The sequence below is a fragment of the Protobothrops mucrosquamatus genome, unplaced genomic scaffold, assembly GCF_001527695.2.
Source record: "Protobothrops mucrosquamatus isolate PMUCROS unplaced genomic scaffold, P.Mucros_1.0 scaffold1068, whole genome shotgun sequence".
NCBI lineage: Eukaryota > Metazoa > Chordata > Lepidosauria > Squamata > Viperidae > Protobothrops > Protobothrops mucrosquamatus.
The window spans coordinates 1-57,062 of record NW_015387296.1 but is presented as its reverse complement, the minus strand read 5'-3'; the positions used below and the strand labels follow the sequence as shown (position 1 = coordinate 57,062).

At 38.2% G+C, this 57,062-nt stretch overlaps 2 protein-coding genes across 2 annotated transcripts in view; one reads left to right on the top strand and one right to left on the bottom strand.

Annotated features, from left to right (window-relative positions):
• NTPCR (nucleoside-triphosphatase, cancer-related) overlaps nucleotides 1-5,998 on the top strand; it is a 10,646-nt gene extending 4,648 nt beyond the window's left edge. The window contains exons 4-5 of the mRNA XM_015820109.1: nucleotides 2,319-2,528; nucleotides 4,911-5,998. Of these exons, the coding sequence (XP_015675595.1) occupies nucleotides 2,319-2,528; nucleotides 4,911-4,979 (279 nt within the window). The 3' untranslated portion in view covers nucleotides 4,980-5,998. The remainder of the gene's footprint in view (nucleotides 1-2,318; nucleotides 2,529-4,910) is intronic.
• Nucleotides 5,999-21,094: 15,096 nt separating this feature from the next.
• PCNX2 (pecanex 2) lies at nucleotides 21,095-48,346 on the bottom strand. The gene is made up of 12 exons (XM_015820111.1): nucleotides 48,275-48,346; nucleotides 45,979-46,060; nucleotides 41,508-41,720; nucleotides 39,174-39,427; nucleotides 37,604-37,837; nucleotides 35,947-36,050; nucleotides 33,445-33,589; nucleotides 32,587-32,817; nucleotides 30,534-30,808; nucleotides 28,126-28,301; nucleotides 21,920-22,380; nucleotides 21,095-21,265 (listed from the first exon to the last, which is right to left on the bottom strand). Exons 1-12 carry the CDS (start codon nucleotides 48,344-48,346, stop codon nucleotides 21,095-21,097), a joined length of 2,418 nt encoding a protein of 805 aa, XP_015675597.1.
• Between the last annotated feature and the right edge of the window lie 8,716 nt (nucleotides 48,347-57,062).

The window sequence follows — 57,062 nt, the reverse complement described above, 5'->3', positions numbered from 1 at the left end:
CAGTTTCCATCCATTGCTTCTCGTCCTGCCTTCAGGCGCCTTGGAGAATAGCTTGACTCCCTCTTCTTTGTGGCAGCCCCTGAGATATTGGAACACTGCTATCATGTCCCCCCTCGTCCTTCTCTTCGTTAAACTAGACATACCCAATTCTAGCAACCGTTCCTTATATGTTTTAGCCTCCAGTCCCCTAATCATCTTCGTTGCTCTTCTCTGTACTCTTTCTAGAGTCTCAGCATCTTTTTTACATCGTGGTGACCAAAACTGGATGCAGTATTCCAAGTGTGGCCTTACCAAGGCATTGTAAAGTGGTATTAATATTTCACGTGATCTTGATTCTATCCCTCTGTTAATGCAGCCTAGCACTGTGTTGGCTTTTTTGGCAGCTGCAGCACACTGGTGGCTCATATTTAAGTGATTGTCCACTAGGACTCCAAGATCCCTCTCACAGTTACTACTATTGAGCAAGGTACCCTCTATACTATACCTGTACATTTGGTTTTTCTTGCCTAAATGTAGAACCTTACTTTTTTCACCATTGAATTTCATTTTGTTAGATAGCGCCCAGTGTTCAAGTCTGTCCAGGTCCTCCTGTATCTTAAGCCTTTAAATGTAGTCAGACTACCTCCAAATTATTTGAACCTCAGTTGCGACATCTCTTGATAATATATAAGAAATTGAATCCAGCTTGGTAACACTTTGATAATTTTGGCTGTATTTGAAAAGCAAAACTGCATTGGTTTTGGTTCATATTTGGGTGGGAAACTCTAAGAAAAGTTCTACAGAAATGACCTAAATGGAGAAGTTGAAAAAAGTCCCAGAATGTGGCAGTGACAAACTTCTTCTATCTTGTTGCAAAGAAAAACACAAGGTTATGTTCATGAGGTCACTCAGAATGAGGTAGATTTGTCTTAAAATGTCAGCCCTTCAAGGCAAGTCAGTTCAAAAAAGACACCACAGGAACTGCTGAAACTCTGTTGTTGTGGGGAAAAATAACAGAATTAAGAAAGCCTGGTAAAATTTCCCTCCGCTTATACCAGAATCAAAGCCAGATTACTTTGAGCCTTTTTCTCATGCTTCCTCCTTTTTCAGGCTTATATTATTGTTTACATTCTCTTTTCGTATCTTTTATCAGTTGTGTTAATAGTTCTTGCATTCCTTCATTAACTTTGGCTTTACATGTAGAGAGGGATATACATAGAGGGGAACAATTCAGCAGGGGATAAAACCAATTGATTTTCCATTCGTTTTTGCCTAAAAGGATTAGGGGGACATGATAATTGTCTTCCAATACTTGAGGAGGGGCTGTCACAGAGAAGAAGGGGACAACCTATTCTCCAAAGCACCAGAGGGTAGGACGAGAAGTGATGGATGGAAGCTTGTGAAAGAGAGATCCAACCTAGAAATAAGGAGAATTTTTCTGAGAGTGAGAACAACTAGTGGACTAGCTTGCCTCCGAAATTGTGAATACACCATCACTGAGGCTTTCAAAAATAGAACTGGACAACCATTTGACCGAGATGGTATAAGGCCTCCTACCTTGAGCAGGGGGTTGAACTAGAAGACCTCCAAAGTCCCTTCCAACCCTATAATTCTATGTTTTCATTTTTTTAAAAAAATAATAGACACTTACTGAGATAGGAGTGAGGAACCTGTGGTCTCCAGATGTTGAAGAACAACCGCTCCAAAAATTGCTTACTAATGTGCATAATAAGTAGAACAGCAGGGAGTGTGGTTCTGTAACATACAAAGAGCCCCTCATACACACCCTAGACCAGGGGTAGGCAACCTTGGCTCTTTTATGACTCGTGGCTGGCTCAGGAATTCTGGGAGTTGAAGTCCACGAGTCATAAAAGAGCCAAGGTTGCCTACCCCTGCACTAGACACAGAGGCAAGTGTAAATTTTGAATATGGAACTTGGTCATTATACAGCCCTTTTATTGGGCTGATGGTCTTTCACAGTGTATGACTATAGTGTAAAATGTTTTTGTAAGAAACAGTTATCTTGAATTATTGTTCCTCTAGAGGTCAGAGTGGATGACCTGATGTTTTGTCCTGCAGCTCTCACTGAAAACTTTCTGTTTTGCCCTGCTGCCTCTGAGTTGGAGCCCAAAGATCAGGAGGCATCAGATTTATTTATTTATTTTATTTATTTATTAAATTTATATACCGCCCTATCTCCCTTGCGGGACTCAGGGCGGTGAACAGGCGATACTAAAAACAGGCGATACTAAAATCATATAAACTTTGATTTAAGTCATGTAAAAATATTTTGCATTTTGCCACTAAGTGTTTTTATACTATACATATCTTCCTCATAGGCGGATTTTGACAGCAGTGCAATGAAAAAGGTATGCATAATTGATGAGATTGGTAAAATGGAGCTCTTCAGCCAGACATTTATTCAAGCTGTCCAACAAATTTTGAATGGATCCGGGACTGTGATACTTGGAACAATCCCAGTGCCTAAAGGAAAGCCTTTGAGACTTGTGGAAGAGATCAGAAATAGAAAAGAGGTGAAACTCTTCAGTGTAAGTCACAGACAGATCCACTGAGAAAGTCTGTTTTTATTGGCATGCAATGGTCTGACATCTTATTTAGCATTTGTTTGGAACAATTCCCTTTGGAAAAAACAGGTGCTCACTTCTACTGGAAATAAAGTTGATTCTGTGGTGGATTTCTTTTAGCTCTTATGCTTGGGCTTCAGCTGTACCCGTCCTCAGCTATGAAGCTTAAAGTATATCCCATTCACTTCCCCTTTACATATAACATATAAAGAAGTCAAAATGTTTATTTTAAATGGCTGTAAATAGATCCATTCATTGAGCTTATATGCCAATCCATTTTCAAAAGTCTAAACGCAATTTTTCTCTGTGAGATGCTTCTAAATGTGGGACTGTAAAATGTGACTTCATAAATTTCCCAGATAAACAGCAGTAGTCAAGAGATTTACCTAATGTGTATTGTGACAAGCTGAGGAGAGGGATAACAAATGCATTATAGAGAACATGGAAAAAAATATTATAAGCATTCCATTATCACTAATACTCTTTAACAGTAGTAATGCTAAAGCCTAGTGCTAATAATGGGTTTCATTCGTGTATAGGTCATTGTGTTATACCTGCTACTTGCAATATTAATACTACTAACATTGGAAATTCAGTTACAGCATTAAAAGCATATGTTAGATCCCAAATATCTGGAAAATACAAAACACAACTTCAGTGGCTATTCCAGTGATTTTGACAGAAATAAAGTTGTCTTGCCTCACATTTATCTGCACTGAACCTGAGGTAAAGGCAGTGAATTTAATATTTAGTAACATTGCTTATTCTTGTGAACTTTTAACTAAGTTCCATAGGTAATGAATTATTGCCAAAGCTTGCATATGACTCCAAGTGTGCCCTGGAGAATCTCTTTGCTGCCTGCAGCACTGGAGTGCTGGTTATTGAGAGCTATATGCAACAAAATTTCATTTTGATGTATGCCGATTGGTGTACATTCAAAGTGACAATAAAGTTGTTGCTATTGTTGTTGTTGTTGTTGTTGTTGTTATTATTATTATTATTATTATTATTATTGAAACCTTCCCTGTTGGAGGAAAAGAGAAGTGTAATGAAAAAGCCTGTGTGTGCTTTGAAAATGGTTCAGAAGACATGGCTTGGGTTGAACAAGTTTATAGTGCCTCCCTGCTGTTCATTAAAGTAACAACACCTTGTATTCCCCAGGCGCAAGTCTTCGGTTGAATATTTAACTTTACTTTCATAGTGATACCTGTTTTCAGGATCATGCAGAAGGGTGCTAGGGCCTTGCTTTTCACTGTCCAAGGCACTTAACTACAAATTATTTTTGAAATAGTCAAAGTAAAGAATACACCCTTTTACCTCTTTTTTTCAATCTTTTCCCAAGGGATAGGGGAGAAAATGCTATTGGGAGCCAGCGCCAGGCCCTAGCAGCTGAAGTTGTTAGGTTTTGATGGCATGTTCTATTTTATAACTTTTGATTATATTATTATTTCATAGTGCTGTTTTGTGTTGAGAGCCATTTTCATTCTTGGTCATCAACTTAAGTCAGTCTCATGTTTCTTTTTTTCTAGCTCCTAGAACAAAATGTTGCATCCTTTTAAATGAAATCTCATCAAACCAGAGAAACCAGACATAAAATCAATGCAGGAAAATGCCCAAGATATTCTTGATTCATCTAGGTCAATTTATTTTGATACAAGCTTCAAGGACTATAGATTTAAAGTCCCATTTCTTTTTTCCCACTTCAGTCCTTTTTTTTTAAATACCCCACAAAAACAATGACCTGAGTGAGTCCAAAGACTGAGTCCCTCGCCCATCTCGATGTTTCCTCCCCCATTTGTCTAATTTAACTCCTGCTAACTTAGCTCCAGCATTCTTGGAATACTGGCCCTTATTACTGTCAGTGTATCTAAATATCGTGGCTACAAATTGTTTCACACTTCGGAGAAAATTTTCGGGGGACAAGTTCTTTTCAGAGCCCTACTTTTATAATAAAGGCATGACATCCAGTATATAAATCTTGTATACTTTTTCTATTTTAATGATATGCCATCTATTCCCCTGCATGTCTGTGTACTTTCACATCTGCAGTACTATGTGCAACCTACTTAACCTGCATGGGTTCTTTATCAGTAGAAAGCAAGTAATTGTAAGGAAAAAGTCAGAATCCAAAAGACTATTCCATCCTAACATGGTAACAAAGGAATTCTTATAATTAAAAACAATAGCAACCAGCTGATAACGGGACAATTCTTAGTTTGTTCTTGTTCTAATTAGGGACATATAAAAAGTCTTCATAAATATTTCCACTTTGCATTTTGGCTACTTTAAATAAGTGAAAACTGATATTCCATATTTTATGTGTATTCTGTTCTTTTTAAATTTTAGATTACGAGGGAGAATCGAGATGACATTTTGCAAGAAGTTGTGACAGCTGTGGAGAGCTGCCTAAAATGAGATGTTTGTCTTCACATCCCATCTTCTGCTGTTTACAGTTTGACGTTATTTTCATTAATATCTACAGCTTAATTTACTTGAAATAAGCTGGTGTAGGTGTTCTTGTTTCACATTTGTTTTCTGAGGTGGTTTTCTGAAACAGAGTTAATTTGTTCAGGAAAATAAATGCACACACAAACACAGCTACACATTCACCGACATAATGATTGGCTTCATCATAATACTGAGAATACAGCCTTTAAATTGATTGATACTTTATTTTAATTCATGTTAATAGCGAAAATGTTTGAACAATCTGCTGTGGCTCAGTCCTATCTCCAATCAGATACTTTTTCACTTATAGCACTGCATCGTAGAAGGAGGGCTTTCCCACGGTGTAAAGACTTGCCAGACTCTTCCACTCTCTTTGGAACACGTTTCACGAATGCCACAAGTAAAAAAAGGGCAGCCATGGAGAACTAGAAAAAGAGGCATATTTCTCAAACGCCAATGAATTTTCTTTACTTTGAAAAATTCAGAGGTCTTTTAGAAATTTGTCAATAGCTAAAGCATTTTGATTACCAGTTACTAACTTTTAACAAAGTTTAAAAAATACTTTTCACTGGTGTTTAGGAATCTCAGGAATCAAACATTAAACTGGAGAGTTTGATTTGCCTCTGAAAATAAAAGTTAAAGATGACTAGAAGACTGGAAACAAGGCTTACGTGTATCTATCTTGTGCTGTTTTGGGGTTATGCTTAAAAAAATGATTTTAAGATGTTGGTGAAATCAGATTTTCCAAAATCTCTTTATCCCTTCATTTGTTTGTTCATTCAGCTCTTAACTTCTAAACATTTATCAAATACTTTCTAGCTATTTGTTTCTATATGGAAAGTATTTCTCTTGTGAATAACTTTGATTTCCCTATCTCAACTTGACATTTGATCAGCCAAGTTAAATTGCTGTGTTTACTAACACGTAACATTTTTTATTCCCTTTCCACCTTTTTCTGTTAATAAATAAGCTATAAATTACTGTGACACAACATGCATCCCACAAGACCTCTGAATGGTGTTCAGGCAAATTGTTTACCATTTAATCAGTTTAGCATATCATGAAAGCTAAATTCTCAGCCAGGTGCACATGTTTTCATACGCTGCAATGTTTTTTTTGGCGCCAGCAAAAAAATGTAAAGATACTCAGCCGATTTTCTTTTGGAATGTGAAATGTAACATATGTTCAATTAAAGCATTCCTTAGTCAAAGGAATGTAAAATCGCACATTGTTTTCAAAGCTATTTATTTAGATAGCAGATGTAGTTAGTCTACGATAACAAAAATCCATTAGGTGAACTTTTTCTTCCATGAAGCTACAGCTGAGATCCCTAAACCTTTTTGAACCCTGAATATTTGGAAATGTGAGAACTTCTGTTCGCACCACTACAGATGTCTGCTGTGGGGAGCTGCATAGTTACAGAAGGCAAGAAGCTTAGCAAAGAAACTTACACTACACTAAAGTGTTAATCTATTTTATGCTATCAAGCCCAACCTTTCATTTCACTGTAAGAAGTCTGGAGAAGTTTTTATAAAGATGCATACAGAAATTAAGTTCCCAGGCTTGCCCTATAACAGTGATGGTGAACCTTTTAGACACCGAGTGTCCAAAACCACTCCGCCCCCTGCTCTGCCCACTCTGCCCTGCCCCGCCTACTCCACCCCACCTCCTGCCCCACCCACTCCGCCCCCCGCAAGGCCACTTACCACCTCCACGGCCTGCCGCGGCCGATCGTCCAGGCAGTCCTGCAGCACCATGGCGGCCACACAGCAGATGGGGGTGCAGGGGCGGAGTCTTGTACCTGCTGCCCGGCTGCCATGTCCTTGGCTGTGCTCTTCACGGGCCAGAACCGTGGGCGACTCTCCGGGGGGGCTTCTGGTGAGGAGGGGGTCGTTGGAGGTGGGGCTGGGGCGACGGCGCACGTGCCCACGGAGAGGGCTCTGAGTGCCGTCTCTAGCACACGTGCCGTAGGTTCGCCACCACTGCCCTATAATATATAATATCTCTTTCTCTCTTCTCCCCTTTATATATATGTGTATGTAAACATACACACAAATATCCATCCATCCATCCTATAAGCAACATAGACAAGATATATGAAATGGTTGCTCCCTTTTCAGTCTCAAACTTATCAGGCAGGCAGGAACCTCTCAACTGTCCTTATAATTAAAAAAAATTACTCTGGGCCCCATAAGGAGAGAAGGAAGAAATAGAGCCATTGCCTGGCTTTCTGGCCAACCAAGTAAATATAAAAGATTGAATTTCTTGGTGACTGTGGAGGAAAATGCCTGGCTGCACTGGTAGCAACTATCTTACTGCAATTATTAGGGAGTTTTTGCCTATCAAGAGTAGAGTTTGTGAGTCCCTATATCTTAAAAGAAGTGTCAGAAAGTCATGAGTTTATTTTCTCTCATCCTCTTATATAAGGAGGAGAGTGTTCATACTCATTGCAAGTGGTCACTTGTCATAAAAATGTCTTGTAGGGCTGTGACTTGGTTCTGTTGAGCATTTTTCCTTGCTGCCGGCTCAGTAAGTTATTTTCTGCAGTGCAGCTGTTTCATGTAGCATTCAGCGGCCATTTAACGATGATACCATCATCCCAACAAAACATGCCTTTCAGACCTAAGAAATGGAGAAACTGGATAATTAAAATGCCCACGTTGTCATATGGTGAAGCCTAATATAAACAGATTTCTCTCTAATAGCTTATTGATCTAAATTTGAGAAGGATCAAGAACTCCTTTACACAAGAAATACTGCTGTGGAGCAGGTATCTTGTATGACCGGTCTCCAACCCCTATGATTTATCAGCAAGGTTTGTAATTACTGTTATGTTATATTTATTAATTGTAATGGAATATTTTATATCTGGCTTCTTGTATAACTCAAGAATCAACAAGAAAGAATCAGTGCATAATTCAAGATAAAAAGTGTCCAAAAGAAAGGTGTCTTTGCTCACATTTTATTGGGTCTGTGCTGAAGATAAATTACAGAGCTCTCCAATTCATGGTAAAATAGGCGTTTCAAATGAATTAGAACAATTTCAAAATAAAAGATATGGGCTTGCGTGATGGCACTGGTCTGCTACAAATGAACACTCTTCTTGACCTCAGAGAAGAGACTTTCCTAGATTCCAATTCATATTATAAGAATAGATTAAGGACTATATTATATCCTCATGTTTAGCATGAAAAGTGGAAAAAAGCTGAATTTACGTCCAATTTCCTAAAGACAATGGACTTATAAGCAGCAGCAGCAGCAACAATGTTAATGCAGTTCCTGGCTATACATTTATCTCTTTCCATAGAAACAGCAGAGTTTCTGAAGCAAAAATTTCCTGTTTCCTTTCTGGATTTTTAACAATTTCTTATAAATTCCAGACTTTAATGAGAGGCGATGGGGAACAATTATCTATTTCCCAGCCTCGGCTCACCATTTCTTCCTGATGTTTTGAAACAATCAGATTTTCTTCTCTTCTTTTCTGTAAATGACCCAGGAGATGGGTTTTTCTCCCTTGCAGAGATGTGTATTGATGGTGTGACAAGGGAAGCCAGCTTCTCTTGGCCAAAAATGTAAGAGTTATCCTGTGTCCAAGAAGACATGTGGTGTTTCTTTCAGGCCGAGTTCCTTATTGTTCCAAACCCTGTAGACCAGGGGTCTTCAAACTTGGCCCTTTTATGACCTGTGGACTTCAACTCACAGAATTCCTCAGCCAGGCATGCTGGCTGAGGAATTCTGGGAGTTGAAGTCCACAAGTCAAAAGGGCCAAGTTTGAAGACCCCTGTTGTAGACAGAATCTTTCCAAAGTGAAGAACTGTCCTGTCTGTATCTACCATATACTCTGAGGCTGCCTTCACCTTCTTTTCTCTCCCACACAACTATCTGGACTGAGCTGTCTCTGGAACATACCTTCTTCCTTGTGGAAATCCAGTCTGCTACATTCCATCACAGCCTGTCTGGCAAGCCCTGCTTACATTCCTAACAAGTGTCATTACTTCGAGTACAGGGAGTCCTTAAGTGGCTACTCCATCGCTAATTGACATAGTTAAGTGAGGCATCACTTGACCATGACCTCAATTCCACAGTGGTCATTAAGCAAGTCACCCATATTCGTTAAACAAGACATTGCAGGACCTAACTTGCTATTTTTTTTCTGACCAGTTTATTCTGCTTGTTAGATGCCGGCTGGGAAGCATGTAAATGGAGGTTATATGACTGGGCCACTGTGATACGCTGTGGGGCACATAAATGCCTCCTGGCTACGAAGCATCTGAATCTCTGTTACATTTATTACATTTCTAAAAAAGAGTAAAAGGTAGTCAAGCAAAAAAAAAAAAAAAGAATTGAAAGTGATCTGAATCTTGATCAAATGACCATGGGAATCCTGAAAAATCAGTTGTATTTTAATATAGCCCCTTTTATTACTTCTGTACCCTTAGTTTTGGACTTACGAATTCTTGCATGTCACAGAAATCCTCCACTGCATGTTTTTCAACATTTTACAACCAAACTTTTCATTCTCTCCCTTTCACATATGATTTTTTGGGTGTCTTGGACCTTGTTAGAGCACAAGCAATGTCACTGCTTTTTCAGTAAACTTCATCTTTTTTTCAAGCTCCTGCATAAATCTGGAATAAAAGTGGTTGCTTTAAGAGTCACTTTAATTTTAAGATGCCAGCTCCTCAAAGCAGACACAACTTTTTTCAGATTGATTAGGTGCCATCAAGTCATTTTTAACTCTTAGCAACCTCATGGATAAATTTTCTCCATGAACGTTTTTCAGACTCACACAGTCTGTTTTAATGAATAGCACAGAAGTACTGCATTAATGTGGACCATTTGGAACCCTTCCAAATCATTTCTCAAACATGCATAGACCTAGTGGAGACATCCACATATATCCTATTTAAATGCATTACAAGTCTACTTTCCTATCTTTGGCTGTGTATTTTAACAGAATGTGTTGTTCTTATTAGTTTCACACAGATTAAAGCATTCTGCAGAATATGGAGGTTCCTGACATGACATATACATTGAAGTTAATGAAAAAGGGGCATAGATTAACAGCACAGCAAATCTCTGCATTCAGAGGTTTCAAATTTGGTTTCTGGAATCTCAAGTTAACTGTTTAGCTAGGCTAAAATAGGCGTTTGAAGGTTATAAAAGTCTCAGTGAGTTAAATGTGTTCTAAAGTAGCCTTGTCTTAAATGACTAAACAAATGGTATAGAAACTCTCTCCCTGACACTGCCTGATTGATGGTATTAATATTCCACCGTGATCTGGTGACTCTCAGCAGCTCACTTGATAAAAGAAAATATCGAAACGTGACTGATTTTTCCAAGTCAAAGCTGCACTGGAGAATAAGATGTGTGCTAGAATTTTTCATTTATTTATTCCATTTCTATAGCTGCTCTTCTTAGAAAAGTTAATCTGGTTGTTGAAAATGATAAAATCAGTTAAAAAGCAAATATCTCTGTGTGTCTATGTCTATATAAGCTAAGAAAAATACAGATATAACTAAGAAATGGAGTCCTTACCGCACTCAAGCTCAGGTCTGGGCATGTGATCAGGTCTTCAAGACCTTAAGAAAGGCCAGCAAGATTGGGGGCATCCTAAGCTCTAGAACGGGGGTTCCCAGCTGGGGATGCATGGTGATATTCCAAGGGGTGCGGAAACTTGAGTTTAGAAGTTTCAAAATTATAGCGAATATGCATAATTTGTTGCCATTATTTTGAACTTTTGAAAGGGTTGGGAGAATATATCAGAAGCGTTCTAGAGGTGCAGGGTATAGAAAAGGTTGGGAACCACTGATCTAGAGGGAGAATGGACTGCAACAGAGAAAACACTTCCTAGTCCCCACTAGTTAGCATTCCTTGGCTGATGGGAACCCTAGCATGCCCAACCTGTGGGACCAGATTGGAGAGTTAGAGACAGCTGAGAGAAGACAGTCTCTTAGGTAACTCAGTCCCGTGCCATGAAGAGCTTTTACTGCGATAACCAGCACCTTGAATTGCATCCAGAAACACACTGACAACCAATGCAGCTCAAAAAGTAGTATTGTTACTTATGCCAAGTACTTGATACCATTTACTGTCTGTGCAGCTACATTCTGCACCAGGTAAAGTTTCCGAATGTTCTTCAAAAGCAGCTCCATGTAGAACACACTGCAGTAATCTAAACAAGAGCATACGGGTGACTGAGCAAAGCTTTCCAGGAATGGGCACAACTGGCACACAACCCAAAGGTGTGCAAAGGCCCCCTAGCCACAGCTGCCACAGCTCTTCTAGCAGGAACTGTGAACTCAAGAGGACCCCCAAATTGTATACTGCAGACATGTCAAACACAAGGCCTGCGGGCCAGATGTGGCCCGATATGTAGTTCCTTCTGGCCGGGGACCTGCTCTGGAAAGAGAGGAGAAGGAAGGAAGTGTAGCGGAGAGGGGAATTGGGGGAGATCAGCGTTGGCTGGGAGGCTTTGCCAGAGCTCTGCGGATTCGACAGAGTGATCAGGAGCTCCTGCGGCCTCCGCAGTGGCTGGCGGCAGGGCGGGGCTCTTGGGGAGGGATTTTTAAAGGGGAAAAGGAGATTGACTGGGGGAAGAAGATTTTATTTTCTCTTTTCCAGAGAGACAAGCCAAAAGGAGGGAGAGCGAGGTAGGAAGTTTATTATCTGGAGATAGAATAAAAGCCTTTTTGCCAAGGGGAGGGAGGAAGGAACAGAGGAAGGAAGGAACGGAGGGTGAGAGGAAGGAAGGAAGGAAGGAATGGAGGGAAGAAGGAAGGGAGGGAGGGAGGAAGGAAGGAACAGGGAAGAAGGAACGGAGGGTGAGAGGAAGGAAGGAAAGAATAGAGGGAGGGAGGGAGGGAAAAGGAGGGAGGGAGGAAGGAACAGGGAGGAAGGAATGGAGGGTGGGAGGGAAGAAGGAAGGAACAGGGAGGAAGGAATGGAGGGTGTGAGGAAAGAAGGAAGGGAGGGAGAGAGGGTGGGAGGGACCATGTACCGGCGCTCGCCCCGGTTCTATCCTCCTCCGCTGGAGAGCCTGAGATCTGCCCCAGTCCTGCCCAGGCACTCCTGAAGCTAGTGATGTTGAGCTGGCCATGCCCACCCAGTAAGCCACGCCCACCCAGTAGGCCACACCCATCCTGGCCACCCATCCAGCCCGAGGGCAACCACAATGCTGATGTGGCCCTCAATGAAATTGAGTTTGACATCCCTGGTGTACTGGTTCGTCTGGGACAGTGCCACTCCATCCAGGAAAAACCTCATCATTGGACAGCCCAAGTACCCAAAGTCTCAGTTTGCCAGCATTGGATCAAATGAACAGCTGTCTGCAAGGAGTATAAACCTTTCCATTCCCCACCATCCAGTCAGAGCTGAAGAAGCTTCTTGGATGAGAAGTGAAACGTCTTCAAAGAAAAACAAGAAAGTCCAGTTGCGTCGTGAAAAAAAGCATCTTTGAGATGCTTACTGCAAAGGGATTTGAAAAAATATTCAGCAGATTTTATTTTCCTCATCTGCAACTAGAACAGTGAAGTGCCTTAGACAGTAGTGATTTCAGAAACATTTAACCTCAGTGGAGATTAAAGGATTCCCCTCCCTCACTTTCCATGGCCAGAGTGTCTTTAATAACTGCTTTTCCAAATGATGTAGCTATCTATTTTTAATGGCAACATGTAAGGCTGACTTTCTGTACAACTTTAAAGGAAGACATCCAACTGTGTAGAAGTGCTCCACATCTCGTGATCTGTCATTTTATTCCATTTAGCACTTTGCTTCTTTAAATGCTTTCTCAGACAGCTTGTACTGTACTTTACTAAAGAGTTGCAAATGGTTTTGTAATTCATCAAAATTGAAGCTAGGCATCCATTCATTGAAATCCCATTTTGTAGGCTGCTTTCATTTATTCATGTTGCCACAATTTATCTTTCCAAGATGCCTCTTACTTCAGATTTCAAAATTCCACATATTCTTTTGGGTAACACTGCCAGTGTAAAAGCCAAATCACCCTCAAGTTATGTTTTGTTCCTAGAGACTACATGGACACATCCATGTTTTCTTACCAACAATATTGAGTGATGTGCCATGCATCATTTTAGATCAGAGGTCGCCAAACTTTCTCGGTTGGCGGACTGGAGGGAAAGGGAGGAGGAAGCATTTCACACGAGAGCATGTGCATGTGCATGGGGCCGTGAGCACGCGTGCAATGCAAATGAAGTTGGGCTAGCACCCGCATACAAACCCTATCCCAGTGGTGGCGAACCTATGGCACGGGTGCCAGAGGCGGCACTCAGAGCCCTCTCTGTGGGCACGCGCGCCATTGCTGGATTTTATAAAACCTTTTCACTTTAGGCCTCCGCCGCCGTATACAAAATAAAAAGGTTCAATCAATCAGTCAATTTCAACTTCTCACGGGAAAAAAAAAGATCTTGCAAAGTTGCAATTGATTGATTGAACTTTTTAGTCCCACCCAGTCTGCTGTTACCACCCCAGCCACGCCCACCCAATGGGCCACACCCACCCGGCACCTCACGATGCATAAGTGGGTTTGGGGTTGCAGTTTGGGCACTCAGTCTCTAAAAGGTTTGCCATCACTGCCCTATCCCATTGTTGCACAGCATAGCGCCCTGTTTCCGGGCCCCGAAGCGTGGTGGCATCCATTTTTTCACCCTACAGCACAGCGGCAGCCTGTTTTCGCACCCCGAGGTGAGGTGGCATTCCATTTTCACACCGCATGGTGGCATCCCATTTTCATGTGGTATTGTCCCATTTTCATGCCCTGTGGCGTGGCGGCATCCCGTTTTCATGCCCTGAGGAACGGCGGTGGTCTGTTTTTGTGCCCTGTGGCACATCCTGTTTTCATGTCCCGCGGTGCAGTGTCCTGTTTTTGCATCTGCAGCTGCGGTGCTAGCGTGACTGGGGGTGTGTGCATGCACATGTGCGTGCACTGGCCAGCCTGTTCTGCGGTCCGGTGGCCAGCAGGCCACGGCCTATTACCAGGCCGCGGCCCACAGGTAGGGGACCCTTGTTCTAGATTGTTGTTTAACTTATACTGGGATTTCTTGATAATCACCAAGTGCTGACAAGTCTGACTCCGAATATCTTTTTAAAGATCAGCTAAGGCTGGCTAGGTACTGCCTGCAACTAGGCAAATACAGCAAGACTGGATGAGAAAAAAATTATCTGCATCAGAAAACTAAGTCAATAACTTATTATGTGAACTGCATGAAGCCACTGTTCCTTCAATCAAAGTTTATTAAATAAACTGCAAATAGCTGGAGGGATACAATTTGCTGAGTCCAGAGCAAGTGATATTATGGCCTTGTGTAATTATGTGAACTGGCCAATAGATTTCTGGAATTAGTTAAAGATGGAGCTTTTTCCAGGGATGGAATGACCTCTGCCATTTGTCTTTTCTGCTCTTTAAATGTTTCAGATTTTGTATGATTTTAACAGGACAGTGGATGTTGTAATGACTTTTATATTCTTGTAAATCTACCAAGAGTCTTGTGGGATTGTATCAGACTATAAATGAAATAATTAAGGATTCCTTAAGGGAGTTGCACTTTTTTTAAAAAGCTTACTCCAGTTGCTGTTTTAATGACAAAGAGGTACTTTGTGTTTGCATGATGCCAAAGTACTACTTCCAAATCATTTTTGAACCATGAACAGCCCTAGTAAGTAATGGTATGAGGGAGTTTATTTCCTCAAGTGACAAATTGATGAACCTGTCTGGAGAGGTCTTGTCAGTCTGGACATTAACACCAAGTATATTTCCAAAGGGGCTGCAGCCAATCACGATTATATCAAAATGACAGGTTTATTGTGGCATTCGATATTTAAGTTACAATGTTTGTGTCATAATGTTATGAGGCACATTTCATTCCTTTCCCTCCCCCCCTCCCCCAAAATCCATGTTTCCTGTTTCAGTAGCTGGAAGAAAGTGCTAACTTGCTGGCTATTATAAATTGTAGTCAGAACTGTCTTTATTAGTTGGTTTGTTGTGAATCCAATCAAGGAGGAAACTAATAATTATTTTCTCTCTTGAGTGTACAGCATTGACTTTAGTGGTGACTTTATCATATCCAGTAGGATTCATCTTGCACCATTTATACTCATGCTTTATGAAGATAGTTGTCTATGCTCATGTTCAACATCCACAATCACTTTGTATGCCATGGGTCTATGGGTTCTGACACGGGACAAGAGGTATTTAGGGCTGTCACATCTAGTTCAACTCAACCAGATCACAGTGGAGTAAAGTTTGATGAAATATCCCTGATTCCTGGAATCTGATTGGATTTAGAAACCTCCAAGCATTGGCCATCTAATTTGAGCCCCACTCCTGAAGAGAGATACTGCAGCAGCCCAAGCTTCACCAGTTGATCCATTGCAATGGCACCTGCCTTGGAACTACTATACACTGTCAACCCTCTCTAAGACAAAATCATATGAGGAGAAGTCAATTTCATAGATAAATTCCAAAACAACCTGGGTAAAGCCAGGGAAGCACCTGACAACTTTAGCCAGGACTCACTCAGGCTCAGCATGATTGTTGAAATCTCCTACGCAAAAAAGCCTTGGGAGTTTCCAATGCCACAGCCAACTACTCAGTCAGGGATTCCATTAGGCAACGGAATGGCCAGAATACCAAACTTCATCCATTGGCTCAGAACAAAGTACATACAAGGGCAAACAATTAGACATTCCTGGTCAAATTGTATGTTCCAATGAATCCCTAAGCGAAATAGAATCTGACACAACCACTACATGGGACAAAGGTAAACAGATATTTCTGCAATTCTGAATGCATATTTATATGTGCAGCTGACAGATTCAAAATAAGAAAAGATTGAACATGGCAGGTGCAGAAGTTTGAATACACTTTCAGTCAGCATTCTGCAAATCCTTCTTTGACAGAATTAACAACTTCCAAATGTTTCATATGCCAAGCTCTTTTAGTTCCTGTTTTTGGATTTCCCCCCTTTGTTCCTTACATAATGTTTCGGACTCAGAAATGTTCTTAACTCTCCTTGAATGCACTGTAGTTTTAAGGTCTTCCTACAGATTTTCAATAATCTTTCAGTCTGGGGCCTGGGAAGTTCATTCCAAAACCCTTATTTCCTGTATTTCATGGTTCATATGGAAGCATATTTCATATCATTATTTTACTAAATTATCCAAGCTCTCTTCAGCTTTGATTTCTTCAGTAAATATGGAACATCAGCTTGTCAGATACTGTATATTGATATTTAGTTGAACCTATTTTTTAGGTTGTGGCCAAACAGTTCAATTTTTTGTTTGTTTCATTACTCCATAGCACTTAGTTCCTAAACATCTGAAGTTTCTAAATTTTTCTTCTGGTTGTTTTAGATGGTGGTGGAGCAAAGTTTTTTTTCCTGCAAATCTTCTATGTAGATCAGGGATCTCCAAACATGCCAAGACTTGTGGACTTCAACTCCCAGAATTCCTCAGCCAGCCATGCTGCCAGAGGAATTCTGAGAACTGAACTCCACAAGTCTTAAAGTTGCCTGGTTTGGAGACTTCTGAAGTAGATCATCACTCATAAGGAACAACTGTTTAGTGTCCAATAAACTTTTCAGCAGATCATTTGCAGAGCACTGTGGGTTCTTTTTTTGCACATCTCACCAGTTTTCAGGCAGTTCCAAAAGAGATTTTTCTTGAACGTCCATACCTGCCTTGATTGAATATTGCATATTCTAAGTCTAAGTGCTATTGCAATTGTAATAGTAAAACCTTGGGAAAAAGAGGCTAGAAATTAGATTGAAATTCAAAGGAAAATAACACCATCTCTACAGTATCTGTTAGGCAAGCACCACTCCTGAATGGAATGGAAATGGTTTACGAAGAAGCAGAAAAGAAAAGCCAAGCTTAAAATGGTGGGATTAGAAAGTACTAGGAAAAATAAATATTGGAAGAAGCAAAATAGATTCAGGAAAAAAAGGCTGTGTAAAAAAAACAACAACTCTGAAACTCCTGCCAAGTATCAGTGGGGCCTTGGTGTGCTTTTTGAGCTATTTGTGACTTTAGTAAACAATGCCCTTAAAATCAACACGGGACAGCTGTGGATTTGTGCATGAAAGATTACTTGAATCCATTCCAGGAAAATTAGAAGCAAACAATGCAAGTTTAAAATCACAGAGAATGTGTGACAGGTGTATCATTTTCCGCTTTGCCTCCAACTATTAGAGAATTGCCTGACATAAGAAAATTATCCCTGCAGCACTGTAAAACAGTTGTTCATGTGTTTTCTGGAATTATCATATGAAAGGCACAAAATGTTTTTTTGCCTGTAAATATCTCCTAATACAGCTGCCCTATGTTTCATCACAGAACATTTCTTTTTGCTGAAGTTCTATACTAGCCTGGTTCTATCTAAAGTACTACTATGGTACTATACTAGTTCTATAGTATAGAAGAACTATACGATACTACTTTGATGCTATACTAGCATAGAATTCAATCCCATACCAGATGAGAATTTGATCCGGCTGTGCAGCACTTTGGATTCAAAGGCAAAAAATTGTTCCAGATTGTGTGTGTTGGATTTTGTGTGTCTCTATGTGGGGGAAGCAGCAACATGTATCAAACTGCAGTTACACCTTTTTCTAGAATTGCATGGCTACATCTTTTAGCTACCGCACAATCCAAGAAAAGAACACCACTGGATTATGTAGTTGCAGATCTATGCTACATTTTGACTGCAAGAACACTGAATACACTTTTAATCCAAAACACTGCATAAGCTTTGAATGTCATATTGATGTTGCTGTTTAAGGCCTAAGATGCAGCAAGTACATTTCATCAAACTGAAAATTTTCCAAATGGCTATGTTGGATTGTAATTCACATCATCAGCCAGTTTGGCTACCTGACTAAAAAAAAAGGTTGCAGAAGAGTCCTCAGGATCCAGTGCTTCGTCAATATATTGCTGTGTATATTTCATATGTGCCTCGGTCACAACATATGAGCAAAAACTCGCAACATAATGATGCAGCATTCATTTTAGTATCTGCCCTGCCCTTTGCTCTTCCCTATAGACACTTTTGAAAGTCTGGACAATATTATATACTGTGTTTCCTTAACTGCAGTAAGAGGCTCTTGATAAGGCATAAAGAGACAAATAATATTGTCAGAGTAAGTGCAACAAAACATGTTATTCTGTTGAAGCAAGTGAGCCTAGGCAGATAGCATGCTCCGATCAGTCTTATTTAGAATTTTGCAAACCTGAACTAAGGATGCACAGATGCTTGCAATGGACATGGCATAAATTTCCTCCTTTGCATCACAAAAGCACTAGCCTTTCAAAGCAAGCACTAATACTACTTCTAATAGTAACAGTGGGTGGCAGTCTGCATGGCAATCTTGCACCCTTTGCCTTATAATGAATGTATTATTATAGATTGGTGGAAGGAAGGAAGGAAGGAAGGAAGGAAGGAAGGAAGGAAGGAAGGAAGGAAGGGGTCCCTAGACACAAAGTGGCTACCTTCCAGTTTTAGAATTTTGCAAGTAGCAGATTATACTTCTAACTACCTGTTGAGGGTAACAACAGTACTAGAGGATTATTGTTATTGTCTCCCAAAGGATTATAAGTGACTAATGAAGGAAAATGAATGCTGAGCTTAGACTTCTGGATTCTGGAGGAGTTAGTGCATAAGAGAGTAATTTGGAGATCCCTATGGGAAGATAGTCTTAGGTTTATCGCCAACGGCCTCCTTCCACACTGCTTAGATTAATCTCAGGCAAGAATAGCTTGCAATTCAATTTGTATCAAAAGTGGGGTTCAGGGAGTTGATTCTATTGACTACTGTAACTGTGCAATTCACTTTGAAACCATGGAGAAATGTGCGGAGGGGAAGGGGGCAGAGAATAGCTAAATATTCTGTTGGAATTAATGGCTAAAAAAAGAAGAAGAAGCTCCATCCCAGTTTCAGAAGCTGCAAAGAGCTGCAGAAGGTCAGCATGTCTCTCTGATCCCATTTATATAATGCCAGGTAGGAGGACAAGATAGCAAATACAGGCTCAGTTGTTGTACCTGAGTCAACATGCATTCATGATTGAAGTTGGCCTGGGAGAATTGAGGTTTAAGACCCCACCTGCCTTGAACCCCACCAGATTATTTTGAGTCATTTTCAATTCAACCCACCTCACAATTGCTGGGGTAAGCAAAAAAAAAAAAACAAAAAAACCCGAGGCAAGAACTTGGTCAACACCATGTTAAGCTCTTAAAGGAAACACATATAAGCACCCACAACTTGGGTGCAAAATAAGCCATGTCTTAGAAATAAAAGAAGGTAAGAAAAAAGACCCAAAGCAGCATGCACCTTCTACAAATATATAAATATACTAGCTGTACCCGGCCACGCGTTGCTGTGGCTCAGTCTGGTTAAATGGAAAAGATGTCACAGGTGTGACATCTATATAATAATAGGTATATAAAAACACGCGCGTATTCGAATGCAACGTTGTGTCAAAATTTCAAAGCAATCGGTGAAGAACTTTCAGAGATTTAAGATTTTGAACAAACGAACATTTACATTTTTATTCATATAGATTGTGTAAAATACTGTAAATTCTGTAAAGCGACAAAATCAGACACTGGTACTTGTAAAGTTTTTAATTACAAAACAAATCAACAAGTCTGTTCATGTAAGAGAACACAAAAGCAATTTCGAGCCGTTAAGTTTCTCGGTTGCAGAAAAAGGCATGGCGTTTTGTTGTGAGGATGAACAACCTTGCAGAGATTTGCAAATAAGAAGCACTGTCGGCTTTGTGAAGACTATTCATGCATCGGCTACATTTGGTTCATAATAGTATGTCACCTGGCACTTTTATGGACAATTTCCTTATGGCTGCATGCAGTGGACCACCTCCACAATTAATACGTTGCAGCACAAAATTGTCAGCTGCGTAACACTTCAAACTGTAAGGTCCCAGTCCCTTACGTGAACTTGAGATATCATATCAATCTAATCAGATAACCCAAGCGGAGACTTCTTGATCAAGCAGCACTTTGTTTGATCAAATTAAGCAGCTGGGTGGCCAACAATCTGGAACGCTGGCAGAGTTACGTCCAGAAGTGCCACGCCTTAGAAAGTTGATAGCATTGCTTTATAAACTTTGTTAGCCAATGAAAATCAGACAACGGAGCCATTACATCATAAGAAAGACATCAATCATTCCTGTACACTCCCTTATTCCCTCCTTCAGTATATCGCATCCATGTACATGATTCTCACGCTTGCATGAGATTTCCCTGGTGCAAAAGCTGATTACAAAAAGCGAGAAAGCAACAGTTAGACTAAACAATTTTCCTTTGTTCCAGAACCCTTCAAAACAAAGGCGGCTTTCCTCTGACGTTTAAAAAAAAGATTCTGCATACTAATCTCAGAGTAGGCAGCTTTCTTTCCTGTTCCATATTCATTGCCTCAATTACAAACAATCCTTTTTTATGCATTATGTATAAAAAGCCCATTATTTAGCATGCAATCATCTATTTGGTTATGAGAAGAGACAGATGTTGATGTGCTTTTTTCACTGAACTGCATTCAGATTTTCTTTTGCTTTCAGTCCCGCTACCAAACGTGTACCGATCTGCCCCCAGTCCTCCCTGCAAACCACCCCAATAGTAATACTGCCTAGTGTTTTCCTTTGCAGAGAATAGATGGCCAAAATCATTTTTTTCTTTTAAATCAAATTTGGAATTCCAGTAACCTGTGATGTGGGCAGCAGTAAATATTATTAGTGAGATATTATCTCCCTACGTTTTTTTTACGGAGGGCTTTCTTGTGAAGGGTCAAAAAAAAAAAGATCCTTTAATTTTTGTTTGTTTTACTCATTCCTCTGGCAAACTAACCCATTTTTTTTTTTAAAAAAAAATCGGCTTTATAAGGCATTATCCCTTCCGCGAGCATCCTCTATATCAGGAGTCTCCAGCCTTGGCCACTTTACGACTTGTGGACTTCAACTCCCAGAATTCCTCAGCCAGCCATGCTGGCTGAGGAATTCCGGGAGTTGAAGTCCACAAGTCGTAAAGGGGCCAAGATTGGAGACCCCTGCTCTATATTACTCTTCGGAAAGGCTGTGTTGAGAAGCAGAGTCTTCTAGTGCCATATCTTCTTGGCTGGCCCTTCTGCATTCCACCATATGGCTTATCAGGAGTGCGTGAGTGGTTCCCAGGTCCCGCCGCCGTCTGGATTCAGTAGCATCAGTTGCTTCATAATCATCAGACAATTGCTTTTGAAAAATAGAGACAGGATCATTAGTGTTCTAACAGCACCGTTCAAAGAAGTATTGCCAAAAAGAGTCAGTATTTGGAGGCCCTGTTCAACGTTGTACATGGTCACCAGATATTTTCACTTTGATATCTCAGCTTTCAGAATAATCTATAACATCTAATATAACAGAAGGAATTGCGGTAAAACCAGAAAACCAACCCAGGCACTTGCAAAAACAGTTCAGGAATTTACTAAATATTATTCGGTTCCAGATATGGAGTAATCAACAAAACCGATCTAAGGTTTAGTAGCAACAGGGGCGTTTGTGATGTAGTTATAGCTGATACCACTTTTGTGGAGCGTGATAAAGTGGCAATATTGTCAAATGCTTACTCAAATAACCTAAACACGAATTTAATCAGTGGCTGCCTAATCCACCTTTCTCCTTGGACCCTTTCATATTATAATTTTAATATAACTATATATGCCATAGAAGCAAGCATTTGTAGTTACACGTGGTTCAGGAGCCATAAATGACCAATCCCAATGGCAGAACAAGGCACTATAATTGATTAATTGCCATCCAGTTGGTTACAGATCTTAACAACTATATAGACAGGCTTTCTTCAGGACAGAATAAGGCATCAAGTTCACCTTTTGGGCTATATCTTACCCGTATGGCCTCCTGCTTGTTACGGTTTGCTGCTCTAGCAGACGGCCCAATTGCAATATTAACACTACTGGATGATTGGGTATCTGTTGTGTTTCCTCCTTCAGCTGCAGAGAGCCCAGAAATGACCAGCGCGCTTGAGAAGCTTCTTTTACCAAACAAGAGGCTGAGAGTAGAACTAGTGGATGAGGCCAGACTAGACCTGAGCACAGCCCCAGCTCGCTCCTGCACTGTTAGTTGGCCCAAGATAGGGATGGCAGCGGTTGGGGAGAACACAGAGGTTGCAGAATTGTGGAAGGAGAGCTGGCTGTCAGAAAGTCTTGGGGCAATTTCCTGAGCCGAAGTGGAAGTCTGGATGAAGGGTGGATGACTCTCTAAGATTGGACCAGAATGACTTGAGCGAGGGGGCTTTTGATTCAAAGCATCATGAGTCTGAACAGACTGGCTCCTGAATTTTCTCCTGCCTTTGAAAAAGAAAAGAAAAAAATCATTTGGAGAAACTCTATCCATAATTAAACCCTTGAAATCATCTCCCCACTATTCAATTAATGCCCAGTGCAAAACACTACTCACAAATATTTTTTTTCAAAGAGACCAGTTTAATAAACATGCTTAACCAGAAAATCTGAAAGAGGTTTAATAGCAATAGCATTTAGAATTATATACCGCTTTCCTAGTGCTTTACATCACTCTCTGAGCGGTTTAAAGTGTCAGCATATTGTCCCCAGCAATCTGGCTCCTCATTTTATTGACCTCAGAAGGATAGAAGGCTAAGTCAACCTTGAGCCGGTCAGGATCGAACTGCTGACAGTGGGCAGAGTTAGCCTGCAATACTACATTCTAACCACTGCGCCACCATGGCTAAGGCTTTAAGGATATATATTTTGCTAATCTGGCTAATCATATAACCTACAGTACTTTTTTTTAGCAGATGTTGAATAGCAATTATTCCAGAAAGAACATTTTAGCTTTCTATGGCTCTGTCCTATTGCAATAAGTTTACAGTGGCTTGCATTATCACAAAGTTTAGTGCAGTGGCTTTGAAAAGATGATGATGATGATGATGATGATGATGATGATGATGATGATGATGATGATGATGATGATGATGATGATGATGATGATGATGATATAACTACTGGAAGAAAAGGTGTTTACCCATCGCAAATACACAGTGATTGAAAACAAAGAAATAATGATCTATTATTACAGATCAAGTCCAACAAGAAGAGGATATCTAAAACTAATGCAGCAGTTCTGGAAAGAACAACATCCAGAATCAGAAATAACAGAACAGAGACTAGCAGACCAATGCTGATTTATAATACAAAATAAAGTATTCACAGAAATAGAATTGGACGAACTGCAAAAGTTCACCCAGGGCAAAGAAACCAAAGCCTTGCCAGAAGTAATTCAGAATGTAGAGGCAAACTAGGGGGAGTTGGCAGTGAAGGAATCCAGCAGAGATATACAACTGTTCTCATTTGGAAACCAGGCACCTCTTCCTCAGGAAGAACGAAGCCCTCTAACCAAAGAAATAAAAGAATTGAAACAAAGAATAACTGAGCATCTAGAACAGCACAAAAACATCAGAATAAGGCTGCCTGCATTGAAGCTTGTTCCAAAGAAACAGCATTAAAAGATGCAAATACTGCAATATCAAGTATAAGCACCAATTCACTGCAAGAAACAAACCAATTAATGTACAGCACAGCTGCAGTTATAACTGAATACCTGATGCAAAATCAACAAAGAAGAAAAACAAACAGTGCACCACAAAAAAGGAAGGTTAGACTAGAAAATAAGATCAGTAAGTTAAGATCACATGCAAGCAAGCTAGAACAGATGAAAGAAAAGAAGCTGAAGAACAAGACCACCAAAAAATACCTAATCAAGAAATACCACTTAGAAACAAGAAAGATCAAGGAAGCACTGGAAATAATAAAGCAGCAAATAATAGCTATAGCCAGGAAAATCAGTAGATATGAAGCTCGAATTGCAAATTATAGACAGAACCTCCAATTTCAATCCAATCAGAAACATTTCTACCAATCCATCAATGGAGAAACTGCAATGAATCAGTCAGTACCTGACAAGGAAGAAACAGTGCAGTTCTGGAAGCAGATATGGGATAACCAAAGAAACACAACAAGGATGCGGCTTGGTTAAAAGAGGTAGATGCAAATAAAACAGAAGTTGAAATGAAAGAACTAGTAATAACAACAAAAATGGTAGAAAAAAGAGCAAGGAAGATCAAAAATTGGTCAGCACCAGGTGAAGATGAACTACATGGGTTTTGGTTGAAACATCTAACTGTTATATACCCACTCATTGCAAGCAGTTCAACAACATACTACAAGGAGGAGAAATTGAAAAGTGGCTAACAACTGGGAAAACCTACCTAATAATGAAAAATCCAGAAAAAGGAGCAACACCAGGCAACTACAGGCTAATTACCTACTTACCAACAACTTTCAAATTGCTACCTGGTGTGGCAGCTGATGCAGTACAACACCATCTAGTTGAAAACAATCTCTTTCCACCTGAGCAGAAAGGAAACCGCCCCAATAGTAGAGGAACAAAAGATCAACTCCTAATAGACAAAATGATCTTGAAAACTGCAAGAAAAGGAAGACCAACCTGAATGTGGCATGGACTGACTACAAAAAGGCATTTGACTCTCTGCCACATGACTGGATAATCAAGTGCCTAGAAATAACAGGAGTCAGTAAAACCATCAGAAAATTTGTGCAAAGATCGATGGCACAATGGAAGACACAGTTGCAGGTCAATGGTGAAAGACTGGGAAAGGTTAATATCAAGAGAGGAATATTTCAAGGAGATTCATTATCACCACTACTATTTGTTATTGCACTGTTTCATCTGTCAACAATACTGAATAACTCAGGACATGGCTATCAAACATCAAAAACATCTGCCAGGCTATCCCACCTCCTTTACATGGATGATCTGAAGCTGTATGGAAAAACATCATCTGAAATAGAATCGCTGTTGAACACTGTCCGTATATATAGCCAAGATATTGCAATGGAGTTTGGCTTGGACAAATGTGCCACACTTACTGTCAAACAAGGAAAAATAGTGAAAACTGAAGGAATCAAGATGCCCCACGAAAATAACATTAAGAGTCTGTATGAGGAAGATTACTACAAATACTTGGGTATCCTTCAAGCTGACAACATCAAGCACACTGAAGTCAAGAAAAAGATTAGAGGTGAATACATCAAGAGAGTGAAAAAATCTTAAAGTCCAAACTCAATGGAGGAAATACCATGAAGGCAATCAACACCTGGGCAATTCCAGTCATTAGTACATAGCTGTAATAGTGGATTGGACTCAAGCAGAACTAAAAGCAATGGATAGGAAGACCAGAACAATAATGACAATGAATCATGCCCTTCATCCACGCAGTGACATTGACAGACTCTATCTACCAAAGCAAATAGGTGGGCGTGGAATGCTGTAAGTACATCAGATGGTTGAAGAAGAAAAAATGGCTTTGGAAGAATATCTGAAGGACAATGATGAAGATGCACTGAAATTAGTATATCAGGAAGGCTTACTGACTACTGGAGAGACCAAACTGGCCTACAAGAAAGACCAAATGAAGAACAGAATAGACAAAGCACTACATGGCCAGTACATTAAAAAAATAGCTGGGAAAGCAGATAATAACAAGACCTGGCAATGGCTAAGAGCAGGAAAGTTGAAGAAAGAGACCGAGGGACTAATTCTTGCTGCATAAGACCAAGCCTTAAGGACAAATGCATACAAAGTCAAAATTGAGAAGACAGCAATAGACAGTAAGTGCCGCCTAAATAAATAAATAAATAAATAAATAAATAGGTGATAAATAATTTAGTGTGTGTATAGTTGGACAAGTCTAATATGCTTCACAGCCCAGGTTATTCTATAATAATACAAAGACACCTTTCAACAATTGCCTAAATCACTCTACATTATGTAGTAGTAGTAGTAATAGTAGTAGTAGCAGTTCATTCCGAGATGCTTCTGGGTTGAAAGGATTAGGCGGTGACATCACCATTGTCTGGGGGATACCCAGTTGGGGGTCTCCTTTCATGTCCCCAGTAGGAACTGGAGCAAAGGACGGGAGTTCATCCCACCCCATGGACCACTCAGGTCTTGAACACAGACTTGCTGCTTGTCAAGCCAGTGTCCTAACCACATGTGCCATCATGCTCCTAGTAGTAGTAGCAGCAGTAGTAGTAGTGTAATAGATGTAATAATAGATGTAACAATGTAGGAATACTTCACTTATTCATACTTATTGATGTGAACCATTTTGTAAAGCCTCATTTCACTTTGTGGCTCCTGGCAGGACCAATGCCAAAAATTGTGCCATAGTGGAGAATCTGCAGTTGGTTCCTGCAAGCAGGCACAATTCAGAATCAGTAAAACTAGATATGAATTTTAGACTTTTATGAAAGGCAAAGATTCTCAGCAAGTCTCGACTTAACCGTGGAAATCCCTAGATGTCTTTGAGCTACTGTCTCTTTTTACTCAAGCTATGACATCGAGTTGTTGGTATGGGAATAAAAATAAAGAGAACTGGCAATACAGTGTAACTCATTCTTAAACGGCATGAGTAACAATGTATAATAAATACATACATATATGTGTACATACTGTGATCAATGTGTGTTTTCTATTAAAATCTACTTGGCTTACTATATATTAAATTCACATGAAATAATAATTAAAACTTATATGGGAACTAGTTTTATATTGGAAGCAACACTTAAATATTCTATTTTTTCTTCTTGGAACAATTAAGCATATACTAAATCATTTTTGTAGTTAATCTATGTTGTACCCCACTACCTTCTATTTTAAAGTTGTAAAATTATTAATCCTCTGATATTCTTTTGAATGTAAACCTTTAAATGTTATTGCAGTTAGAAGTGGAGTAGGAAAGTTTTAGTTGCAGACTCATAGAAAAGTTCATTTTTTCAGTTTCTTAAATTTCATTCTTTGATGATTACTTTAATGCTAATATTGTTAAATAAAAAGTAAAAATATGCTGTAGCTAGGAAGCACTGTATGATGAGAATTCTGGTATGCTGACATTCACAGTCAAAAGTAATTAAACATCTGCTCTCATTTTAAACAGTTAATCTGACCAATGTCCAAAAATATCCCATACATGTCTTTAATTCAGTGGTTAAAGTGTTTTATAGTAGACCACCCATATTTCCACATAAATAACTCAATTTCTCCAAATACGTAGGAAACAAAAGAATCTTTTATATCCTTTTATAAATACATTTTTGAAGCTTAAATCCCCCCATCCCTAAATTTACTTAGAGAACTTTGACTGTTAGCGCTGTAGATGAAAAGATAAAGCCAAATACAATTAATTATTAAATTATTTGATTTATTTAAAAGATTTGTATGGCCACCCGCACAAAGTAAACTTCCTTGGGTTATCCATATTTGTTGTATTATAGTTAAGCTTGTTTTTCCAATTACCTATGGAGTAGCTTGTGAAAGCAAATAGTATTTAACAATACTGTTAAATAATTGGAGCAGTTTAGCAGCAATATTCATTGTAAGCTTAGTATTACTACGTATGGGTAGATATTTTTATTATTATTATTATTAAGGTCAGTATGCATACTCATACCCCAGCAGGTAACTGCAACATTTACGGCCCCAGTTCCAGGACAGGGTTATAAGCTTTTTTAAACCCATTAATTTCAAAAGAAGCTGAGGTGACATCAAAAGCAGTTTAAGTGCAAGATTCCTTCATGAATCTGGCTCATGGGATATCAAAAAAATCTCTGTTGCTACGGGCCTATCCCTATCCCTGGGCCAGTGAGATAGAGGCATAGGCCTCCAGTAGAAGGCATGTTGATGTCCCATATGTCATGATACTATCACAAAAATGATATAAGTGATGCAATTGGTGTCATTTGCAATATAACATCATCATAAATTTGCTCTCATTGCAGATAAGGCAAGGGGTTCAGGTGAACAGCTTGATATTGACTAGGCACTGGAATATCTTTTGGACTAAGCCAGGAGTCTAGTGTCACATTCCGTGTTATAGCTTTATTTTTTGCAATGCCTTGTGTTTAACTTCCATTATACGCCACCTATACATTTTCATTATTGGTCAACCTATAATACCCTTCTGCCAGGGAATAAATGCAACGGAGAATAAGTACCTGAGAACTGAGCAACTTGAAAGGAAGGGCGCAGTTGGGGTGTGCTATTCCTTGTATGCTGGGAGCTGCTGCTCTGGCTTGAATTATTAGCTGGATTACTGCTGGAAGATCCATTCCTGCTGGCACTTTCCTCACAGCTTCTTCTACTGTGGTTTGGGTTACAGTCTTTTCGCATTCTGTTAGAAAAGAGATAGTCAGGAGCACCAGAATACACTGGAGCTTTCAGGGGCAGATTCTGGGGAACATAAGCAGGAAGGTACTTTCCCTTTGCTTCCAATGTCTTTGTTTTCCACAGTGGGAACACAGTGCTGGACCAGAAAGACCGTTTTTTGGAAAATATAATAGAAAGTTTTACTCTCAGAATTGCTTTACATTTCTTTGGCAAATTAGGGGAAAGACAGATGTTCATCGACATATCTCTGTCAGCTTTCATACTGGGCTCATGTGAAACATATAATATTTTGGCCAATAATAACAATGAGCTGTGCAAGTTGCACATTCAATATTCCACTGGATATGAGTGAAATATTTCATATAAAAAACAGTGTTGAAATGCAGTGGTAATGGAATTTGCACTTGGGACATACCTCCTGACAATGTTTCCCCCCTACATTTTTCTTTGATCCTATTTCTAAGCAGCTCACTATTTAGTCATTCCCTTCCTCATTTTATTTTCAGAGCTAGTTTAGATTAAAATATGTAAGTGGATGAAAAGCAATAAGCTGCATGGCTGAGTGGAAATTTGAACATGACCTTAGCCTCACATTCTAATGGTGTGTGGGACCTCCAAATATTGCTGAATTACAATTGTCAGTCCCAAACAGCTCCAGTCAGCATCATTGGTGGCAAATGTTAGGGTTAAGATGATTGTTTTTCAGCAATATTTGATGGATCACAGGTCTCCAGTCTCTGCTCTAACCACTAAACCATGCTAGATCCCATGCTATGATCTGCACTATTAATATGTGTGATGTAGAAGTCCCATACCAAGACAATCTATTTTTTTTTAAAAAGATACGCTGCCATGTTCAGAATATAACTAGAATGCTAGCATAGGGAATAAAGATGTTTAAGGCCTGCATTTTTTCCTCCCTGAAGTGTATTCCTCCTCTCTTTTAAGTTGTTATTATCCTCACTGAAAATAGTCACAGGAAAGGTTGGGAGGTCCATTTTGGTTCTTAGTTTGTAGAACACGGGTCATTTAGGATCTCTTTTATTTCTGTTTCTGAATAGTTGCAAAACTCTTCAACTCATCCAGATATTTTAATTCTGAAAAATCAAATGCTGGGGGGGAAAATCTTAAGTGACAAATTTGCCTGGCTATTTCATATGTCATTATTAACCCTATGACCCAGTTCCATAGTAAATTGAGAAATTCACTGCAAGTAGAATAGATTCTACAAATTCTGCAATTTAGGTCATTTGATCAAATGTATTACTTTGTTATTTTGTCAAAGGCGAATTTGGTTCAGTGTCAACAGAGTAGTAACAGATGATTCTGCATCATGGCATTCACTCTCAGTCCATCTAAATGATAAAATACTGCAACATTATTGGAAGGTGCAGAATAGCTGGTATTTGGAGATAGATGGAGCCATAGAGGATGAAAAAAAAACAACATTCCTCTGGAGGTACACACTGTTCTACAATAATGTACTTGCCTCCTTTCTGTTTGTCAAGTTTTACAAATCTTTGCCACTAGCATATTATACCGCAGATTCCTTTTCTTACTTGCTGTTAATGTTCAGTGGAAATGTTATACAAAAATTCAGAAAATCTGAAACTATATATATGCTATTTGTCAGAACTATATATATGCTATATATAGTTCTGACAAAACTGTATATAATATATATTTGACAAAACTGTATATATATATTTCTTTCAATTAGCAACTGCCTAAATATAATGAAGGCAGTTCATTGAATATGTAGGATGCTCAGTTCAATCCGGATGCAATGAGAATACAATAGGAATGGATACATCTCTATTGTGCTTTAACTTCTGAAAGGAAGGGCTCCTGTAAAACAGCAAAACTAGCTGTGAGGGGCAAAAGAGGATGTGCATATAACTCTTACAACTACATAAGGAGGGAAAGGGGAGGCAAATCAGTGCTTTGGGTTGCTGATCTAATTTAAGTGGACAGTAAGTAATTCCACTTAGTAGTATTTGATTTCTATAGCCACCCAGAGTAATTTGCTGAGATGGGCGGCTATAGAAATCAAGTAAATAAAATAAATAAATGAATTAATAAATAAATAAATAAATAAACTCTATTTTAGGCAGTGGAGACAGAAGGCAGCATGTATCCCTTAAAGTTCTCATTAAAAAAATCTATCTTGTATTTTGAGAGCCCTAAGATGTCCTTTAAAATGTCAGCTGAGATGCAATGGAAGATCTCTGCTTACCTAAGCCACTTGTTTCTGAACCATCCTTTGATGCTGTCGAGACTTATCGGTCCACCCCAGAGATTTTTCATCTGTCTGTGAGTGCCTATATAGGATGTGGTCAAAGGAGAAACATACATGGGGTATCCTAGAGGCTGGTCGCATGAAGAATTAATCAGGTTCCTCAACACCTGTTTATTGTTTTGGATGCTGCCTCGTTCTGGGTTACGATTGCGTAAAAAAATCAGTTCCTGTTGCTGTCCTGCCCAGAGCCCTCTGACACATTCCTTGTTAACCTAGAAATAAACAAAAGTACAAAACCATGTGGAAACATTTTGGAGAGAAAATGAACGGGGGTTGCAATCCACCTGCTGTTTGCACTGCAGAGTTGCTTACTTCAAGGCCACAGGGCCATTTGCAAGTGCTGGGCCTGCTATAATTTCTCCCACCCTTCTTCTGAAAAATTGGAGGAGGGAGGGTCATAATCTGCTATGAGAAATAGAGCATTTAGATTTATATTAAGCACAGGAGATGATTTCTGAAGATACAGACTTTTCTTTCAATGTTAAAAAGAGGACCAATGTTAAGTAGGCCAGGCTGGAGTGGGAGAAGAATGTACTCTTCGATGGATACATAACTATGCAAAAATTTATGGCATGGTAACAGCTCAGCTGTATGAATGCTTCAGCTTTGTTGGAAGTAAAAGTTCATTTTTTTCATCATCTCTTGGCTCCCGGTCAATCTTGAAAAAAGGAGGAGCCAAAGGAACATAGAATCTATCAATACTGTAATCTAGCACTAAGGCTAAAATGAGCATAGGTTGGCTTCTTGTACACCTGAGAACTGTAGACATTTGCAATAATGGCGAATATCTGTAGCTCAGGTGTAGAATGAGGGTGAAAGTTTGTTCTCTGAGCTTGTGGATTGGTTTCCAAATGTTTCGTTACCAGGCTAGGTAACATCTTTGTTACCTAGCCTGATAACGTAATGTTTGGAAACCAACCCACAAGCTTGGAGAACGAACCTTCACCATCAACTGTAGACATTCCATCAAGCCATGTTCAACAATGAACTGAACACTGCTGCTTTATATTCATACATACATGTTCACTCCTTGACTTATAATCATTTATTCAGTGACCACTCAAATTTACAACAACACTGAAGAAAATGGCTTATGACTTACTTCTGGCCATTTTTCAACTTACGACCATTGCAGCAACAATGGTCAGGTGATCAAAATTAGGACGCTTGGCAACTGACATGTATTTATGACGGTTGCAGAGTCCCAGCGTCATAGAATCATTTTTTATGACCTTCTGACAAGCAAAGTCCATTGGGAAGCCAGATTCAATTAACAACAGTGATACTAACTTAACAACTGCAGAGATTCACTTAACAACTGTGGCAAGAGAGAGGTCACAAAAATGGGGCAAAACTCACTTAACAACTGTCTACTTAGTAGTGGAAATTTGGGGCTCAATTGTGCTTGTAAAGTCGAGGTCTACCTGTATTGCTATATGAGAAACATTATGTGAGAAATATATAAACATGACAACTATAAATCATTGTATGTTTTAGTCACTCTGTGGGATTCGTTGGGTCTTTTTAGGGCAATGGTTCAAACAAGAGTTCCCATGGTTTTTTCCTTCTGGGAAGCAGTGGCACTAATTAGATTAGAATTTACTGATCTAATAGGGATGGAAGGCTAATTTCAATAGCCATTCAAACTAGTTTCTTTGAAATAAAAAAATAATAAAACTATGATCCTACCCAATTGCCCACCATCTGTTGATAAAATGCTTTTAAAAATAAGAAAGCAAAAACAATGACCAGAGTCAGCCCACGGGGTTCCGACATGCCTGTTTATCCAAATATTGATTCTGGTCTTGGAAACTGCTGTTCCCATCACTTTGCCACCCTGCAGTTAAATGGCCTTTAGATCCCGGTTCTAACCTTTGCTAGGCCACTCTGTCAAGAGACTTAACCTAGCTAGAATGGAAATAAAATTCTAAATAAAGCAGTTCTGAATGTCAACCATCAGACAATGAAAACAAGGCAGAGGTGATGGTACCTTGATTACTTTGAAGCTTAAGTAGCTTTTGTGGAGCATGATAACTTTATATTCATCCGTTCCTTCTTCTACCACATGCCTAAAAGTAAGGAGCTCTTCTTTGTTTGAGAGGATGGCACTGCGCCAAGCAGGATCCCCTTCATGACAAATCACAACTTTCTCTTCAAAGGACTGAATTGCATCATAAAGAATAGCAGGATCTTCATATTCATCTGGACAAGTGAATTGGTCCTGGTATTAAAGGAAAGGCATGGTTACGATCAGAAACATTTCTGAAGAGATGAAAGGTTTTAGGTTTAGAAACTTCAATGGAACTGCAAGCCACACTGCATTTGTGCAGAGAGGTAGCAAAAAGCCACAATGAAGGTGTGTAGCAGTTTTGGCTTGCTCCACCGGAATAATCCCATTATTAGCACATCAGTTGGTTTGAATTATTTTGGGTACCTCCAGCTTGTGCTGGTTGGTGATACCAGACACCTCCGAAGAGAAAGATGAGAAATTCATTGAAATGTCTGAAATTACCTGGCTTTAAGAATGCATTTTTATTCATTTACCACACAACGTTGGTATGTCTTTTCAAAGGTTGAATAAATGAGGGGTGAGTTTTATTATATGTAAAATGATGAAGTGACTAAAATACATCCTAAGAGCTACACTTCCAGTAATTAATGGCTTGAGTTATATAAGTGCATTTCTTAGAAAAAATTCACAGCCGCACATATACCGTTTCATTTGAATTTAACTGGCCAACAATGTAAGCGTTCTGGTTGTCCTTGTTATGCCTACCACATGATCAGTATAATAAAGTTTGCATAACATACAAGAAGTATGTTTGCTGCCGAAAAGGGGAAAACTCACTTGATGTAGTTTCAATGACATTCTAATTGCAGGAGCAACAACTTGGTGCAAGAGGTCCATATCTGCAAATACCCATTCATCTCTTGATGTAATTCGAAAATCTCCTTTGAACAAGGCATGGAGGCCATGGAGGAAGGAGTCTAAGCTGTAAACAATCATATTAATTACTCACAGATTCAGTTTCCATTACAGCTGTTGAAAATAAGATCTCTTTCATAGTAGTTGTGACGGAACTCTCTGAGCCTGAGAAAGAAAATGGATGTTTCCAAAATATTGCAGAACAGATGGACTTTTTTATGGAATCAAATAAGCAATTAGTAGCTTACCCATTAAACCAAGACTTGGAAAGAGGATCAAAGGCAATTGGGAGGCACTGCTTTAATACACTTACTGATAAATGAGCGCCAAGTACAAATATCCAATTTACAATATTCTGTACCCAAAACTGCTTTTTTTCTTTGCAATCTTCCTACCTACTCGGACTCTGAGAATATTGTTTTGTTTTGTTTTTTGTGACCTGCTGTAAATGGTTTAACGTAGTTGCAACTGAATACTTAGTTGTTTGCATTAGATTGTGAGCTTTTGGAAATACTGTGGTTGAAATGGCTACACAAAGGAGTAATAGAAGATTAAAAAAAAAGATTATGATTTTTCCCCCATTTTGAAGGGCTCCTTCTTAAATGAAGATAAATGGCTTTTTGAAATTTTTCATCCCAGATGATTTCTTAAAACTTGATAACGAAATAGAAGACATTATCCAACATGTTTCAAAGATGGGATGCTGCATTAGTGGTAAATGGAAGAACGTCTTCTCTTGGAATTTAATTAAAGCCTGGAAGCCTGCACACCCACTATAGATAGTAGTATATTAAAAGTCAGAATATTCAGAATAACTATCAGATTACCTATTGGGGCATTTATTTATTTCCCGGCTTTTTTATTTTTACAAATAAATCAAGGGGGCGAACATATCCAACACACCTTCTTCCTTCTATTTTCACCACAACAACAATCTTGTGAGATGAACTGGACTGAAAGAAAGTAACTGGATCAAGGTCACCCACGTGGCTTTCATAGCTAAGGCAGGACTTGAACTCATGGTCTCTTGCTTTCTAACCTGGTGCCTTAACCACTAGACCAAACTGACTAAGGAAGAATAGCTACAAATATGTTTTCTATAACAAATCCCTCGTTTGAAGACATAATGCTATGCCCTCCAATTTGCACTGAAGAAGTTCAACAGAACTTAATGTCGATGTCCTATTAATTGTTGGAAACACAGCATAATTTAAAAGATAATGTTTGCAGTCTACTGACATTTACAGTGACAGGTAAATCAAACATTATTTGCATACATTCCATAAGAATATTGCCAGCATGTCTTGCCTTTAAACACTTTTCCTAAACTGATTAGACCATAATTCATGTGTAAATGAATGCAAATTACTAGCTCACGTGTGTGTGTGTGTGTGTGTGTATATATATATAATGTAAACTTCACTTCTGATGTAGCATACAACTTAGTATTCCTCCCTAAACATTCATTTTGCCCTCTAATGGTAATGGTTTCCTAATGACTGTCAACAGTATAGATATCTTACTTAGTAGAAATTGATGTGTAGTATCAACATTTTGCCTATTTAATTTCCAAATAATGTAAATGAGACGGATATATATAAACTATGGTTTTCCATGAAAAACAAACACATTATGAACCACTTCCTCTCAAAACAAAGCAAGTGAGCGATGGTCCAATGTGAACAGCACTATAGGGAAAAGGCAGCAATTTTGCATATACTTAGGCAGTAAGTTTCACTAAAAAGAATGAGGTATTTTTTTCAAGACTTCTTCTAGCATTAGAAGAATAGGCAGGTTCTGTACAAAATAATAAGGCTATAATCACTATTTATAAATGGTTATTAGAATAGATGTTCAAGAAGACAGGGAGACTTTGATTGTCTGGGCATTAGCATGATTAATTGCCTACTTCAGTATCTGAATTGTATATTTGTAATGATTTAATATTGTGATTGTTTAAATAAAAAAACATTTTGTGAACATCTATGCAATATTTTAAGAAGCATCCAGCTAACTGCTAGAAATGTGGGACTCAAAAAGAAATGTTGGTTCATATAATGTTTTAGTATACTACGATAGCTCTAATTGGTATAGGTAGCATATATTTCATAGATATACATGGAGAGTATAATCCACAGAAATTATGCATTAATACAATTGTTCGTTGTCACCAGAAGTAAGGGTAAATTCAAGAAATTCAAGAATTCATTCTTTTATGTATTCCTGTGCTACAAATACAGAATTATTCAAGATGTATGTATTCATCTGAAAAAGCTACCAAATTGCTGATTTCAAAAATAAGTTTTCTACATGCACCTCTTCCTTTACAATAAATGGAAAAACAAATCATTTGGATGAGTGAATACTTTTCTGAGCCATTAGGAAGCTATTACTGTTTTAAGCATTGTCACACAACAAAATTACCTGATGGCCATATTGTGTGATGCTGTTCCCAGTGCTCTTCTACCGAGAATGCACAATGCGAAGGACAGAGTTACTAAAGGAGAATCTTCATCACACTCTACAGGCTGCAAAACATGTAATACTGTATTTAGTGCCACACCAAAAGCTCACTAATATTGCATCAGTTCATTGCTGTATGGTTGTTAGCCCTTCAAGGTAAGATAAGCCAGGAAACAGTTTCCACAAGTTTGCCTGGAATGCCACTTCACTGAGATAGGCTGTAATAACAATCCTGAAAATCTATATTTTCTTTCCCTCCTTCCCATACCTTAGTACAGAGGTCACCAACCGTTCTCAGTTGGCAGACTGGAGGGAAAGGGAGGGGGAAGCATTTTACATGCGTGCATGCGTGCACGGGGCTGCAAGCACATGCGCAATGTAAATGGGGAGGGGCTAGCGCCCGCATGATACTCACTAATCCTGCCCTGGTCTTGCGTGGTGCAGTGCCCCATTACCACACCCCTTGGCGCCGTAGCACTCATTTTTGCGCCCTGAGGCACAGTGGCAGCCCGTTTTTGCACCCCAAGGCATGGTGGCAGCCCATTTTTCTGCCCTGCAATGCGGCGGCGGCCCGTTTTTGTGCTCTGAGGCATGGCGGCAGCCCATTTTTGCACCCCGTGCCCGCGGTCCACAGGTTGGGGACCCTTGCCCTAGTAAATGAAGGTAGATTCAGTCTGGTCTCTTTCTCATGCATTCTATTTCCTGGATTTAACATCTGCTTTGATTCTGTAACCATTTCTTCCAAAGTCTTTGCTGTGGCTCTCGACAGACATAAACCTCCCTAGAAATTGTACCATTGTAATTTCTGAGAAAAGGATCCTATGTTAAGTTTCCTATGTTAAGGAAACTTAACATAATGTTTAATTAATAGTGTAAGTAAGGCAACATATGGGTACTTGGCATATTTTATTTATTCTAAATATTTTTTTTAAAAAAAGACTACACAGGTTTGACTATCAACACCTTTTTTGCTTCTTTTTGCCCAATCTGGTTGCAGGCACATTATTTTCTTTCCTTAGTCAAAGCCATTTTGAAGGACAGGTTGAAAAACTGTCAAATCAAATATATAACCATGAGGTGTGCAACAGCTGTCCTCCAAATGTTTGGAAATTCAACCTTCATTAGCACTATCAATCACAAGGCACTGCTAGAAGTTTTAGTCAGAAACATCTGGAGGACACCAGGTTGCCAACTTTGAACACAAAATAATTTCTCCATGCCATACTTTTTCCCATTTTCCCCAATTTGTTCTCTTTTCATCTTAGTTTTCAAGGACCTTTTAAGAGTCACACACTCTTATAAGCTTTTCCAACTTGGAGTTCTCCAGATGTGTTGATCTACAGAGTCCATAACCTTCAACCAGTCTCTTTTTGATTGTGCTGGCTGGGGAGGATGGGAAATGTCATTTAATAACATTTTGGAAGCACCAGGTTGGGGAAGGCTGATTGATTTGGTGGGAAATATTTAGCATACCGTAAATAGTAAATTTATGATAGTGATTTAGGACTAAATGCAATAAACATCCTTTAAAAAAGAAAAGAACTCTATATTGTAAATTTGTTGATAAGAACCACTGCAACTACCTACAAGAGGTTATATAAACTTGATAAATACTCACCTCTACTCTTTTCCCAGCGCAAAACTGAATCCAATCTAAGTAAACACTACAGAAACTTGCTCTGGTGATTCCTTGAAGGCAAGGGACATAATCATCATCAATGTTAATGCTGAACATGGCAAGGTCACGCTCAATATAATGCCATTTGGAGAATGGCTGCAGTGTCTTCTGGAATGATTCATCTCTTAGCCAGGATAGGACTTTGGGGGAGCTTGCAGTAAAATATATAATGCTCTGTACATGAAAACAGAAATGTGGTTTGCTTTAGTAACACGTTGAACTAGGAGACGTTCAATTATTTCAGACACTAGAGAAATGCCTCCAAGGAGAATAAAGCAAACCCTGTATCACATTGTACCACTACTCTATACTTTCCTCTGCTTTTTATACTCCTGGGTCTTTGCAGGGGTACATGCTTATGGTTCAGGGGAACAGGATGGATGATTCAACGGTGCAGTATAATAAAAAAGAAAACTGCAAGAAAGACAACATTAAGACATTGGAGAGGATTAATGATACAAGTGTTATTAGACCTGCTTAAGATTTATGAATATCATCCTTCCAGTTTTATATTTAAATTTGCATTTAAATTTGGAGAAACGGACTTCTTCAGTGCAAAAGGAAGAGTTTAAATTTTTTTAGCCTTTAGAAAGAGATAAGCATGCTATGCCTTTTAAGGAGATTTATGCTGACACAACAAAAATGGAGGGGAGGGGGAACCACCCTTTTTTGAAAAGCAGTTTTGTGAGCTCTCTCTCTCTCCCTCTTGAAAAAGGAATAAATTGACAAGCAAATGTGAAGGCAGAGTTTAAATAATCTCCAGTAGCCATGCAGTAAATTATTTCAAATATATGCAGAAAGGCTACAAGAACTGACCCATTTTACTAAAAAGAGAGCAGAATTCTTTTAAAGTTGATAAACAGCCCCTCACTCAAATCTGGTTGTCAAGCAGATGGAAAGTAAAAAAGAAGAATGTTTAAAATATGCAGGTTGAGATATAAATCTGATGTAAATGTGTGAGTGTTGTATTCTACTCCTAACACAGTATATATAGTATACCGTACATTTTATTTCTTTCATTGTGGCTTTTGCATTGTACAGGTAGTCTTTGGCTTATGACCACAACTGAGTCCAAAATTTCTGCTTCCATGCAAGGCAGTCGTTAAGTGAGTTTTGCCCCATTTTATGACTTTTCTTGCCACAACTGTTAAGAGAATCACTGCAGTGGTTAAGTTAGTAACACTGTTGTTAAGTGAATCTGGCTTCCCCATTGACTTTGTCTGTCAGAGTCATAAAAGGTAATCACATGATGTTGGGACACTGTAACTGTCATAAATACTCGCCAGAGTTGTCACGTGACCATGGAGAAGCTGCAACAGTTGTGTGAAAAACGTTCATAAATCATGCTTTTCAGGGCCACTGTAACTTTGAACGGTCACTAAATGAATGGCTGTACTGGTTTTTAAAAATCTCAATAGCCAGTCAGAGTTGCTTGGCAAGTGGGCAGCCATTCCACATAAAATGAAAATAATAAATCAATAACAGACCGCTTTCCTGAAAATGACTGTACCTTTATGTAATATCTAATGAGTATCCTTCGCAGGTCAAACACTTGGAGCATGGTGGCTGCGCTGTTGTCAATAATATTGTACCCTTCTAGAATGTACTGAGTCCGTGTTATTTCCCAGGTCAGCCATCGAAGGTTGAAAGCTGCATTGCATGAGAGCAAGTGAGGGAAGTGGCCTGATTTACAACAGCAGCAATTTTCATTGTCTTCATCTCCTTCGGTTATAGCCTCCACTTCCCTCTGCTGGCAGTAAGTCCCTTGGAAACAAAACACAGGATAATCACAGTGGCAGTAACTGCAGAGATCAATGCAAATAAGCTCTTCCCAGAAAACTGCTGGTCCTCCTTTAAATAGTTAATACATAGCAATTAAACCAACCAAAGGGAGAGCTATATGACAATAAATAAAATGGGCTGATTACTCTGTGCTGAACAGAAATTGCTAAGGAACAGACTGTTTATTTCACCTTCCTAAGTAAATCACGTCAGATTCTATGCCCTGGCCTAAAATTAAATAAAAGTAACAATAACTTCCAAATATTTTGCCTTAAATGTAGAAAGATGGATATACAGTTCAGATGTGCATGCCAAGTCTTAGCTTTCTAAATGTCATAATCATAAACTCAGAGTACCCTTTCTGGTTTTATATCCTGACTATGCCTTTTCAACAGCCAGGCCATAACAATTTAAGAAAGCTTTGTATGGAAGGTTTTATTTGTTAGTTCTGATAAAATCCAGTCTTTTCAAACCAGCTTGGAACTAAGTGATCTGAGAAAGTGGGTGGATAGATGAACAATCCTACAATTGAATTTCATTAACCCCAAATCCAAAACAGTCAGTCCTATGATATATCCAGGGCTTTTTTTTCTCATAGAACGCCCAGAACGGAGTTCCGGCACCTTTTTTGGATGGAACCTTGTAGGGTAGGCAAGGCAGGTTGTATGACATGTGTGAGTTCCAGCACCTTTTTTTTTTTTTTAGAAAAAAAAACACTGGATATATCTCTTATAATACATTTATAAAAGCACACGTATTGGCTTGAATAACAAATCGGATTACTAGTGCTGACTAAACCTCAATCTGCTATCTTAAACCCTCACAAGCAGCAGGAAATATTTGTGTAATAGTTATACTGTACAGCATTGATATAGCATTTGAACAAAGTTCCTAATAATTAGAAGGAGACAACATCACTTCACGACTTAAAATAAATATCACAAACATAAAGAAAAAGAGAGAAAGAGAAAAAAGAAAAACATGGAATATGTATAAACAAGACAGATAAAGGCAATATAAACCCAATCCAAAAAATATATTGAAAGAAAAAAAATTAAAATATACATAGATTAAAAAGGGGAAAACATATTAAATTAACATAGTTATGTGGATATGTGCTCTGCACACTGAGATGATAATATATTTTATGATTACAGTATATCTTGCATCCTTTTTTCTTATCTGTTCTTGTTTATTGATTAATAATACCACTAGAAGCCTCCTCATTTTAGTTAATTGCTATTTGAATCCCTTATATACTTTAAGGCATATTTTTTGTAGAGTTTCTTCTCCCTGACCACATCTACAAAGATAACTATATTTCATTTTTGAGTAATAATGAAAATCAAAATATGCATAACTTTGAGCTATGCGAACGTAACTGTCTACTATTCAGTTCATATATCATGAAAGGTCAATTAGATTTTTTTGTTGCTAGATAACATATTAATCATCGTAAATATTTAGACTCTATTATTGCATAAGTGTGTCATTTTATGTCTCTTTTTACAGAGATAAGAAAAGCCAAGCTCTAATAACCCTGAAGGTACAATCACATGTAATAAAGATAATCCCAGATTATCCAGTATAGATTTCACTAGGAGAAAATAAAAAAAGCAAAGTGCAATCTCTAGAACCAGGAAACAAGAACTATTAATGGTGAAGGCTGAAGCTTTATACACAGTTTCACACTATTGAATTTAGTGAGTTTCATTTCTAAAGTAATAAAGTCAGTAGTACATGTTTATTTCCTATTAAATATATCTAATGGGTCACCAGGTCACTATTATGTTTAATCCCAATGGAATTAGATATAAATCCCCTGTTTTGCAGTAAACCAGGTCTAATATAAGACAAGAAAACTATTTTGGCCCTGGAAAGAATGGCTCCACCTGTCACTTTCTGGCAGTATTTATTACACAAACTCAAATAATCTGAAATGATTTAGCAGCTACCCAAATAGACCATTTCAAGCTAAATTTCAGATCCACAAAGAGCATGCAATGAATGAATTTTCTGCTTTTTCTTGACTGCTGCTCTTTAAGCTAAGGAGAGGGCTTACCTCGAAATTCTAGCCCCCTGAGCTGGAATGTGACAAGACCATTTCCAATTTCTATCAAGTGAACAAAAGCATTTAAGTAATCAGATGCCAAAATAAAGCAGTCTCCGGAACTGTAGTTTCCCCAGCGTCCAAGAATCAAATCTCCACAAAGGGTTTCCTGCAGAGATCTCGTTAGGTGCTCGTAAAAGATGGAGTTCAGGTTATCATCATTTCCTAAAATCACAGGAGCACAAAGAACTTAAAAGGGATGAAAAAGTACCAGCCATAAATCTTTTGAGAAGAATCCTATTTTCTTACTGCTTGCTTAATAGCCAGCTTCCTTCTGGCGACTACAATGGGAATTTTGAGAGCACTTATGTCAAAAATTACTACATTTTTACCTTGTTCCCTTTTACCACATGTATCAGGGATTACTCGTACTGTCATTGTAAGGTATTTCTTAGATCCTAAAGTACTGTGTTTCCCGGAAAATAAGACCCGGTCTTATTTATTTATTATTTTTGCCTCCAAAAGTGGCACCAGGTCTTATTTTGGGGGGATGTCTTATCCGTTTATCTTAGGACCTGGTAATGTAGAAGAAATCTGAAGGCAGTGGAGCATTTCCTGCAACCAACAGATCTGGTCTCATAAACGGCTGGGATCATCAAGTAGTTTTTACACTTTATTCTGTTTGTAGAAATAGCTGAAGACAAGTGTCACTAATAAATATTAGGAGTCCTTTTTGTGATTTATTTCTGCTTGTTCCATTCTTGAATATTGTGATTCCACCAAGAAACCAAAGGCTTAACTGAATCAAGAAGTGATGTATTTATTATGCTTCTGCTGAGTACACAATAAGGGATTGGGCATGTAGAGCACTGCCTTACTGGAAAATATACGGGGCACTCAATCTTGCCTGCAAATGTACTTATTTGTTCCTTCTCCCTTCCACAATATAAATTACGTGGCTTATAACAAAACGAGTGGATAAAACTGGAGTCTTGAATCGTACCCATTAGGCTTCATTACGCAGCTGTAGCTTCCAGATTCTGCCTCTAATTGCCTCATTTAAGCCTGACGAGCAAGAATACTTGACCATGATTTAATTCTGTGAAAAGTTAATAAATACATAGTACAGCTCATGCAACTACACTGTGGCTTAAGCAAACGGGCAATAAATGCCTCTGTTATGAGACAATGGATTAAGCTTTTTAGTTTCTTTCCTTCCAGATAAGCAGTCAAGGGCATCCCTGCATTAATAAGCTAATTAAAACCTGAGGAAAAACAACCACATTTAGTAATTCAAAAGGGGACTATGTAACAATTTCATTGGGACAAATGAAAAGCACAGAACAATGCCCTATACTTCTGAGCTTCTTACACTTGAAATTAAAAGGAAAAAAAACCCAGCTGAAATGGAAAGGAAAAAGTAAAAGCAAGTATTGTTAAATGGTAACACAAAGTGTACTAATGTGGAGAAAGCTAAGAACATTTGGTAAAATTATTTGCTGTTGGTATAATTTCTGGTGAATTTTTATAAAGTTACTGGTCTCATCTATAAGTCTGTAATGGTTCAAAAGACAACAATGGCCCATATAACTACCTGTTTTGTGTTTTTCTGGTATTTTTCACCTGCTTGTTTTTGTGCAGTCAAGTTTTGATTGCTTCAGAATATGCCATTATTCAAACAAATGGGACATAAAAATGGTCAACATGCCACTTGGTTTTATTATTAATTAAATGGGGCAAGAGAGTTAGAGCAGAAAAATATTAAAGGTATATAGGTACCAGATACAAAGGAAATGGGTAGAACTAACTGCCAGATAATTTTATTCTTTAGTATAAATCTTGGCTTATACCATTTTATACAGGTTGTTTTCTGGCTGAACAGAAAGTTTTCAACTCTGATTTCTCACATCCAAGGTTAACTCCATCCTATGTCCTCAGACTGATCTGCCCTTTTGGATTTGGGGAATTTGCAAGGTTAAGCATTCACAAGTAGTCAGAGTGTCAGCTGCACTCAAAACCAGAACTTAAATATAATGAATGAAATAAAACCAAACCGTCCTAAATGTGCTAAAATGGTATCCCATAGTCAATTGACAACGCCCATGAGTTTGAAACTTCTTGCCTAATTAACCTGGTTCAGCTATCCACAGATCTTGGGATCATGGAAATACAGATGTTTAAAAATGTGGCATTTTTGTCCATTTGGAGAAGAGTCCAAATTGAATAAAAATGTATTAATATCAGTATTAGTTATATCTGCACGACTGCCTGTAATGTAGTATCAGTATAGTAAATATACAATATATTCAATTGCCCTTAATGTAGGCTCTCAGAGTGCTGTTTCAGCAAACACAATTTGTTTGTTTGTTTTATAGGGTTTATTTGGCTACTCCAATCAACCAACTCTGAGCAGTGAGATTCAAAACAAACAAGAAATCAAATTTCAAAACAAACCATACATTGTCATCATATATAAAACAAAGAAGCAATCCAAGCACTTTTCAACAGAAAACACAAGAACACACTTTCTACTGCCTTTACAAAAAGGTGAGAGAAGGTGAGAGAAGAAATGGGCGTCTACAGGGCATTTACTTTGAATGAGGGGGGAGCGAAGGAAAATCTACCACAGATCAGTATAACTTCATACAAACAGTGGGTCACATCAGTATGTGATGTGTGTTTCAGTATGTTTTGTTTTGCACTATTTACGAGAGTCGCAAGGAGGTGAACAATTTTTCCTCCAGATGGTAAGGTGGTATCCTCTTGGAGGTGGTACCCTCCAGCTGTACAATTTTCAGAATTCTTAGCCAATTTGTCCAACAGGAGATATATTTACTTGTTGATCAGGTTTATATCCTGTCTTTCACCCTGGAGTTCAAAGTAGTATATATAGTATTTTCTTTCCCTACTTTGCTCTGCAACCACAACTCTGTGAAGTTGAACCTGCCTAGTGCCACCCAACAAGCACTGATGACTGCCTAGTGCCACCCAACAAGCACTGATGACTGAGTTTGGCCCTGAAGCTGGGTTTGTCCAGTCCTATTCCAGCACCTTAACCTCTGCACCAAACTGGCTGTTCCCTGGTCTGAGAGTTGTAGTCTTACCACCTCTGAAAGACCTCAGATTGGACAATGAAATAAATGAAGAAATAAGTTTATGGCAAGAATCATCTTTATAAGATTCTCAAAACTCACCCCCAAATTAAGATAATAAATAATAAAACCTGAAGCAAAAAAAGCAAACATCCTGAATTTCTACTAGTATTAAAATAGTATTAAAAAGAGGACAGGGTTCTTCATAATTGTTTATTACGTTTTGTCATTAAAAGCTCTTCCTGCATAGTATAAGCATCTTTGTGTGTGTGTGTGGGGGTACTTTTGTTTAACACTGTTCCTTCCCTTCTTTTCAAAACAAAAATGGGCCTGTTGGGTGACAGCTGCTCTGAAGTTATTACATCTCAAACATTGATTCTGTATATATTTATCCCAAATGCTTGAAATCAGTAGATTCCCCAGCCTTCTGCTAAATGCAGACCATGGTATTATCATGGAAGCCTTTTGAGTATCACTCATAACCTAAGGAAAAATGTGGAAAATATATTGTCTATAGGTCCACATGTCTCCCCCCACATTTGACAATGGGGTCTGCAAGGTCTCAGCATTAAATGAAATTAATTTACAAATAGCAGAAAACTTGTGAAGTGTGGCAGTTTTTTGAGATTTTGGCCATTGCTTAAAAATGTATTTTAGCATCTGTACTATGTCACTCTATCGGTACTACATAGCCTTTCAGGTTAGGAATGATGGCTTTAGTACACCAAAACTCTTTTACACATCTTCTAAATCAAAATATTTTTCTCTGCAAAACCACAATATTTCAAAATCTATAAAAACCTGTTTTCATTTCATTATATTGATGTATGTATACTGTATACATAAAACACTAATATACTATGTCTTTATATTTAAATATAAATATGTAAAAAGCTATATATTCTGTTATATTTTATTTGTACTCATATTATTTTTATATCAGTTGTAGTCCCATGGAACTACATTTTCTTTATGCTTCAAACTTTGCCATTTACTCAGTATTTATGATTTATATCTCACTTTTTCCTGAGGAACAAAAAGTAGCATGAGTACAAACTGTAAATGAATTGGATTCAGCTTCCTTTCCACAAACAGAACACAGATGCCTTGTGTGAAAAGAACTAGGTACTTCTGCTAACACAATGTGTGTGTGTAATCTTCCATGCAAGTCTTTTATAATATCCCCAGAAGCAAAGAAGCACCAGGCTCTTCAATACATGAGCTCAGCTGATACGGTTGGACTCTTTTAGTAGCTCTTCTGCAACAGTTTGCAGAACAGCTTTCCTGGAACATCTTCTGCTGATCTATCTACGAATCCAATTCCATATGTTCAGTTATGTTGAATAAACAAATCTTCACAAACAGAAATAAAAATAAACTCTGTTTCCTACCTGCATCCTTTTCAATCTGGAGTACCAATCTTGTGTTGGAATGGTCCGCTCTTTTTGTGCTGGAAAAAAAAAGATAAGGCACCTATAGATTATGTCTGCCGGAGGACAGGGAAGTTTTCTCCTTCTACTCTTTATGTATTTTGTGCATATTTATAAATTTTATATATTTTAATCTGGCTCCTCCAGAATTTAGCTCTCCTTTCTATAGTCTAAATCAGGGGTAGGCAACCTTGGCTCTTTTATGACTCGTGGACTTCAACTCCCAGAATTCCTGAGCCAGCCATGCTGAGAGGAAGGAAGAGGTTTCCATGCTGAGCCATACTGGCTCAGGAATTCTGGGAGTTGAAGTCCACGAGTCATAAAAGAGCCAAGGTTGCCTACCCCTGGTCTAAATGTTCCCTCAAGTTGCCAGAGGCCTAAGAAACAATAAACAGGACCTCTGGATGGAACAAAGCTTGGGAAGTGAAAAAGTAATTTTCAGCTCTCACAGGTAATCCTCAACTCCCAAACATTCGTTTAGTGATCATTCAATGTTACAACGGCACTGAAAAAAGTGACCGATGACCATTTTTCACACTTATGACCATTCCCAGGGTCACGTGATCAAAATTTGGAAGCTTGGTAACTGGCATGTATTTATGACGGTTTCATTGTTCTGGAGTCACGTGATCCCCTTTTGCAACCTTCCAACAAGCGAAGTCAATGGGGTAGCCAGATTCACTTGAGAACTATGTTACTAACTTAACTGCAGTGATTCATTTAACAGCTGTGGCAAGTAAGGTCATAAAATGGGGCAAAACGTAATTGTTTTGCTTAGCAACAGAAATTATGGCCTCGGTTGTGATGGTAAGTCGAGGACTACCTGTATTTTCCTCTTACTTACTCATTATTTATCCCTTTGCTTATTCATTTTAAGAAGTCCTTATGTTTTCTCTTAATTGCCCTGCTAGCCCAGATTGGTATCACCATAGATATAAATCATACACATACACTAGGACAGGGGTCTGCAACCTTGACAACTTTAAGACTTGTGGACTTCAGCTCCCACAATTCCTCAGCTGAGGAATTCTGGGAGCTGAAGTCCACAAGTCTTAAAGTTGTCACGGTTGCAGACCCCTGCACTAGGATATGTGGGATCATTCAGTAGCTTCACTTTATCTGCATGGCCAATCAGAAAAGATCAAGCCACAAAGTTGGAGGAAAGAAAACTAATCACTAGGCAGAAAATTTGAACCATTGTGCATTTTTCAGAAAAAGCTCACCCACTAAAAAGCCAGGTTCAGTTCAAAAATATTAAGAATGCATAAAATATCCACATGGTTGAGCATTTATAATGTTCTCTTAGAAATGTTCTCACAGAAATTAAATTCCTCCCGATCCTGCTGGCCTTTCAAAAGATCCTGAAAACATGGTTTTGCCCTCAGGCACGGGGACCAGGGAATGTGGTAATGCTGGCCAGCTAGCTGTTTTGAGTTTTATTGTCAAATGTGGTTACCTCGGCTATGAATTTTATGTTGGTTTTTTTTATATACTTTTATGTTGTTTTTAATTGTTGTATTGTCAGTTTGATATGTTTGTAAGCCACAGAAGAATACATATGAGATGAGCAGCTGTATAAATTGGAATAATCAAACAAGCAGATGTATGATAAGAATAGAATTTGGAATGTCTTGGTTCCACTAAGAGGGGTGTGTGTTTACCTCCCACAAGTATTAATGTAAACATTGGATGTTCCTGCTCTGACAACTGATGAAAATTGCAGACATTTTCTCTTTGCTTTTCACATGCTTTTTCTTCTATTTAGAAATTAGGTGAGAAGGGGGGGTTGGGATGAAAGCTTGAGCTCAGTTAGCTATAACAATAATGCTGCTTTGTGGGAACCCAAGGACGAGCTGATAACGTTTTGGTGGGCTGAGGAGCTAGGGAGAAAGCCTGTGTTTTAGGTTAATTGGAGAATTGATTTATAACACCTTATTGGGGGTAGGAATTGCACTTTGTTTCTTGTATCCGGGGGAAGGGAATTTAGTTTTTGGGTTCAACTATGTAGTGCCGATACTTTGTTTCCTGAATAAAATGTTCTTTAAGGAAGAATTTTTGCCTTGAAGTTCTTTTGATGGGTTTCATCTATCGGAACCATGACAATTAACTTGCTACCTCCAGTCCAAATCAATTTAATGAACTATTCAGAGATTGGAGAACAGGGGTTTTGTAATAAAGTACCTCACTCCCACTTTCTTGTGAAGAAAAAGGTAATCCCAAAATACAGTCATAGGATGGTAGTAGAAAATAGGGTTACCATATTTGAGCTGTAAACATCTATATGCCCACTAGATGGTAACAATGTGTTTTTGTAGTTCTCTGCTGCCATCTAATGGTTCAGATTTTTTCATTCTAGATAATGGTAGCCGTAGCATTTCAGTGCCTAATATAAGGGTGTCAAACTGCCAGCCCACGGACCGGATGTGTCATGCCGAAACTGCGCCCACCCCATTGCTGGCTATGGAAAAAAAATCATGATACGTTGCAGACACATCACGTGACATTGCGAGTTTGACACCCCTGGCCTAATAGCTATTAATGACTGATCACTTGTTTGTCTCTTTGCATCTAAAGAAAATATTAATATCACCATTTCAAAAAATAAACTTACTAAATATAAGAAAAAAACATTTGCTTATACAGGGAGGGATGATGAATAGAATACCGGTTTAGTGAAACAAGTAGTTTTTAGTTAAGATTTTGGAATTCACATTTTTTTTTCAGCAGATAAACTGAAATCCTCATATATAGGTTATAAACAATAAGTTGCACCAACTGTATGTGACAAAACTGAAGTATCACCATTAAAACATTGCAAGGATATTTTAAAAACAGATTTACCAGGAAATATATTATGTAACATAGAGGAAGAAAATGCCCAGTATGATTTTACAGTATGAGAACCAATAACCCCAAATCTGCACTTATTTTTATTTTTCTAATTTTGAGCTTTGCTCTGGTTATTTAAAATGACAATGGCTATTTTAAAATACAAATAATGGTGTTTACTAACCTAAAACATTGTGCACATTTTGGAGTCATTTAACAATGGATTACATCTATTTTGCACTTTTAAATCTCTTTGTAGTTATGGCAGCAACATGTTAAATGCTATAAGGATCTGTCCAACTTTAATACTCAACATTCCAAACTGAGCTGAATATTCAGCCACAGGCTTCCAGCTGTCAGGTATGATCTCTTTTAAAAATTAACTCCTGGGACAACTGAGCCATTTGGCTTTTCTTCAGTGGCTTCTTACTTTGAATTTTGTTCGTACTGCTCAGTCAGGGTGATAATTAGCTCAGTAATTGAATTTCTTCACGAGTGGAGTTATTCTACACAAACTAAGCGGAAGCCCTCTGGAGTTTGTTCAAAGAAATCCATAAAAATGCTTGGCATCTTCTGCAGGGAACCAGTACGTTCTGAAAGAGTCCTCTGGGTTTTTTTTTTTTTAACCACATTTTTTCTTTTAAGATGGTTAGAAAAATAAATGGAGTGGTATTTGTGTACAATATTATTTCATGTCACACCTGCATTCCTATGGTGATGAGACATCCTTTATTACATCGTTAACCTGAATAACATTCTAATTTCCCAATATGCTTTTATGGCATCTTGTTTAAAAGTCAGAAAAGTCAGGGACAGATCCATACACTCAACATCCAGTTGTGATTATGAAGAAAGGGAAAGTCAGTCTCCTCATGTTCAAAGTTATTACATTGCTTATTAGTATTATCATATATGGCTGTACTAAATCAGATGACCGCTAGCTGGCAACAAAATGATCAAGTACGCTGTTTCTCAAGCTTGACAATTTTAAGATGTGTGGACTTCAACTCCCACCATGGCTGGCTCGGAATTTGAGAGCTGATGTGTATACATCTTAATGTTGCTAAGGTTGAGAAACACTGATCTAGAAGACTTGAATTCTGTGTGGCTAGCTAGTGGTCACCCAAATTTGTGTGTGTGATGGTGTATGAGAAAGACCTTGGGAGACTGGGGCCAAGAGATGGGAACAGTCAGTTTAGAGATAATATAGCCTGCAACTGGATAGTGGGCAGAGCAAGAGGTTCAAAAGGAACCAAGTTTCTTGAACTGTAAAGGAGACAGGGGAAGAGAGTTTCTTTCAGGCTTGCAAGACTAATGTTAGCCTCACAGGATAAACCAGATAGGATTTAAAACCAGGTGAGCTAATTACTCTTTATTGTAAAGTCACATTGAATCTTTTGCCCTGTCAAAACTATTCAGTTGTGGGCTATGCTGTTTCTTATTTGGCCCTTGGCTTATCTCTTGCTCCAGTCTCCCAAGGTCTTTTCCACATACCAGCACAATATGGTATTAAAATCTGTCAACCCTAATGTTTACTATTTATTCATATATTCAACTCCATGTTTGTAAAAAATAAATAATAATATATGGGGTTCTTTATGTTCTTTTCCTGTAATTTTATTTTTAAATTATAAGTATTCTTTTCTTTTCAAAATCCCTTACAAGAGGTACTCTGTTTTTACTTATAATTTACTTTTTGAAACTTAAGTCTGTCATGCTGCTTTACTTGAACAGACAATCTTCTGGTTCTCCCCCTTCTCTGACTTTGCTACCTTTGATCCTTACAATTCATTGAACATGTACATGGCTAAGAAAGGGGTCAATTAAAAAATGGATCTTGGATCTGCTTCCAATTCCTATTCATCATCATGCTTTTGCCAACTAGATTTATATGCAAAACATATTAATCAAGGCAAAAATGGAAAAGAAGAAAAGGAAAGTGGTATACATTTTAATGGCCAAATTACTATATTTCTATTTCTGTAATTCTTAGTATTTTCTAAAAACTCACAAAGCTTCCATTTATTTACTTTTGTCAGTTACAGGCACTAATTCAAAACTAATATACTACTCACCCTGCTTTTCATTGTACATTATATTTTCTGGCTTTTCTATGTTAGATTCTTTAGGTCAATCAAAATCAATCTATACTTGACTTATTTTTCAAGTAACGTTTGGAATACCCATATATCACGTAATCAAACCCAATTTTTTGTCATTTTTTATGGCAGGCATTAAGTGAACACAATGGTTGTTAAGTGAAAAGCAGTTGTCATAAAGCAAATCAATTTTGGGTGGTTTTTTTCCTGGAAACTAGCAAAAAAGGTCACAAATTGTGGTCACATGACTACGTCACAAATGACTGTAAAGATGAGCTGGTTGCCAAGTGCCCCAAATGTGATCATGTGGCGGGGCCATCATAACTTCAAAAACAGGTCCTCATTAGCTTTTTTGGGGTCTGTCATAACATAGAACGATTGTTAGACAATCAATCATAAGTTGAGGACTATCTATATCTATATCTATATGCATATATCTATATCTATTGTGGAATATAGTAGCTCTTTGAGACTGCTTTTTACAAACTATGCTGCAGTTTCACAAGCAACAACAAGAACAATAGCAATAAAGCAGACAGCTCATGGCTGAACCTCTTTTATTAAACTAGCTGCCAAAAGGGGGGGATGTTAATTTGTTTATAAAGTGATATGACTACAAGCTATAGTATTTTGATTTTCTAAAATAAAGAACAAATCAAAGAATATGTCAAATAAAAAGAAGAGATTCACAGTCATGGAAACAAAGGCAGTTTCAGCGTAGCACTGACATATAGCACAATTTGACTCTTTGCCTGCAGAGGAATGTTGTGCCTTAATGGACACAAATATGCCATGCTGAGAGAAATGTTGCTGTAGCAGTGAGGGATAAGAAAATGGTGACGCTTCAGATATTACTAAATTACATATCCCATTATTCCTTATTTTGATTATGATGACTAAGGTCAATTAGAATTGCAGTCCCAAAACATATGTTTTTCATTTGAGTACAATCACTCAACTGGCCAAATTTTACTTTATCTCCATTTCCATGGAAGCAGCATAAGAAATGTTTTATTAACCCATGGCAAGTTTCTAATCGGGCAGGATAGGGTAAAAGTCACCTCACATCATGGCCAAATGTGCCAGGTGTCTAGTGGTAAAGGGTTGAAGACGTGGCTTTGCCAGTTGGCTTGGGGCCCCAGTGGGGGAACAGCACAATGGAGGCGGTTGATTGAGTGATAACAGATCCCACCTCTCCCCCCACTTCACACTCACCCTTTCCATGTGTCTTTGGTTTTAATGCTTGATTTTAACTTTTTAGGATTTAGCTTAGATGTAACTGTAAGTCAGTGTTTCTCAACCTTGACAATTTTAAGGCATGTGGACTTCAATTCCCAGAATTCCACAGCCAGCAATGCTGGCTGTGGAATTCTGGGAGTTGAAGTCCACATGCCTTAAAATTGTCAAGGTTGAGAAACACTGCTGTAAGTTACCCTATGGTAAGATGGGTGGCCAATAAATTTTATAAATAAAATATAAAAAATAAAATAAAATAAAATAAAATAAAATAAAATAAAATAAAATAAAATAAAATAAAATAAAATAAAATAAAATAAAATAATAAAATAAAATAAAATAAAATAAAATAAAATAAAATAAAATAAAATAAAATAAAATAAATAAAATAAAATAAAATAAATTAAATTAAATAAAATAAAATAAATAAAATAAAATAAAATAAATAAAATATAAAATAAAATAAATAAAATATAAAATAAAATAAATAAAATAAATAAAATAAATAAAATAAATAAAATAATAAAATAAAATAAAATAAAATAAAATAATAAAATAAAATAAAATAATAAAATAAAATAAAATCCTCCAGTGTTGGAGCACTCAAAACTTCTAGGGGCAAGTAGTTCCACTGATTAATTGTTCTAACTGTGAGGAAATTTCTCCTTAGTTCTAGGTTCGTTCTCTCCTTGATTAGTTTCTTGTCTTGATTAGTTGCTTCTTGTCTTGCCTTCCGGTGTTTTGGAGAATAGCTTGACCCCCTCTCAGATCCCATCTGCTGAAGAATTTCAGCTAGCAGGGTCCAGGAGAAGAGCATTTCCTGCTGTGGCCCCACCCTACAAAATATTCTCTTGCTGGAGGTGAGGTCGGCCCCCTCAGCCGGCCTGTGGCCCTGATAGGAGTATTCTATGTCCAGTATAGGTGACAGGAAAGAGAGAAGATTCCTACAGATCTCTAGCAAGGAAGGGGCTACGGGCTATATAGATTTACAGATCTGTAAATCCATATGTGATGGTACATTTTAACTAGGCTCCTGGTGATATGCAGCATCAGGGAAATGCTGCTTTTATCATTTGCTCAACTGCAGGAATACTCCTATCAATATCTTTGTACCTAACAGTCCACAGAAATAGTTATTTAGCATTATATATATATATATATATTATATAAACATATTGTATTAACATGGGCAAATACAGCAGGAAATGATTAAGTGACAAACAATTTCATTAATAATTTAAGAAGCCTGCCATCAAAGCAATTGCAAAATAGATGTAGTAGCAATATAAGACTAAAAATAAATTCAGCAAAAAAATTGGTAGATGAAAGTAGAAGCTGAATACAGGCTGAGAAAAAATAATGGCTAAGAAGCAAGAAAGCAAAACTTTCTAGTTATATTATCAATAGACTATCCTAATGACAAATAGCAGGAATAGCCATTTGGCCTCTTTGAAGGACAGCCTGTGATTAGTGTTATTATTTTATATTTTTGGTCTTTGACTGCAGGTCAATAAAATATATTGATATAAACATAAAGCCCTGAAACATTTAGGAAATGTAATTTTAAAGATACAGGGACAACAAAAAAATCAGTGCAGCTATAATTTATCAGGAAGTACAGTGTGTCTAGCAAGTTCAATAACCATTCTGGATACTTGGATCTAAGGAATTGATTCAAATAACTGTCAGCCCTGCAAGATAAACCAGACTAAGAAACCAATTCTATATAAGTCAGGACTACTTTCATTGCAACAACTACAGTAATAGAATTTTGAGAGACTTAAATGTGCTTCTACCCTCCTCACTTTATTTTTAAGTGAACCAGAGAGGGGACAAAGATGTTTTCTTAAGTTACTTTCTTGGTGTGGGTTCAAACCCCTCTTATTCGACCCTTGCTTTGGTAGTGGTTCCACTTCCTGTTATTCAAGATCACTCCCTATGCCCACTACAATGACAGATCCACTCATGAATCCACTGTTCAAAAATTGCCTTTCCCTGCAGTCTGGCTTAGTTTGCCATCTAAAACATCAGTGCTCATAGGCAGCTTCTGATTCTAATAATTTTATAGTGGGGAGTTCTTCAATGGTGCTATGTGGGATTTCATTTACTTGTAATTAATAAGATTTTCCTTATTAATCTACTGACATCAGAATTCTGCATTCATCTTTTGCCTATGTTTTACCTAGAAAATGTGACCTGAAAGTAGCATTCCCCAGGAGGGAAGATGAGAAGAAGATCCCATTGGATCCTCTAGATTTTGTCTTGGAATATCCTTGATCAAGAATAATGAGAGTCCGCAAGCAGGGAGATGAAAGGTATGAAAGACTCCTGGAGTAGGTGTCTCTTGCTTTTTGATATAGAACTATTTGGGAATTGTCTGATACCGTAATAGTAGATGGGAATGACCTTGGGAAACAGGAGGAAGAGCTGCATAGAAACAGAAGAGGTGTGTGAAGCATCTCAGAAGGGACCTTCCCTAGTTTTATGGAAAATAAAAGTAAAAGAGGAAAGAAATGCTATCAGACTTGCAAGATTCTGTTACTGTAGCCTTACATAAAGATAGTACTACCGTTAGTATTAATGGTTTCTACTTCTTGTCTGGATTGTCTCAAAGGGCTAAAAAAATACCATCTAGATAACATGACTGATAAACAGATCTGAAATGCTCAAACAGCTTCTGTCTCAGCAAGCATCTTTACTGCCCAAACCTGCCCAGATATACTTCACACAGAGACCTAAATAACAATAATTCAACGCTTTATCTCCTGATTTATGACAAACTTTTAAAACATTGCCAAAAATGTACAGCATTTACTGAAAACTCAGGAGGTTTTTTTTAGGAGCCAAATATTCTGCGATCTGAGAAATCCATATCCGGTCTACCTCTTAGAGCAGAGTGGACAAACAATGGACCTCATGAGACTCCACAGCACCCATATGAGACTTCCATTTTTTGTTCTGATGGGAGGGTAAGCTTAAAATTGGTTTTTAAACCTCACAGAAAGCTTAAGGTACCCATTGCAGGTCTCTAAAATCCTTTCAAGATTAGGGCTTTTTTTATTTGGGGAGTATTCAAGGGGCAAAATGAAGCGTATTTTGTCCCTAGCCCCTCCCCAAACAAAAAAATACAACATGGTCTTGTATTTTCAATTTTGCTCACTCTGGTGATGTCATTATTTCACTAGTATGCTCCTGTGACAATCCCTTCAAAATAATACAGGAGAAAAGAGATTCCTCGGACTGAAAAAGGATTGCCCACTTCTGTTTAACCACAAACACGGCAGCCTTAAAAAAATACGTTGTAAATTTTCCTCCTCTACTGTTTTTCCCATTGACCACCTCCACAAAAGTGGTTAAAAGCATGCAATGGAGTTATGGTTCCAGATTGGATAATTAGGTGAAGGGAAGTGATACCAGACAAAAAAGTTCAAAACTACTTAATGCCTCAAGACCAATTATATCTGAAGCACCAATTCCTTATCTGCATCAGTTTTTTTTTAAAAAAATGTCAAAATGCGTGTAATGTATAGGTCTTCCATGTCACAAATTGTTATGTTCTTATGCATACTTGATACATACCATTAATGTACAGTCTAAAGCAAGGAAACAGTTACTTTCATTCATGCTTTTGCTGGAAAAACATACTTTGTTGGATCAGATTTAAAACATTCATTCAAGAAAGTAAAAAAGAGCCAAATAAGATGTCTAGGGTAGTACAAGGCTAGCAGAGATAATTACAGTGCTGCACACCCTTGAAAATACCTCAGCTCTGGTATTTAGATTGATATTCCTTTTCAAACAGTTAAACAAGGTATTCAATAAACATGCAAAATTACTATTATTTTAAGTGAGATTGATTGCCTAAATCAGGGGTTCCCAAACGGGGGTACTGGCACCCCCTGGGGGTATGAAACAATATTGCAGGGGGTGCAAAAATTTGGGTTTAGAAGTTTCAAAATTATAGTGTATCTGCATAATTCGTTAATTTGAACTTTTGTAAGGGGTGCGAGAATATATCAGAAGCATTCCACGGGTGCAGGGTATAGAAAAGGTTGGGAGCCTAAGTGCTTTCTCTCGTTATTTAATCTATGCTACACTCCATGGATGTAAATATTTTAAGCCTACAAGAATTTCCAGTCATCATCATTGGGAAATCTGGGAATTATCATTCCATCAAAATTAGTGTGCACCCGGCTAGGAGTTTTAACATCATGGATAATATAGTGTATATCATGTAATGTTGAGAGTTCACATCTAATGACTGAGGCAATGTGTAATATTCAGGGCAGGGTTCCAGATCTGCTCCCTGTGGAGACATCTAGCCAGTCATGCCTTCTTTCAATAAACTGCATTCTACTTCCCTTTAACCTTACATTTTTGCACTTGTGTAACCTTATATTTACACAGCCTGTCATCATTCCAAAGGCAATGACCATGCTTGTTCTTTTCTACATCAACAGTGGTTCCCTCAAATTTGCTTTTCATTTTCTCTCATGCATGAACTGCTTTGTCCGAGGTACTCCAAGATCAGCACTTGAGGAACGAGGTCACCCTACAGAATTTAAAAGCTGATTCTAGGATTGCAAAGTACATCAGATTTAAAACTAGAACATGAAACTCTTTTCCATCCTATCCAAATATAGAAGTGCTTTCTTTAAAGTTCCTTTGATATTCACCCACAAACTGTAAGGATAACTCCATTGCCTAAAACTACCTAAGCCAATTTTTTTGTTATTGTTCATATTACATTGCTCTTCAGGGACAAACACTGCAGGAAATAGATCCTGTTTCTATTTCAGTTTTCAGTATTTGGGGAAATCAAAGTGCCTGCAGCTCCTTAGGATTAAAGAAGGTACAGAGAGAAAAGGCGCAGGAGATTAG

Excerpts from the sequence above, each read along its gene's own strand:
- PCNX2 (XM_015820111.1), bottom strand. The coding sequence starts at position 48,346 with ATGGCAGCAGAGAACTACAAAAACACATTGTTACCATCTAGTGGGCAT. Across the intron at positions 33,590-35,946 it reads TCACACAATATGGCCATCAG|CTTAGACTCCTTCCTCCATG; the intron begins GTAATTTTGTTG and ends GATTGTTTACAG. Across the intron at positions 32,818-33,444 it reads TGTCATTGAAACTACATCAA|GACCAATTCACTTGTCCAGA; the intron begins GTGAGTTTTCCC and ends CTTTAATACCAG.